This window comes from Nicotiana tabacum, chromosome 3 (genome assembly GCF_000715075.1).
Source record: "Nicotiana tabacum cultivar K326 chromosome 3, ASM71507v2, whole genome shotgun sequence".
NCBI classification, from domain to species: Eukaryota; Viridiplantae; Streptophyta; class Magnoliopsida; order Solanales; family Solanaceae; genus Nicotiana; species Nicotiana tabacum.
In genome coordinates, this window is record NC_134082.1 from 134727532 (window position 1) to 134799620 (window position 72089).

At 36.9% G+C, this 72089-nt stretch overlaps 1 protein-coding gene across 1 annotated transcript; it reads right to left on the reverse strand.

The window, feature by feature from the left end:
* Window positions 1–30045: 30045 nt before the first annotated feature.
* LOC107763062 (protein EXPRESSION OF TERPENOIDS 1-like) lies at window positions 30046–32352 on the reverse strand. The gene is made up of 2 exons (XM_016581484.2): window positions 31112–32352; window positions 30046–30694 (listed from the first exon to the last, which is right to left on the reverse strand). The coding sequence occupies exons 1-2, from the start codon at window positions 31761–31763 to the stop codon at window positions 30300–30302; spliced, it is 1047 nt and encodes a 348-aa protein (XP_016436970.2). The 5' UTR covers window positions 31764–32352; the 3' UTR covers window positions 30046–30299.
* Between the last annotated feature and the right edge of the window lie 39737 nt (window positions 32353–72089).

The following is a 72089-nucleotide window of genomic DNA, read 5'->3' on the forward strand; positions in this document are numbered from 1 at the left end:
TCGTAGTTTAAGTTAGGCACATAATTAATTATTACAATTACGGGTACGATTCTCGTGACGTCTTTGTGATACCCAATTTCAAATTAGATTAAAGTAAGAGCATCTTTAGTTTGCCACCTAAAAAGAATATTACAAATCTTTCCCTTTAAAAATAATTTGAGGCGCGCTATACGCAAACAAAACCCACAACCTATGGCCCTCATATGTTATAATTTAGTTATTAAAAATAAACTTCGTAGTTTGCTTTAGGCGCATTAATTATATAATTATCATGGCTACTACTAAATCGGAGGGTATATTTTATGTGAAACGGTTCTAATTTCCAATAAGGTTAAATAGAACGTGTCGTGACTCACAGGTGCATTTAATGTAGCGTGGCTTACGATGTGTTTTAAATAACCTTGAAATAATTCCTTAAATAAATAAAAGCAGTATTAAAGTTGAAAAATGCACTGAGGTTTAAAAGTGCTTTAAAATCAGATAATTAGGCCAACAATAATAGTTGAGTGACCGTGCTAGAACCACAGAACCCGGGAATGCCTAACACCTTATCCCGAGTTAATAGAATTCCTTACTCGGATTTTTGTGTTCGCGGACTATAAAACAGAGTCAATCTTTCCTCGATTTGGTATTTTATACCGGTGACTTGGGACACCATAAATTTTCCCAAGTGGTGACTCTGAATCATAAATAAATAATCCCGTTTCGATTGTCACTTAAATTGGAAAAAACTCCTTTATACCCTTTCGGGGGTAGAAAAAGGAGGTGTGACAGGAGGGTCCTCCTCCTTTTACCCTTTTCGCACGCTCTCAAAAGAAAGAACCTACTGTTCATCTCCTCTAATTTGATCCAACTTTATAGCGCTAGACAGCATTTAGTTTCCAACTTAAAATCAAACAACTGGTATGTTCAAATCATAGCATTGTTTCTATTTTTTTCTCTTAGTTTTAACTTCTTTTTTTTAATTAGGGTTTGATTAATACCCATAAACTTGGAATTGATATTAAAAATTCATGTAGGTAATTGTTATGTATGCCTAATAGGGGGTAGGGTTGTTCATTTTAGCACTTAAATGGCCTAAGTTGTATGCTAGTGAAAACTCTAGGTTACCCGTTTCTTTTTTTGAATTCTGCAGTCGAGACCGTAATTCTGCGGTCAGCATTCTTCTCAAATGTGGAGTTAAAATTGGTTTGAAATACGTGGTCAGTGGTGGAAATTCCACTGACAATGGCCTGCATTATGCGGTCGCGCTTCCTTTTTTGCTGACAACGGATTCTATGGTCAAAAAATTGCAAAATTGGGTCCGCAACCGCGTTTATTTTTTTGCAGACAGCGGTGTAGCTTTTGTGGCCGCGCCCAAAATTCCGCTCTCAGCGGTATATCAGATTCAAAGATTGGGTAGTCTGATTCCCAGTATTTTGCGAACGCGGTGCTTTTTCCGCAGTCTACGGTTGCCTTTACGCGGTCACGCTTCTTTTTTCACTGGCAGTGGATCCTGATTTTGAGAGGCAGTTTATGCAAGTCCTTTGTTATGCCTTATTTCTAGGTGCAATGTTTTAGTTTCACAAGTAATGCATAACCATATGATTGATACATTATTCTGACTTTGTTTCATGGCTTACTATCTGCAGACAATGGTCCGATCTAGAGGTGTCGGTGATACACAAAAAGGGAGGGTTGAATACTCCTAAGGCAGGGGAAAAGGAGGACAAGGAAGGACCAAATTACCACTAACAGTCCAGAAATCGATAGGGAAGTAGAAGAAAACAATCAAAGTTGCGGACAGAGCAGCATCGCATTCAGAGGGTAGTGAATATGTCCTTTCCCGAGAAGTTTCGGAAGGAGACTCAGTGCTAACACATATGCCCGCGGACTTCCAAGAGAGATTCCAGATACGGGATGAGCCTACACCCTTTGCCTCCCCTACTTCTTCTGCGTCGTCTGATGGCTCAGAGGAAAGTAGTGTGTCTTCAGCATCAGCTTCTCCTCCGGCTACACCTTTAGCCTCACTAGCAAACCTTATTGATGTAGATGTTGAGATCCCTGATGACGGGAGGGGTGGTGACACCCAAACAGGAGGGTTAGAGAGAACAAGGAACCCGGTGGTATGGCAAGAAAGATTTGTGAGTGAAAAAGCCTACCACAAGTTTCGGGAGTGGTGGCCTCAGAGGTCACTTACACATCAAAGGGTTTTCATTGAGCGGGATATGCTACCTCATAACCCAAATATCAAGAGGCAATTCAATGAGAGAGTGGGTTATCAGTTCTTCACAAGCAACTTACTGGATGCCAATAAACACTTGGTCAAGGAGTTTTATACTAATGTCGCCCACATCAAAAAGGGCACATTTTTTACCAAAGTCCGGAACAAGAATATTAAGTTTAATGGCAAGACTCTGAATAATTATGCTGGGTTCAATGATGAGGATGAGTCCTTGTATCTAGAGAAGGTGGCTATGGATGAGTTAGCCCGCCCGTGGTTGGCATCAGTGATTGCTCTCCCGGGGACTACTCTAGTTTGACTAACACCTGGGGTCCCAATCTACAGGAACACTTTGAGCTTCGAGGCGAAGGGTTGGGAAATGTTTGTGTGCAGCTAGTTATACCCCCACTACACATGACAGTGATATGTCAGTCTCACAGACTATTATTGTGGGGGCCATCATGGCGGGGTACCCGATCAACATCAGGAATATTATGTCCAGGGTGACACGAGAGTGGTTAACAAGTATGAGAGCTCATACCCTTTCCCGAACTTCCTCACCATGTACTTAGAGGATCAGGAAGTCGAAGGAAGGGACTTTGACACTAAGGTGAAACCAAAGAGGCCATTATCCTGGTACAGCCTTCAGGGTTTAGACAACCCCAAGTCCAAGGGCAAATCCACCACTTCCACTGGCCAGTCTGAAGATCCAGGGGTGGTGGCCACTTTCCGAGCCTCCCACTGCCATACTGTATCCTCCTTCTGGACCATCTACTTATATGCCTTCTTCGGTGCCTTCTTTATCAGCATACCCTCTGACTGCACTGAGGGTTAACCAGACTCTGTCCAATATCAACAACTAGATGCAGGCAGCTACATTAAAGTTATTTGTCTTATCCAGCACAGTGACAGCTCAGTCAGTTCCAGCACAGCCTCAGGTGCCTGCTTCTGTGGAGGAATCACTAAAATGCTTCTGGATAACCAGAAGCTGATCATGGCCACTTTGGAAGCACAAGGAAAATCTATCATGGACCTGACCAAACAATCAAAGAAAATGAAGAAGACTCGAGCTTCAAAGGAGTCGGTAAAGCTGCTGAGGAAGGAGGTGATAAAGATTAGATCAGCTGGAGACATCCCATTGGACCTACTATTGGAAGAGCTAGCTCTAGCAGCACAGGCACCAGAGCAGGAGGCTGACAGAGAGCCCATGAGGAGAGGGGTGATTCCCCATACTGAGGACTTAGAGATTGAGCTGGAGGACCCCGAGGGAGGTGACTCGGGCCAGCCACAGGACCCAGCCAGTGACCCCATGCAGACAGAGAAAACATAGGGAGTTTTCTTTACTCTCTAACCCCTCTTTGATCTTATTTTTGCTTTTAGCATTGAGGACAATGCTAGTTTTTATTTGGGGGGTCCTATTTTGATTTGATGACTGGAATGTAATTATGATACTTATTTTTCTTTATAGTTATTTTTCACTTTTGGTATGTATATAACTTTACCGTTTATTTTTTACTTTTCGCTATTTTTCAATTTCGGTATGTATATAAAGTTACCTTTCCATGTATATATTCATTCCCCATTTATGTATATTCGTCTCAATCCCCTATTGTACATATTCAGTTTACTTTACATATTTTACTTTATAACTTCTTTTGCAATTTTCCTTAATAGCATAGCTTCTTATTTCATTTAGTAGTTTCTTTTTTTCAATTTGTAGCTTCTTATTTTTACAAGTTTTCGTGATCAATAATCCCTTGATTTTCTTAATGCCACAGTTCTTTCCAAAGATAAAATTTGTATGAATCGGGTGGCTCTTCCCGATGATGGACGGCATGACAACTTTCTTAAGAGTTTGAGTCCGTTTTCTTTATGTTTTTGTGTAAATAATAATAAAGAATAAAAGTGTCTCAGGCAAAGCTTCACTTGGGACTAGCACATTTACCTTTGACCTTATGGTTAGAAACAAGTTCATTTGAAAAGAATGGTGCTAGTTTTGACCTTTAGACTCTTGTGTTGACTAAACAATCATCGAGTGGTTTTTCGGGATCATTTATGTTGCTCAATCTTATCTAAGGTTGTTGTGTCCCTCAACTCTATTCTCTTTAGCAATCCGACAGCTTGTGAGGTGAGGTATTGATTTGCAAGTCCAAGTCTCGTGCCAATAAGTCTAGAACTTGCCCTGAATGTTTGCCTAGGCGAAATAGTGTAACTCTACTTGAGAAATGATTATAGGAACTCCTTTATCCAAATTGAAACTTCAAAGCATCCATATCCCACCAAATATGATATCTCTAGTCAACCTCGTTGAGCCATAGCCCTTGTTCTTTCAATAACCATGATACAAGCCTTTATCCATTCTAAGATGACCCTCTCTTGGCATCCGATCTTTCCTTAGCACAATTGGAAAAAGCATAAGTTAGAGGGGAAAGACGAGGAATGCAAATGTGATCAAAGGTAAAAAATAAAGATAAAAGGGTAGGCAAAAAAAATAAGAAAGAAAAGCCAAAAAGTCAAAAAAAAAGTGAATAATATAGAAAAATAAAGGGATTCAATAAAAACAATGATGAAAGCTTGGAATGATTAGAAAGGAGAAAAATGGTTGTCATGAACAAGAAAGAGTGATAGTATATCTCTCTAGTCCCCTAAGGAAGAAGAAAATGACTCAAAGAGTCAAGAAAGTGTGAGCCGAAATGGGTAAATGAAGTGCTTAAGGAAAGGTGAAACCTTCATAGACCGATATATCCTATCGTGAACCAAAAGCCTTCATTACATTCCCGCAAAATTCCTATATGATTTTGAGTTGAGTGAGCTTACATTAGTGGTGATTCACATGAGGGGCAAGCTTGTGGTACTTAGAGCCAGACTTGTGACCTTTCTTCGAGAAAGAAGAGTGTATTTTCCACAATCCTTGTTCTGAGTGCTATAATCTAAAGTGAGATTTGCTTATGGAGAGTAGAGGAGAAAGAGTTTAGGTTCCACAGCGACCTACGTAGTAGAGCGAGCTTCCTTGATGAATTAAGTCAACTCTTGATGCTCTTGTGTCTCACTAGAGCCATGGTCCTAAAAAGGTTGTGTGTTGTTGATAATACATTTGTGTTGAGGGTAATCGTTAGTCCCAATTGATGCTTGTTGAAGTCACCTTAGAACAGCTGAAATTCTTCTTTCTTTTACCTTGTAGAGGTGGGAATTACTTTGTTTGCTTGAGGACAAGCAAAAGCTTAAGTTTGGGGAGTTGATAACTACAGATTCTAGCCTATCTTATGCCCTCTTTTGCTTAGGTTTTGGATAAAAAAATGTGTAAAAGTATTCCCGAAAATTGACTTACTGTGCTTGTTTGCAGGATTTGGTCAAAGTGAGGCAAGAAAGCCATAACCAACTCATGAAAGATTTAAAATTGCACAAGTTCAAAGCTGAGATAAAAGTGCTGACTGCGAAAGAAAAGAGCGACCGCGGAAGGTCCACCGCTGGGGCGGCCATAATTATGCTGTCAGCGGAATTAAGATTCAGAGAAGGTATTTTTGGGTACAACAGATACCGCTGACCGCGGTGAAATAGCACGGCAGCGGAAGACCTAAAATGGTCACGGTGCAAATTCTGCTGAGAGCGTCAATCAAAGTTCAGAGACCTTGAAAACCAAGCCTAAATGAGAAACGTGGTCCGCATATAAATTGTGGGGCCGTAGTTGATGCTAACGCTTATGCTCCTAGAGAAATCAAGTCCAGACCAAGCACAAAAGATAAGAAACTCGGTCCACGCCTGCTTTTGCATGGCCGCGGAAGTCCAAGCGCTGAGGCGCTCAGTATTACGCTGACAGCGAAACCTCCGTAGGGGTATTTTTTTCCAGTAATTTTAGTTGTGTATAAATAGATCTTTTTTACATTTTTAGGGTATCTTTTGTAGCAGGGAGCTCGTGAACAGCCTTACTTTACCACTTTGAGTAATTTTAGAGTAGCTTTAGCTTATATTCTTATAGTTTATTCTTGTAATCAACTTTTATGGCTTATATTTCATCTTCATCTTTGATTTCTACCTTGATTATGAGTAGCTAAACCAATTAGCTAGGGTTGTGACCCAACCCTAGTGTGTGTATTTAATGGGTCTTCTATTTTAGAGCTTAATTATTTATGGATTAGTGATATTTAGCTTGATTCATGCTTTAATTATAAAATTGGTGGTTGCAAATACTGATTCATGCCTTTATAACTTAGACTCTTCTTGAGAAAGAGGGACTAAGTCTAGGAAAATTAGGCTAACAAGCAATTGGGGTGCACTCAAGAGATTGATAGCCCCAATTAAAGGGTTAAACCTAAAGATAGTAATACCCGACTTGAGCCAATTTTACTTGTATTGTTTGAACACCCAATTGGGCTTGAGAAAACCAATTAAGGCAAAGTCACCCAAACTACTGAGAGGTATAGAGTGAGTAATTTTGTGTAAAGATTATATCACAACCCCAAATATAACAAGTTTGTCCTAAATTTTAGATCACACTAGATACTTGCCTAGGTGTAAGTCACTTTCCTAGTGCTTTTTATCACTTGAGAAAACTTTACAAAACATTGTACTTAGTTTATTTTCAGCAATCAATAGAATTAAAAGTAGAATAATAACAGATCCAAACATGGTTATAAGTGCAATTAAAAGCAAAACGCATAGCTAAATTAGATAGAAACTCAACTCCCAACCAATATTAACTCCCTGTGGAAATCGATCCCGACCCTTCGGGTAAAAGCTGCATCGACCACTCTTTGTCATTATATAGTGGTGTAGGGTTGGAGCCGATCACATGTATATCAGGTGACTCCTCTTTTTTTTGAAGTGAGCTCAAGAACCTGGTTCTTAAGGTCTTTGACTTGTCCTTCTAGATCAGCTTGGTCAGATTCAAGTTCTTTGAGATCAAGTTTGACACATGAAAGGTTATTTATTAACTGATTATTTCCAGCACTCATTTTGTCCATTTTACTCATCATGGTCACAATTATGGCCATCAGTTATTTTTTTAGATATAGCATGAATGTTTTATTTCAAGTTCGAGATATTTACCTGATTTATTTCATCTTCAGTCTCTGATCACTCATGGCCATTATTTTCTATCACTTATTCTTCTGTTTGGATTTCTTCAATTGTCATCAATGCCGCTTCAATGTTTACATCTCTAAAATTAGCTTCCAAGGTCCTCCATATATCATGGGCAGATATGCAAGGGAATATTTCTAGGCAAACTTCTATAGAGCAGGTCATTTGCTTTAGCAATATTTTGGATTAGTTGACAGTCTTCATCATCATATTCCTCTTCTCTCTTGTTACACTTGTTACAGTCACATCCATTTGGTAGGGATGATTGGTCCATGACTGACAATAACCCATAGGTCAAAGACAGTGGCATGAAAGAACGTTTTCATATACATCTTTCATTCATCATAGTGATGTCCATCAAATAGAGAAGGTCATCCAATGTGCATTCCAAGCTGTAAAGGAGATTATGTCTCCACTATATGATGTTCATTAATTACAGCATAGAGACTTATGGCTTCATCCTCATTTTCTTCCTCTTTATCACTTCCAATGTCCTCATAAGCAGTTAGAAAGGCCTGCATCATTGCTTCAGTGAATCCTTTACTAAGGATTTTTCCTTTGTTGGAACCTTTTTCTCTCATCTTCTCCCTTTTCTCCTTTTTGGCTCATTCTTTCCTCCACTCAATTTCCCACATTGGACAGCCTTGACTATGTGGTCTAGCTTTCTGCACTTATAGCACCCATCATAATTAGCTTTGTCTATTTGCTTAGGCTTACCACTGGTCTCTCTCTTAGATGTATTTTTGGAGTTCTTCATGAACTTCTTGAACTTAGCAAACATTGCAAAGTCAGGATCATCACTATCAGATTCATCTTCCTCGAACGCTTTAACGACTAAGGCCTTATCCCTATTTGGTTCTTCCTTACACAGTTCTATCTTTCTTATTTTATGAGTCTTTAAGTTTCCAACCAACTCATCAAGTGAGATTTGGTCCAACTCCTTAGCTTCTTGAATAAATGTGACTTTTGATTCCCATGAAGCTAGAAGGATCCTTAGAACTTTGCTAACCAACTCTTTTGAGGTGAACACCTTCCAAGTGACTTTAGTTCATTAGCTATTATGGTAAACCTAGTCATTATCTCCTGGATGGGCTCAGACTTCTTCATGGAGAAGAGCTCATAGTTTCTCATAAGAAATTCTATCATTAATCTCTTCACTTGGTTTGTTCCTTCGTGAGCAGTTTGGAGTGCATTCTAGATCTCATTTGCAATAGAGCAAGCAGATATTCTATTGTACTCATTAGGACCAAGTCCAAAGATAAGGATTTTCTTAGCCTTTGCATTCTTCTCCAACATTCTGAAATCTGCTACCACAAATTTAGAGGGGTCCTTAGGAATTGTTTCATATTGCGTATTTTGTTTAGTAGGAGTTAATGGACCTTGGTTTACTATGGTCCATATTTCATAGTCTTCAGCTGTTAGGAAATCTTCCATTTTTGCTTTCCACCAACTGTAATATTTTTCATTGAACTGAGATAGTCAGGTAGTTGGTTGTCCTTCATTAATTCCGGGTGGAGCACTCATTTTGCTTCATATATCTCTCTAGGTGTTAGCCATGTGTGTGAGAGAACCTACTTTGATACTAATTGTTAGTTTGAGTGCCCTTATGAATTACTAAAGAGCTTGGTTCTTTACCGTACTCCTTAAACGTGAAGTAAAATAAGCAGTAAAGTAAAAATAATAATTTTACATGAAAATTCACCCGGATCAAAAGGTGCAAAAATCACGACCTACTGTGTAGGATTTTCAACTTCAACTCCACTAGAACAATGAGCCAAAATGTATCGATTATGAGGCTGTAACTCAATACTCTTCAGTATTCCTACTACGACTATTTGCTTTACAAGTTACTCTAACTTGTAAAGCAAACACTCACTCCAACTCACTAATTGTTTGTGACACTTTGATTACAACTTAATTTCCTAAAACACATTCACCAGACTGACTCAAGAAGAACACAATACTAGTATTCGACTAGAGTGTGTAAAATGCAGTTCTTCAGTCGATGTGTGAAAGGATAGGCTCAGCAGTCCACATGGATAGTATTTAAACTCCTGGACTCCAAGATCTTTTAGGAGTCATATGTGTAGTTTGCTTGTCGTTTGATAGGACTCCTACTGTTCCACGGGCTCCACCAGTCTTGGGACTCTTGTCTCTCACTTATTTATGTGTATCTTCTTGGTCAACAACCCTTATCATGTGAAGAAGCTTTCTTCCACTAAACTCGGACCTGGGTAACTTTGAGATAAAGTTAGTGTCTTGCAAAGACGTACAATCATCAATCATGGTGAGTTGGTCCTTCACTCTGAGGACTGGTTCTTAGAGCAATTAAGCAACACAGTGGATGACCTGGTTCTTCGAACATTTTATCAGAACAAACTTTGTTAATCATCAAAATCTCAATACTCAATATATCTACTAGATAGGTAGCACGAGGACAAAGCAAACTTTGTGTGTCAGACAAAATTTACGAATAATTGAATAATACTGCGAGAAAAAATTGAGTTAAGTTTAACATATCCAACAAAACTTGTGAGCAATTCGACTAGATATTTACGCTTGAAATGTAACTGTGGTAGTAACTTTTTGTAATATTGTACAAAAATGTTGTATCACTTAGGCAAGGCCACATCCTCCTCAGGTGAAGTGTCTGGTTATGCAATAACAACCCATATCCTAATGGGAACTTTATATAAAATTTAAAATTAAAGGGTTTAGACTTTAAGATCCTAAATTCAATTGTTTTTACATCAACTATGGTACTTTTGGTTCCATCTCATTAATTTGCGGTAGTTAAATTAAGTGATTTGGTGGGCTGCTATTTAAATTTTCTTTATCGTTTAAACCTCTTTGGAAACCTTATACAATATAACTGATGTAGAATACGTGTAACTCTATCTACCAAACACATTGCTACAAGAGAAGAGTTTCATCCTTTTTTTCCTTTATTCCCTTGGTACGGCGCACTAATCAGTATAAGCTTTATGCCAATTGCCGGAGTAAAAAGAATTGACTCTTTTAGTGAGCATTCAGCTAACCTGGCCTTTGAAAAAGGTGTTCGACTAAAACGGTTCAAATATACTCTTAATAAGAAAAATTAGGTAATTTGGTCACTTTTTCTGCAGGTTATTAAAGTTTAACTATATTTTAAATTATAATGCCAAAGTATCCACTTGTTCAATTAAATTTACATTTTCGCCCCTAATTAAAATACGAAATACAACTCCAGCAATCTCTTCTGGAGTTTGAAGTCTCAAGAACGTTTCCTGAATTTTGAGTATTTACTAGTGTAAAATTCAGGAACGATTCCTAGAGTTTAAAATAATTGGGTCCAAACCTTTATAGATGAAACAATGTGAAAAGAATTCAAATCTCAGTAATCATTGCCAGAGCTTGAACCTATAAAGATTTGAAATTAAACCTAGTAATTATGTTGGGGTTTGAACCTAAAATAATTATTTTACCTTGGTACCTCTTTTAAACTCAAGGATAATATCTTGTAGTTTCAACTTGTGAAAGTTAGAACTCCATGATTATATCATAGGATTCAAAACAAGGTACCTTTGAGTGAAATAATGTGACAAAGGACTCAGACTCCTCTAAAGATTGCTAGTGTTTGAACATAAAAAAGTTTGAACCTAGTAATCGTTGCTGAGTTTAAACTTATAAAGGGAACGCTAAAAAAATGTTGTTGGATTTTGAACCTATGAAGGTTTGAACTCCAGTACAGTGTACTGGAGTTTTACCTTGAAAGGTTCTAAAGTCTAGTACCGTTTATTTGGAATTACACTTGTAGATTGGAACTCAAATATATTATGTTGGGGTTTTACTTGTAGAATGTATGAAATCCGACACCAATTGTTGGAGTTCTTTCGTATTTTAGAGGTAAAAATTTAAAAATAACCTAATTTACAACTGACAATTGAGAAAGGCCACAATTTTAAAAATAACCGAAAATTGGCCATTTTTCCAAGTAAAGATAAAATCTTAGAAAAAACACTTTAAAATCTGGAAAAAAAAAGTTTGAATTTTTTGCATATGAGATTCCACCATAATGTGTTTGAATTTCAAAATGTGCTGGAGTTCCAACATAATATGCTGAAAGTTCATACGCAGGAACTTCATAATCCAGTATATTATGCTGGAACTTTCCGTATTTCAGCTAAAATAGTGACTATTTTTCGATTATCAATCCGAAAACTAGCTAGCTCATGTTATTTTCACTATTTAAGATAAGGGTTACTTTTGAGCGGCTACTTTGCCAATACAATTATGAAAAGGCGGTCAAACTCTAATGGTCTATCCAAAAAGTAGCTATTATCGGTTTTACTCCTCTTAACATGGTGTGATATTGTCTGTTTTAAGCCAAGCCCGTATGAATTTTCTCAAATGCCTCACACCATTAACAATATCCAACTCCTTATAAGTAGCTTGTTTTTTATTTTCTATTTTTCACGTAGGACTTTGTTCATACATACCCATTAGTCTCCCCCTTGAATTAAGTTTCACATGTTCTATCACCTTTCATGGACTAATTTTGAGATTTTTTAATTTCTGTGTCGACTTCGTTCACATAGATCCAACAACAGGAGTGAGCCAATTTCATCCCATCATTAATTTGTCAAAACAACAATAAATGTGATGAACCTATTTTGCAATTAAGAAAAAGAAGAAGAAGAAGAAACTCTAAGCAATAGTAAAAAATAAAGCGTCATAACAGCTCACTACTGTAAAATATTATAAAGTACATTAAAATATATTCACAAACACCATATAAAACCATTGTCACCCGAAGAAGAAGAAAAAGAAAACGAAGGAAGAGGAGGAGGAGAAAGGGCCCTAAAATTATTTAAAAAGTAGGTACAAGTTAAAATTTTTTCATAAAGTGGGTATAGATTAAACGGGGGCGACCAAATAGGACGCCCGTACAATTTTTCCTTTCTATGTCCCCCCTCCCCCACACACGACCCCCAACGACGTTCCGAAAAAGACTTCGTAAATAAATTTAGGTATTTAAAGGCCGAATTAAAAGAGTAAGCCTAGAATATATAGGGTCATGTGACTCGGTGTCCACTGTTTCCTGTACACTACTGCAGCTACCCTTTTTATTTCATGACAAGGTAATCGAACTAACAATAGCGTTGTATATATTGCAACCATTGGATCTAAAATAGTCACTCTGACCGTGTCTTTTGGAACATTGTTCAGATTTAGCAACGTTATTATTGCAACCCTTCATATTCTCGTACATATAAATCCAACATACAATAGCTCCATTATCATATGCAGCTTAAGAATTTTGACCCCACTACATCAAGAAAACGAGTAGTCTAACTCTTCTGAAAATGGGTCCGCCATAAAATCATCCTCTGCTTTCAAGATTTGGAAAGTCCCAAAAAAACACAATAGAATTTGCAGTTCTGGCCACTGCATGTTCTTTTATTTCCTTATGAAGACAGATTTTATTTGCAAATATATACTGTTCTGCCGAGGGGATTAAGTGAACAGCATCTTCTTCAACCAAAATAATCCTTCTTGTACTCAAGTTTTGAGAAACTTTAGGTTGACCCTATGGAGCAATGGGACCACTTTATCATTCCACCTTGGGGTTGGAGATGATTTCAGTATTTTGTGAAAATTTTTATTTTTTGTCTCACACAACTAACACTAGTTGTGTGGGGGCTCTTTTTTGTCTCACAACTGTGTGGGTCCTAGAATTTTGTGGACCCAGATGTATAAGATATGAGTCCACAAATATGTGAAATAAAAAAAGGCAACGGAATAAAATCACTCGTATTTGTATTTTGTGTTTTAAGATTTAAACCTAGTTAACCTAGCTAGTAATTCAGCTTTGAAAAAAGCAACAACCCTAAAAGGAAAAACTGCTACTCTACAATCCTTAAAAAGAAATGTGTTATAATCCTCCTCTTATGTTATAAAATACTACAAACCCTAATACCCCTTCTCATTCAGAAGTGAACCATTACAATTTTATCTCGGGCACAGAGCAAATAGTCCATTATTCTAAGACTAAATGAAAGTCAAGTAGATCTGCTCGCCTCCCAGCAAATAATTGGGCGCTCGACTAATTTATGATTAAAGCATATCTTGCAGGTTCAAACTTTCTTGCAAATCGGTACACAAAATTAGGTAGAAACCTAGGTATTCCTCCAAAATGTAGTATTTGTGTAAAGCTTATGGTTTATGTACTTTCTCAGTCTCATATTAACGGTCGTGATTACTAAAATAATTTTCTTAAATTATTTTTCATTTAGAAGTTCAAGACAAAATTGATAGTTTTTTTTCTTAATAATATTTGTTCTTGAATATAGAAATAACACATAAATATAATAAATATTTAATGAAGAAAGATTATATCTTAAGACATAAATAAGAGTAGAATAATTCAATCTCTTTTCTAATTAATATTTGTTAAAGGACGCGCAAAAAAAATATGACACATAATGTGAGACTGAAGGAAAATCCACCCTTTAATAGTTCAATTGTCTGGCATGTTAACGAGAAAGAACGGTCTACATAATTCCAACATTGTCCCAAGAGGGTGAAAGTATTTATTTTTATTTTTTCAATTTATCAAAGCGAATATATGCTGGCAATAGTAATATTAGCTCGAAAAGGGGGCATATTATTTTAAAAAAATTTGCAGAATCAACTATAGACAGGGCATAGCAAGACAAAAGGAGAAATCTGCTTTTTTTTGTTGCTCGAGGATTTCTTGAACCTGAGGAAAGCGGAAATCTTTCATCTTCTTTTCTTGGAATCTTGTAAGTATTCTTTTTAATTTTTTCCAAGAAACTCAATTGTGGTTCTTTTGGACTCAAAATATATAAATAGGTGATAAAAAAAAGGTGATATTTTTATATAGTGTCACAATACTTGGCGCTATACATTAACGTTAACTGTATCGTCAATGTATAGCGCCAAGTATTGTGGCACTATATTGAAAAAGCAGACACGCCCAGGTATATCGCCTGGTATTTTGGCATTATACCCCTTTTTCCTGGCCCCACCAATAATTCTTGCCTTCAATGATTCAAAAGCGTATAGTGCCAACTTTTTGGGCTATATATATATATATATATATATAAATTCCGGCTAGTCATTCCCTATATAAAGAGGTTAGGATTGTATAGAAATTCATTCAAAAAAAATTTAACTCTTGTTGAAACGTTTATTGTTGTTAAATTTACCAGCATTTTTTTATTATGTCTGAAGAGCGTAGAATAAGAGTTTCATTATATTGGGGGTGAGGTTATGATGGAGAATAACTCCATGGGCTACAATTTACCTGCTCAGTGTCATGTTAAATTACCACTTACAATGGAGTACGATAAATTGATATCGTTGTTATGCAAAAAAATGAGTGTGAGGAAACGTTCAGTGATACTTAAAGTAACCGGAAAATATCCGTATTCCGTCACTCCGCAGGGGGTTACTTTTTACTCGGAGTTTAACATCGACGATGATGAAACTTTGAGTGATTTTCTGAGGACTCCGGACGAATGCCGGAAATTTCTTGTAATCACAATGTTGGAGATGTATGTGAAGGTCGAAGACGTTCCAAAAAACGAGGTTGTGCGTAGTACAGATAACCCCCAGTCATCGGGTGGTTATTTTGGAGCAGTTTTTGCCGGACAGGTTTGGATGAAAGAGTTTTCCTTGATTTAAACTTATCACCGCCGGCGAATGAGCAGCGAGAAAATAATTTATACCCTGCTTTTCATAATTCACAAGACGAGTGGTAAACTTCAATTTTCATTTGTGTTAACTATGTATATTTTTGGCGTATTGAATTTGTATTAACGCTTATATATTTAATAGGGGGTACCGGCCGGATATGAATTTTACAAATGGCCCATCCGGTAGTCATCACCTAATTAAAAACGTCCATTATGGAATTTCATCACATTACAACATGTAAGTGAAGTGATATAGCCATATGGAAAGCATTTGTTAATTCAGTAGCTTATATTTTTGTTGGTTGTGTAGTGAAAACGAGCAAGTTGAACCACCTGTACTCACTCAATTGACCGAAAAGGACGTATTACATCGGGATCTGGCAGATGCAGAGAGTGAGGAACAAAACAGTGATTACGATAACAATGCCGATGAATCCGGAGACGAGACACCCTTTCCTCATGAGGATGGTGATGAGCAGGATGAGGAAGATGGACCTGATTTGAAGAGAGACCCCCATAGACGAAGAGTGTACGAGTTTGAAGTGTCGTTTCATTCAAGGGAGATTCCTTACATTGATAACTTGCCAACCGTGCCGGATGTGGAAGCTCGCACAAGGGATTTTGATAAAATTCGGACAGTAATGTGGGATGAGTCTACACCAACGGTGCTTGCAAAGGGGATGCTTTTTCATGATAAAGCGCGCTTAAGTAGGGCTTGTAAAATGCACAACGTCAAAAAGTGTCATGAGATACAGGTACGTGAGTCAAGTCCGATGGTATACAAAGCTGTTTGCCGCAGGTGGTTTTGGCCATGTAATTGGATGTTGCGTGCGACTAAGAAGAAGACAGGTATGTGGAAAGTGGGTAAATTCATTCCCACCCACACATACGAAATGGACACATTCAACGGGAATTACTTCAACTTGGATATTGACTTGATTTCTCTTGTACTTATTCCGCACCTCGAAGCGTCCATAAGGTATACAATCAAAGAGTGCATTACATCAGTCCACCAGGAATATGGCCATACCATTAAGAAAAGAAAGGCATTTCTCGGGCGCAAACGAGCGTTTGAAATTGTCTACGGTAATTGGGATAAGTCATTTGCATCTCTACCAAAGTACATGACCGCACTGCAGCACTTTAACCCCGGGACAGTTGTTGAATGGAAGCTTGAGCAGAGTCCGGGAACACCAGAATACATATTCAATTACGTGTTCTGGGCGTTTAAGCCAGCAATTGATGGTTTTTCGCATTGTCGGCCCGTAATATCCATAGACGAAACTCATGTCTATGGAAAGTACGATATCAAGCTATTGATAGTCGTGGCAGTGGATGCTAATGGACAGATATTTCCTCTAGCTTTTGTTGTTTGTGCCAATTAAAACACAAAGACGTGGGCGCTATTTTTGAACCACCTGAAAGAGCACGTTGTCAAACAGCGTTCAGGTATTTGTCTAATATCTTATCGGCATGGTGGTATATTAAGTTCTGTGGAGAACTTGCCTGCATAGAAAGAACCTTATGCATACCACAGTTACTATGTGAGGCACTTGAAGACCAGTTTCCAGAAGGCACATCCCAACAAGGATCTACATGATTTGATGTGGATGGCAGTTACAGACCACCAACAGTATAAATTCTAGAGGCATATGGATTCTATCAGGCAAGAAGATGAGGCAGCCTATTGTTGGTTAATGCGACATGACCCTTAAAAGTGGACGTTGCATGCGGATGGTGGCAGACGATGGGGAATTCTTACTACAAACGTGTCAGAGTCCTTCAACGGGTTATTGAAGTCGGCAAGAGGATAGCCCGTCACAGCCATGGTGCAGATGTCGTTCAAGTAGATGGCGGAGAGGTTTGTTGAATGGACTGCAGCTGCAACGGAATTGATGGAGAGGGGTGTTGAATTGATGGAGAGGGGTGTTGAATTTATGCCAGTGGGTGCTGAGCATTATTGGCCTCCAGAACCATTTAAAATGGTGTGTAACAAGTCTTATTTGCGTAAAAGACAGGTGCAGAAGAGAACGTGTATACGGAACCAAATGGATATTAGTGACACCGTTTATGCATGCAAATGTGGTATATGCTCGCAAACAGGACACGACCGTAGAAAATGTCCTTTGGGTGGCAACAGTAATCAAGCTCGGGGTGGGTGTTCTTCTAGTGTACCTAACTACCCATGAGTTGATGTTGTAATAATTAGTTGTTATGTCTATGTTGCAAGATTTATGAAATAAAATTATGCTTGTTAATTATGATTTGTACTTTCCCATTTTACCTATTTAAATAATAATTTAATAAAATTATCTGTATATTTATTATGTGTGTGTTGTCTTGTCGAACTGAAAAAGCTGACCAGCTGACATAAAGTTGTCTTGTCAACATCATGATATTTAACACGCAAAATATAGCGCCATTAGATAGTACGTTATGTGTGTGTTGTCTTGTCGAACTGAAAAAGCTGACCAACTGACATAAATTTGTCTTGTCAACATCATGATATTTAACACGCAAAATATAGCGCCATTAGATAGTACGTTATGCGTGTGTTGTCTCGCCTATAAATAACGGGCTCATTGTAGTTATTTTGTGTGCTTAAAAGCAAATATTTCATTAAAAGTAAGGTTTTTTTTTACTAAAAGCAAATATTTCACAAATGGCTCAACCTCTTCGTCCACCAAAGTACAACTGTGGAAAATCATGCTTGATGCAAAATTGTTGGGACGGTGGTGAAGTTGGACGCCGCTACTGGCACTATATGAACCAGTTTTACAAGGTTGTCGGCGAACCTATTTGTGATTTTGAGGAATGGGTTGATGAATCATGTTATTAGGAATGTTACAGAGAACAACTGCAGTTTCTTCATAATATGTGTTTAAGACAACGGAAACATGAAAAAGAAAGCAATAGAATTATTGCAGACTTGAGGGCAAAACTGAAGGAGGTGGGAGAAGAAAAATGGAAAACACAATGGAATTGTGAAGCACAAAAGGAACGTAAAAAAATATAAACTGGAACTTGCGGAGGTGAAGGCTAAACTGAAAGAGGTAGAAGAAGAAAAAGAACAACTGGAAGAATGATATAAGTGGTTGGAGTGGAGAATAAATGGCAACCGGGGCTAAACATTGGCATGTATGTGCTTAGTATATTTTTCATATTTCATGTATTTTTATTATGTTGGCCTGCTATGTTTGTGTTTGTGCTGTAGTAATATTTTTCTTGTTTGTTGTACTAAATTTTATTTTAATTGAAGTGGGAGTTAAGTTTAAGTGCTTGTGTTGTACTAAATTTTATTTAATTGAAGTGGAAGTTAAGTTTAAGTGCTTGTGTTGTTCTAAATTTTATTTTATGAAACTATCAAACGAATGGAGAACTAAAAAAATAATGGGCATATTCGATTAAATATTATTGTTAATGTATACAAAAATATTTTTTACACCATGTCAATGTGTCCCGCATCCGGTGTGTCTCAATGCAGCCGCTGGCCTGAGGCGCATCCCCTCCCGCCCGGGTACGCTATCAGGATCATCATCATCAAGTCGTCTCCTTATAGCCGGATGCGGCGCAGGATGACATGTATCGGTGGTGCTGTCAGCTCCAGTAGAAGGCTACATAATAATATGAAACTTAGTATAGAAAACTACATAACAATTCACAACAATTTATATTGTCTTACCATCATCGTGTCTAGATCCTGAATGTAGTCATCTGTCGCTGCATCGCATGAAGCCTTAAAAAGGAAATTAATAAAGTTAAAGAAAATAAATAAGTTACAGTTAAAACAAATTCAAATTCAATACTAATAAACTCATACCTACGCATGTGATGTGGAGCCATAACTCAGTCGGCGCCCACTATAAAAATCTCGGGTCGATCGATCCTCAACAGTGGTAGACGGGCCTGGGAAGTATCTACCCCAATCCACTCCTTGAATATCCGAGCCCGTGATCAATAATTGACCCGATGGGGTCACCTGCGATGGCACTGGAGTGCGATAAATTCCAAGGTTGTAAGACGGCATGTCCGTCTCATGCATGACACCTGCCATATCAGCAGCAACATCATCAGTAGGAGCCTCAACTCCCCTTTACTGGGGACTACCTCCTCTCCGCCCACGACCACGTTGTCCGGCACCACCAGCTCGTCGGGCACCACCAACTCGTGGGATACTACGACCTCGATGGTACTACGCTGGGTCCATATAATCAGCCTCGTGTGCCAAACGCTGATCCGATCAGGCTCGCTACAGTGTCTGGCCAGCCACATCCATGAATCGACGACTATACTCTTGCATGACCACAGGATCATGGACATGACTCTGCATCTGCTGCCCCATATGATAGATGGTATGCAATCCAATCGCCTGCACAAAGTAAAAAATATAAACTATATATTTGGCACTAAATTACAGGTATATAATTAATAATAACAGAAAATATACCAGGGCCTCGTGTCTCCCGGCGTATGGGACGTACCGACCGTGTGCCTGATGAACTGGGTTCCTGATAAAAAATCGGGAAACAGTGCGATACCATGCCATATAACGTTAGATAGGAAAGTGTTGTGGAGGTGGGGTTAAGTCCCCTCGCATGTCCCAAGTACCCAACTGCTCGTTAAGCCATGCCATAAATGTGTCGTCCGCCCTGGATGATCATCCCTCTTATAATGTAAAGCATGCCATGCAGGTGGAGTCGGTATATGTTGCGGCAGGCCAAACTGACGAAATACCCGCTCGGAGGCATGATGCTCAATAATATCGAGGCATATGAGCAGGATAGAAGCCCTCCAAATATGTCGGCCGAACGTGCAATACGCTGGCAGGGCAGCTATCACCTCATCGTTGTACGGCGTCCAGATGAACTATCAAATAAGAACACAAACCATTAGTATGCGCAATACTAAGTTAATCTATAACAGGTAAGTTTAGTTAGATATTCACCTGTGTGTCCTCCAGCAGATCCAACACATCCCTGCAGAGGAGGAGATTATGATGGGCATCATACTCTCGTGCAAGAGTACGACGCATAACCCACCTACAGGCTAGAGGGAGTTGCGAAATTTCTACATTAGCCGGTAGTTGTGGTAGAGGTGGCCGAAACTGCAGAAGTCGCTCCCAAACCCAAACCTAACATACAAAGTTGATGTAAAGTATAAGATTAACTATAACTAGATAGAGTTGTAACTAATGGACATATTATTTGAATATGTTGTCACCTGTAGAAGCGGCAGAAAGCCACCAACGTCTCTCTGTGTGCTGATGCAAGCCCGGCACATCTGCCTGTATAGATATGAGATAACAGCACCACCCCAACTGTAGATAGTTGTATCCTCGAACCGGGCAATATGATGCAGAAAACGGAGGCTCAGTAGGTTCCCCGAAGTGTTCGGGAACAAAACCCCCCAAATAGAAGGAGCAACATCAGCCTCGTGTATCGATGTACATCCACCACCACTGACTCGTCGGTGATAATATGGTAGATCTGCACCAGGTGGCCTGTAATGGGGACCAACTGTATATGACTGGACCCAGACGCTACCTCCTTGTCCTCCGGCATGAACCCCATGAGCATGTGCAGCATATCCCAATATGTCTGCCGCGAATAATATCTCATGGTCACAGGCAGTAAAACTGGCAAGCCATCAGCGGACAGGCCATATAAAATCTCAGCGTCTTGGAGTGTGATGGTGGTCTCGCCGATGGGCAAATGGAAAGTATGTGTCTCCGGTCACCACTGCTCAATCAAGGCCGTGATCAAAGCATAGTCGAGCTGTATCCGGCCAATCCTAATAATATATATAATCCCATCTCCTCCAGGTAATGGACCACGCGGGGATGTAAAACGCGGGGAGGACTCAAAAACTCCCACAATAGATCCACTCTCCTGGCCCGAAAAGTCTGCGTAAGCAACTGTCCGTCCCATATATACTCGGATCTATGCTGGGGCTAATAGATCCAACGTCCGAGGGCCGGGATGTATAGTTGCGTCCATGTCGTCAACTGTAAATTCATATTTTTTTAATAACTTAATTATACAAATTATATATATACTTATGGGTTTCGGGCTCGATATTTTGAGGCGCAGTGGCACCATATATATATATATATATATATATATATATATATATATATATATATATATATATATATATATATATATATATATATATATATATATATATATATATATATATATATATATATATATATATATATATATATATATATATATATATATATATATATATATATATATATATATATATATATATATATATATATATATATATATATATATATATATATATATATATATATATATATATTTTGAGGCCCAGTGGCACCAAACAATCAGTAATAATTATGTATTTTTTTTATAATTTAAATTCATATTTTTTAATAACTTATTGTACTATATATATATATACATACATACATACATACATACACACACACATATGGGTTCCGGGCTTGATATTTTGAGGCCTAGTGGCACCAAACTATCATTAATAATTATATTTTTTTTTATAATTTAAATTCATATTTTTTAATAACTTAATTGTACAAATTACTAATTATGTGTGTTGATACAATTATTAACTTAATTGTACAAAGTTTGCATTTTCAACTACCAGTATATGATAATTAAACAAAAGGAATTCTAAGCTAAACTATTACACATTACTACGCTACAAGGCTCTAAATTTTACTACGCTAAAAGGGTCTACGTTTTACTACGCTAAAAAGGTCTAAATTTTACTACGCTAAAAAATAATCTAAACTAAACATAAACAACAAATAAATTTAATTGCAAATAAAACACAAAACGGCATGAAAACACATATATATATAAATAAGGATATTTTTTTAATAAAACACTAATATTAAATTCGGATAAATTTAACATGCTAGTTTCGGAAAAAAACACAAACCGAAATAGAACACATACAAATCAAATAATATGCATTATTATAAAAGCTTCAACTTAAAATAAACCGAAATACATCGATTTAGAATTTTAGAAAAGCAAATAGATTGAAATTTTGACTTCGAAAGTGTGAATCAACAATAATACGAAGCTCTACTCGAATGTGGGACCTACTTTTTACAACTTTTATGTGACGGGGGGACCTAGAATTTTTTTTTTAAAATCGTGGGCAGCGGGTATGGGGGGATCAAGAGGAGTAAAATATTGAGGAAGAGAACAGAACGACGATGAAGAAGACGGTTCTATTTTAAAAATTTATGTATAGCGCCAGGTATTTTGGCGCTATACTTGGACGTGTCAGCTTTTTCAGTATAGTGCCACAATACTTGGCGCTATACATTAACGGCACAGTTAATGTTAATGTATAACGCCAAATATTGTGGCACTATATATAAAAAATGTCACCTTTTTTATCAACTATTTATGTATTTTGAATCCAAAAGAACCATGATTGGGTTCCGGACTCGAATCTCATCGTTCAAAATTTCCTGGGAAAGTAAACTTGCAATAATAGTTGTCAGCATTGGGAATGGGAAAATACTTGCTCATATGATCGTCTTCTTTCTGCTACTTGTTAGCCAGAATTGAAAACCTGACCTTTCAGACTATATGTTCCCCATGTATTTATGTTCAAACTAGGTAAAATGCCTTTCTTCACTTTCATTGCGATGCATGTTCCTCATTTCTGTCTATATATGCGGGAGTATTCGTCCATATATAAATATTTATCATTTTTTCCGTAATAGTTGTGCATACACTAGCATTTACATGTATCGTGTAATTCTGCCTGCGAGACTTTGGTAAAGGTTATTCTCCGGTTTACAATAAGTGACTAATTTGTCTTTTTATTTTGGTCCAAAATAAGTGTTCATTTATATAATCAAGAAAAAATTTAATTTGTTTTTCCAAAATTATCCTTATGTACATATCTATAAAAAGTCTTTTACCCCTTACATTAAATTATACTGCAACATTTAATTAAGGGTATTTCAGTTACACTAACTATTTTTATCTAGAATCTAATATTTCCTTAATTGGTATGCCTAAATCAAATTGATTGTGGACCGGAGGGAGTAGTTATTTTTGTCTCCGCATAATTTTGAACCGGGATTTAAAGATCTGAAACCTCATTGACAACTAGTCTATATAGTTGTGATATTTATTATTTTTAGAGAATATTAATCTTATCTCTTATCAACTCTGTTAAAAAACATAATTAAAGAGGTTTAAATGGTCTAACGCAACTTCGCGCAATACCTTAAGATTTTATGCTCAAATTCTTTCATATACGATCTCACAATGAAACGATGGTAGACTTAATTTTCCACAACTACTTTCTATCTTGTTTTAATATTGCTGTGAATCTCTCCCTCTCTCTCTCAATTAAATCCATCAGGTTAATATTATTACACCAGTCCCACTTAACAGCCAGTAGAACCCATTCTCTCCTCCTCTACTACATACCTACACTTGTTCAACTTTCACTTTCCATCAGCTTCAGAAAGATTCTCAAAAAACAAACATAGATACACCCCCTAGAATTTTGCACCTACGATGGCAAACGAGCGGGTCGGGTCAGATATGAGTTCGTCGAAAACGAGGGTAAATGATCCGACCCGATCCATATTTAATACGAATAAAAAATGAGTAATCTAACAAATAATATGGATATTCATATTATCCATGGCTTTCTGAATATGATTACTTTTGGGAAAATACCTAATCTCTCAAACTTGAGAAACCCCCTGTTTGAGTCTTTACAAATGTAAAAGTTAACCCATTAGTTATCCATTTTCTAAGTGGATAATATGGTTCTTATCCATATTCGACCCGTTGATAAAAAGTTTATTATTCAACTCATTTTTAATGGATAACATGCAAGTGGATAACTTTTTCTTTTAACCAATTGGCCAGCTCTATTAGCACCCATTTGATTGTATAAGTTAAACTTTTAGCCTGGAGACATGTATTCTTTCGCAATTACTTCAAATTATTTTGCAATGGGGTTACAAGTGGAAATGCGCAGAAAAACAAACATGCAAAATAGAATAGTTTTAAGCTAGCAGATTAATGGAGTGATGGGAATTGCAGTTCAATCAGTGGGCATCTCCTATGTAATTTAGTACCATGCACCTGGTTCGTTGAGTTAATGTAACTCTAAAAACCCTGAAAATGAATCCATGTGGATGCATAAAAAAAAAAAAAAAAAAAAAACGGGGGGAAAAGGTGCAAACTATACTAACGAGGATACCTATAAAGCTCCATCTGCATTAGAGATTTGGTGTACAAGCACATGCAATCACATTCCGGAGTTGAAATATAGAAGACTAACATGAGATAGTTCATGTAGACTATGGTCCATAAAATGTACTTGAATAAAAAGGATAGTTCTAAGCTGAATAAAGGCTTCATACATCTAGACAAGATAAGTGCAATGCCGGACCAAAGATATTCTTCACATTTTAATCTTAGTAGTCTGCATGAAACAAAAATTTCTACCATTATATACACATATAAACAATAACTTGTAATATATATGTATATCATCAACCTTTTCGTTAGAGTAGGTCAAAAATATACAGGGAGTTGCAAATGCATTCACTCCATTGTGATATTGTTTATCACTAGTAAGATAGAAAAATGAGAGAACAGCCTCCTCAATCACACCCTAGCTAGATTTCTGTAATTAGCTTTATTTAGCAAATACTTCTAGTAAATTTTGTTAGGATATCTCAACGTATATATGATAAAATATGGGATTCAAACCCTTCGTAGACATCATCTCCAACAACATTTTGTAGATAGCATTAATTCAAATTTCCCTATAACCATAGGACTCTATTCTACCTTGAAGTTGTAACTTGTAATCTGTTTAAACTACTTGTAACTTAGCTTTTGTATTATCAGTGAAATACTGTTGAATTCTTCAATCTTATATGGTATCCGAGGAGGCAGAAGTCTTGGGTTCTCGTTTTACTGCTACAGATTATAAAAAAGAAATTTCATGCACTTGGCTCATGAAAAAAGTTAACCCCACACGCAGGGGCGAATTTAGGGGGACGGAAGGGTGTTCACCCGAACCCCTTCATCGGAAAATTACATTGTATATATAAGGCAAAATTCGATTTATACCTCTATATATTATATTTTGAATCTCCTTAGCACAATCCAAAAGCATAGATCAATGGTTAAGGGAGTTCAAAATTTTGTTAGGTTGCTAGTTCAATACTCATTGGCTATAGTTTCTTCTACTTTTTTTCTTCTTTGAACCCCTTAGCAGAAATCGTGTCGAAGACTTAATTAAGAAACTAAATATGCTCTCTAACAAATCAAATTTTCAAATGACATAATGACCCTCAAATTCAAACATTAGCAGTAAATGAGCAATTAATATATGTTATCATCACGAAAAAAAGCAGTTCATTCAAATAATGCACAGCAGTTGTAATAGAAGTAATTAACTTCTACGTATATACCCAGAATCATTCCATCTCACACAAATTAGGAAAGAAACTCTACCGTGACTTTACAAAATTAATGTCGGAGAAAAAATGCAACTTGTTGCATGTCAAAACACTATTTTTTGCATAGTATAAGGGTTAACTTTTATTTACAGTATCATATCAAGTTAATTAAAGAAGATTATTACAAATAATCAGTAGAAAACCTTTAAAAATACGACAAGTACATATATATATATATAACTTCTACAGTAAATTGCAGTAATTTTCTAAAATTACTTTACACTTCACATTCATAGTAAATATAATTAGCTAAGCTGAAATGCAAGTAGTTGTCGCTTCTACGGGGTGTCTTCAAAGAAAAAATGGAGGTAATAGCAACATTTTCTTTCATTATCTAAAGCAATAGAGTGTGAGAGTGAAAAGAAGAGAAGAAAAAAAGTGACAATATTTCCTGTTGATGTACGTCCCCTCCATCTTGTCATGTAATAATGGTCTGCTACAGGTGTTCTACATTGCTACATCCATTGCAGTCTTGGACATATACATATATTTCACACTTTACGTCTTTTCTTATCTGAAAATATGGATAGAACTGCTCCTCATTTTCATTTTCAATAGTGTTAGAACCCACGCGGATAATTTGACGAAATATTAATTTTATAAAATTATGATTTAATATATTATATTATTTTAAAAAATATTAGTTACTATTTTATTATTTAATGTAGTGTACATAAATATAATAAAATCTATACAAAACCAAAGGATGCAGAGCATTATAGTAATTAAATAAATGGTTTATTCCTTGTTTATTCTTTATTAAATTAGCAAGTACCTAATACTACACATTTACTAATGTGATTTTTTATTAATTTGTCAATTGGCTTAATATTTTGATACTACTTCTCTTCTAGTAGAACATACGTACATATTTTCTTACTCTGGAAATATATATTTTTATACTTATGTTATATTGTTTAAAATTCTTCAATTGTCTAAAGTTATCAATAATTTTCTTGAGTGTTATTTATTTATATTTTGTTTATTAATTAATTCAAAATATAAACATTATAAAATTATTATTATCCACGTCTTTTTGTACATTCATTTCTACTATAATATTTGATTAGTTTTCTCATTTTATAATTACTGAAAATTTAAATAATATCATTTTTACTAAATTATAATTTTGAATTCATCAAAAGTATAAAGAGATAAGCCTTTTATTATTTTTATAAAAAACGTACTAATATTTTTAATAATTAATAAAATGTGTTTTATATATAATATATTATTTTATGTATAATATCCTAATAGTTTCTTTATATTTTTGTATTATTTATTATGAAATTATGAGTTCTATTTATTAACTAATTAGTATATGTACTTTTACGATATCATTTGATTTTTTTTAGTATTCTTCAGTTATGACTATTTGCTTATTATGATTTTAGTTATGTGTATAAGTACAACTTTTTTCATAATAATTCTAATTATTTTTATAAATCTATATATATATATATATATATATATATATATATATATATATATATATATATATATATATATATATATATATATATATGAACCATTCGAAAAACCCATCCTCTCAAACTATCCAAAAACTCTCAACCATCTTTGTAAAATACCTTTATGTATTATATAGTAATTTTTCCTTCTCCTCTAAGCTTGTAAGAAAAATATAGTGGGAGTAGATTGACTGGTGATATCTGAATATTTCCGATATTAGGTATAGTTGTTATCTATATTTATCTAAACAACTGCTGTTATTTTGTTCTAGGTAGATAAAATGTACTGCTAGATCTATTATAGAATAGAATCCACTATCTATGTCTATTATAAATTCTTCTAAATTTTGAGTAAGGCTTCTAGCAAAACTTTCTGGATGGGTGTAGTTGTTGCGGTTATTGGACATTAATAGTAAAAATTCTTTGCAGTTAAATCTTATATTTGTGAAAATCCTACTAGGTACTTTCTCTCTTTTATTCTATAGACTTGTAAAGTTAACATATTAGCTAAATTATGAACTGATATTACCCCGTCCCATACACACACACACTACTACTACTATATTAGGATGAAATTACTCTCTAATTTGAATTGGTAGTTTTATATTTTTTGTTATTTTGTTATTTTTATTTTAAAATAATTTTAAAACTTCAATTTGAATGAGTAGAATATTTTTTTTGTATTTTCGTTTTTTTATTAATACATAATAAGATATCTGTATTTATTAATTCAAGTAATGTAACCAAATAATTCAAAAAAAAATTAGTTTGAAAAGTAGTTTATTTTGTCTTAACAATACCACTTAGCTTTTTGTGGTTAAGACACTTGTCTTAATGTAATACTTTTGCTTCTACTATTCTATATAAGATAGAAGATAGATTTTTCTTTTAACTTCTCTCTAACTGCTTCTAATTAATGATTCGACCATTAAGTAAACATATCAACGTCTTTAAATACGGAGTATTAACTTTTCCAGCTAAGAATACGGTCATTTCCGTTCATAAGATATAAGGTCATTAAAATAGGAGTGGCTACTAATCAATGTGTGCACACATAATTGTTTTTATTTTAAATACCATTAATTACACATTTTCATGGTTTGTACACTATTGTTTTCTTGCCAACAAGTAATATGACTATGCTTCCTCTGAGCCAAGAGCAAACAGTTAGAGGTAGATATAGGATTTTTATAAAATGCGTACACCACTAAAAAAAAGGAATAAAAATAAAAGTATTAAGTGAGAATTAATCTCTGCTATTCTAGGTAAATAATTAAACATTATTCAACCAAGTGCACTATTTAGGCTTTTTAGAGCATGAAGTCACTAGGTAATATTAAATCAATTCTAAAAAAATGTATATAAAATACCTAGTTTGGCATGCCACATACTTTGGGCTATAGATCCGCCTCCATAAACAACCTTTCTAACTTTACAAGGTAGAAATAAAACTGTGCCACATACTTTGGGCTATAGATCCGCCCTCATAAACAACCTTTCTAACTTTACAAGGTAGAGATAAAACTGTGTACACATTACCTAGATCCACTTGTGAAATTACAATGGGTTTGTTGATGTTGCACACATTTCGAGCTGTGCTTTCCACCATTTTCTAACTAAGAATTATAAGAAATCAAACGGACACTATATGTACTAATCCATATAGATAATAAAATTTAGTTAATCCCTAAGCCAGGATAAAGATTTTAACTACATACTTATTACTCCACTATCAAGAAGATAATTGTTAATGAGGAAGGATGATGATAAGATATAATCAAAATCCTGAGGTTGTGGAGGATGTTTACACCTATATCTAGACTTTCATGAATCAGGAAAAGTATAGATGCGACAGTATAAATAAGAAATATAACAGTCTGAGAAGAACAAAAGAGCCCTTCAATTCAGATCAGAGAGTAACAGGCAACAGGTCAGAAATTATGCAAAATGAAGGAAAACTATTCAATTTATCTGTTGCACACAGTTACCACAGAAGTAGATATTGACAATGAAAAGTTGAAAACAGAAAAACACCTTGATGCATCTTGTTTTAAATGCTCTTAACAAAAACTTTCCTATTTACTTTATGGCACATTAATTTGAACTTAATGTGCCTGCCAATATGCATTTAATCAGACCTGAACCAATCAAAAGCAGCATTTCATTTTTTACATGCAAGTTACATCTCTTATAAACACAAAGCTCCATTCAAGATACAACGGACATAACATAGTAGCTACAGATAACATTGCTTTTTCCACATAGTTTAACTAGAGTAGTATACACCGGCAGTAAAAAAAATTTCACTGATCACGTAAAAGTAACTTCTATGGGTGGTGTAGATTAATAAACTACTATGTACACAACATGATAAATAATGTAACGAGTAAGACCACACTGATGTTTGACAATGTCGATTGACCAAAGGAATAAATTACCTCCTTGAGTGTCACTACATTCTCACTACACGTTTACGGAGAAGATAAAGGAGCTAAATTCGAAATTCAGCTAGGAATTTGAGCTTTCAAATGCATTAAATTATTTTCACCTGTTCAGATAAGTATTTCACAATTGGAAAATAAGTAGCCGTTAAGACATTAATTTTTCTTCTTTTTCTCCAAAAAATATTTTCAAATCATTGTTTGGTTATCAAATTGGACTGAATTTTGGGGGAAAAATTTGAAGATCAGTTTCAAGGTTGACAAAATAGCTTGTACCACTTGAAAATCAATTTTCCAAGTAAAAATTCAGTTCTCCTTACCCAAATTGCAACATTTTTCGAAGTGAAATGCACTAAACATAATTTCAAACACCATTTTTCAACTTAACTCTAAACACTACTTACAAAAATTACGATTTTTGTGACCAAATGCCTACTAAAACTCAAACACTGTTTGTTCTCGGAAATCGAACCCCGTTTTGAGACGCTTATAACAAGTCATTTGAAATTGCTATAGACTACTTCCTCCTAAATTCATGTATCTCCACCAAAAATAGACTTTTAGTCAATTCAAACGAGAAAATAGGGGGAAAAGAATAACTTGCAATTTGAAAAGAAAATAAAACAAGAAGCCAATATTTCAGCTTAAAAAGAGCGCCTTTATTGGACATTTCTAAGACAACTAATGGAATCAATTCAACTATGCATTGAAATTAGAACTCAAAACTAAACATCATCCCCTCAATTCCCTCCTTTTCTTTCATGTGCTCCTTTTTTTTCCTAGAAATTTTCAAACCTTAACGGCTAATACTAACATAACAGTATCCCATTACAGAGTAAAAGTCAAAATGTCAAATTTTCGGTGTGTGGGAAAATATTGAAGCGCATGTCATCAAGATCTTGGAGGTGGAAAGAATTGCGTACCAGCCATGAAAGTGTTGATGGGAGCTGGATATAAAGAAGGGTCGAGATAAGGTGAGGCTTCGGGTGCTGCAGCTGCACCGCCACCACTAGCAGAAGTCGTGGCTGCTGAGGTGGCGGTGCCTGCAGCACCAATAAGATTATGGTGGTGACTAGCACTTCCACCGGCGGACGAGCTTTCACCAGCAGCCATGTACTGATTCTCAGGACCTTGATCGTATAAAATCCCTTTAAATACGTGTCCGCCAATGTTCACAGCTGTTTGATAAGCGAATTGATCCTCAGCATCATCAGCGGAACTCATCCGAACGCAGTGAAATACGGCAGTTGAACTTACTTTGGCTGGAAAATTCCCCACTTCTAACCCTAATAACACAAAACACACAAAGTTAAGCATGGCTCAACGAGTAAGAAGTAAGTTGAAGAATAAATAGAGAAGAATTTGCGCAGATAGAGGAAAAAAGACAGGCATGTGTAGTGCTTACACAGATATCAAAAACACATTGAAGAAAGAGAAGAGAGCGAGAGAATAGCGCCTTTCCTTGTCAGGATTACCGAAAAACAGTGATGAGAAGAAAGAAAGAAAGAAAGAAAGAGAGAAAAAGTAAAAGCTGTGGACTTGACTATTTTACCACAATGGAAACTCGTTTCTTTTAATTTTCATATTGTTCTCGTGAATTACTTGGTAAAAGATTCTTTAGGCAATAGGAGTATGATTTATCGAGACTATATATACTGTATATTTCTGCGTATACAGTAAGAAGGGAAAGACAAAAACTTTACCAGAAGTACTAGAAGGTAATATACGAGTGCAAACAAGAGAGGAAGAACTTGGATCCTCTCTTTGCCTTTTGGGGTTATTATCTATGTGCAGCTGCTGCGTTTGCTGCTGCTGTTGTTCTTCTTGCTGCTGCTGTAAAGTAGTAAGTTGTTGCCTTTCTCTCCTTTTAGCCGCTGGAACCCAAGTGCTTTTCACATGGGTTTGGCATTGAAAGCCTCGGCTCTTGCAACAAGTCCTACATCTCATGTGTTCACAATCTTTCTTCGCTTGGTTACCACAATCTTGGCAGCTAATTCCACCTCCCCCACTTCTCATCATGACCAATCCACCCGATCCTCCTGAAGAAGGGTCATGATCGGGCCGAGTCGCAGTCACAGTAAAGCCACTGCGGCTCGGCCCGACGCCTAATCCAACAGCCGCGGTAGGATAAAGATCTTGAAGCGGATTAATTGGATGCCGAATCTGAGGCTGGGAATTACTAGTTTGCCATAGCTCAAAGCCTCTGTATGTAGGTAACTCTTGATCATTTCTGTACAAGAACCAACTTTCTGGACTAATTTCGGTGGGAGGATTATTGGTGCTTTGTTGGTGCTGCTGGTCTTGGGCTTGGCTGCTACTAGCAGCTCCTCCACCTAGTGAAAAGAACCCAGCCATTTTGTTGCCTCCTTTAAGACTTTTCCAAAATTCAATTGTGACTGACAATCCATAGCAGATCACGAACACTGGCTTTGATTATGACCCAAGAATGATATGGGTACCTCCCCTTCACTTTTTCTTGATTTGTGAGTATAATAAAAGAAAAGAATAAAACAAAGTTATTTTTCTTAGTCTCTCTTAAAACAAAATAAAAAAGGAAAATACAGTTCTTGTCTGTACTATATAAGCGCGTGACAGCGAAGTGGGAGAGGAAGAGAGCATTTGGTAGCTAGATAAAAGTTGCAGCTTTTGTTAAATTTTCTTGGGACAGACAAAGGTAAGGAAGACTTTTGGAGATAGAGATTAATCGAAGAGAGGGAAGTCCAAGTCCTTTGATTTGCTTTTAGGCTTCTATTTTGTGGAGCATTTAAGAGGCAGTAGACTTACAACTCTGCAACGCCGCCATGGCCAAAAAAGCAGCAAACGTCTCTCTCTCCTCTCTTCTCTTTCTGTTCTGCAAAAACACACACACACACTAATTTAAGCCTTTACATACAGGCCCTCCCATTCCATTCCTAGTCTCTCTCTCTCTCTAAAACTAAACTATAGTAACTCAGACTTGATCGATCGGTAGTTGTAAAGTGATGCGCTTTTACTAGTGTTCTCTCTCGCTGTTCTCTCTATCCTCTCTCTCACAACATTACATTCCGATTTATCGAACGGTTCTAATGAAATAACATGCCGATCTGTCGGCTACAATGTGGACACGTGTCAAGCACTCAGCAGTTGCTTCCCTCGTCCTTCGTACCGGAAACCTGCTGCTTTATGTCTCTATCCATTTTAATTGTGTGTAATGAATGGACGGGAATACGATTGTTTTATCTTCTCGCTCCCTTATTTTTTGTTTCCTAATAACCATGCATCAAATTGTGCATAAGCTCTCTCCACCAAAACTTCTCCCTTCACCCAAATAAATAAAATAGGGTTTGGATATAAAAAAATAAAAGATATTTTTAAAAAAGGTATTTAAAAATTAAAATAGTCTTTGAACATGCATTCAGTTGAAAATATCTTGCCTCAATTTTGTGAGGAGAAAATATTATTTACTTTAAAAAGTGATGAAAACAACATTTTCAAACTTTAAAAGTCATCTTTAAAAAAATTAAAATTTATTTTAATGTATAACTAAGTAATATTTTGAAGATGTTTTTCAAAATAAGTAAAAGATTTCTATAGAGAAATAGGTTTTGCAATATTAATTTTTAGATTCAATCGATACTTATTTTCTTATTTTTTAAGCTCAAGTTTTAATTTATATCGAATACTTTGATTGATCGTAAAGTTCAAAAAAACTAAAAGAGTTCTGAAACTAATATTGATTGTTAAATACATCATAAAAATGTTGTGGCTATAAGAAAAATCATAAGAATAAAAATAAGAAGTTAAATTCTACTATTCGCCAAAAAGTACTCCCATGACATAACAAAGTAAAGAAATTTCCTTTACAATAGTTTAGATTCATCCCTTTCTTATTTCCTTATCTCCCTCCATTTTAATGCATGTTTGTCATTTTACTTTTTAGTCTGTAAATCAAAAGATTTGCTTATTTTTATATTAAATAATATTTTAATTCTAATAGTCTTGTTTCACCCATTATAATAATCTCTTATACAAATATAAGATATATTTAACACCACAAGATGTAAGAGATATTTTGGTATATTATACTTGATTTAAAATCACAAAACTTGAAAAGTTTCATTTTATTCTTGAACTCCTCGCCCTATTAAACTAAAGCACATAAAATGAAATGGACAAGGTATTTTATATTTATGAAAATTTATCAAAAACCTACAGAGTTTTAACTCTTTTTAACCTCTGAAACATACTTTTCTTCAAATTTAAATACTTCACAAAGATTCTTTATTTTCTATATAGAGCCTATTTGGAAACCCATATTGTCGGTTGATTTGAGTGTAGCTGAGTATAATTACACAATTTTAATACTATTTTTCTGGCCAAATAATTACTCGAAAACAGGTGTAATTGAGGGGAGATGTGTTATATTTCGCATTTATTTAGGGAAATTTACCTAGTTAAACTATAATATAGAAATTTACTTATCACTTTTCTATAGGTTCCTTAAAGATTATATTTTTTTATCTATATTTACTACTTATACACAACCTTAATTAAGAGAGTACTCCTTAAAATTAAGATGTAACTAAAATAACCCCTTACCCTCCCCTCCCTCCCTCCCCCCCCCCAACTCTCATATATATCAGTCATACGAAGCCCCTAAATCAGTTTTCATCCCATTTTAAAAAAAGATTTCAAAATATTTCTTAATCATTGATACAAATCAACCCAAATCTATCCCTCTTCACATAATTTCATGAACATTATTATCTATAAAATTGTAGCAACAAAGTATTTCCATTAACGACCATTAAAAAGTTTTGAATTTGATAATTGAATTTTACGTATTTGTGGTTTGTTTGAATTGGTTGTTATTGCAAACGATTGAGAATATACCTTGGAGTTTATACCTCAATTTTGAAGGAGATTGATTAAGTTTAGAGTTATTTTTAGGTTAAATTTTAGATTGAAACTCGAACAAAAAAGAACTTTCGGAATTGTATCATGATTGTATATAGTTGTATCACAATTGTATCAAAATCGGGTTTAATGAATTTTTGATTTGTTTAGATTGGGTCTTCTTATAAATAATTGAGAATATACTTAAGAACTTATATATCAATTTTGAGGGAGATTGGTTAACTTCAGTGTTGAAGTTTTCGAATTGTATTACGATTGTATGATAATTGTATGAGAAGAAGTAGCAGTAGTAGTAGTTTTCGAATTGTATTACGATTATATGATAATTGTATGAATTTGTAAGTCGGTAGTAGTCGGTAGTAGTAGTAGTAGTAGTAGTAGTAGTAGTAGTAGTAGTAGTAGTAGTAGTAGTAGTAGTAGTAGTAGTAGTAGTAGTAGTAGTAGTAGTAGTAGTAGTAGTAGTAGTAGTAGTAGTAGTAATAGTAGTAGTAATAATATCATAATTGTACCATATTTGTTTTATAATTATATCACAATTATATCAAAATAGTATTTGATTTGTATCTGACACATCAATACCTAAAACTAGGGGTGTCAATGGAATTTGAAAACCGACTAAATCGACCGAACCGTACCGCACCGAACCGATTTTTAGGTTTCTTTTAAAAACCCGTAGGTTTTTATATAAATATATAACCGTACCGATAATTAGGATAGGTTTTTTATTTTATAAAAATAAACCGAAAAAATATCGAACCGTACCGAATAAATTTTACATGTAGAAAATATATTTATACAGTAAGTTTAAAACTAATAAAACATTAAATTTTTAATTGGGCCTTGAAATTATGAAAATTGTTACAAGCCTACAAGAAATTAAACTCAAAATACTTATTCCTAAAACCTATTATGCTACTTATACTTAAACTAAATTATTTCAAGTATCTTTATTAGCAAGATGTAAAATATTCTAGCGATTATGAGTAGCAAACTACAATATATTGAATATGTTTCCTTTCATATAATTTAGATTTATCTTTTTGAATATTTAATACACAACTTGGTTAATATCATCTCGCTCGTGTAATTTATATTTTTTTTTGCTTTTACTTGGTTTCTTATACGTTGTTGTCGAATAGTTGAAGGATCTATGCTCTAGCCATCTTTCATATTTTTTTTAATTCATCACCCTTTAAACAGTAAAAATCTCTAAAGAGTTTTGTTAAGTCCTATAAAAGAACGTATGTTATTGCATTCTACTGGTGAATTTTATATGACATTCAAAAAAATATCAAATATTAACCGACCCGTACCGGTAACAAAGTAAAACCGATATGATTGGGATGGTTTTGAAAAGTCTAATTTTGGTTATACATAATAGAATAACCGAAAAATTGATATGGTATAAATTTTATAAAATAACCGGTCGAACCGAACCATTGACACCCCTACCTAAAACAATACCTGAGACGATACTAATACAATTATAAAATAATATTGTATCATAATTTAAGTTTAGAGTTGTGATAAGTGGGGATCTTAACTACTTATTAGCGTCATTTAGCTTTTGTTTTAGTGAAAAATATTTAATTATATTCCCGAAAACTGATAAAATATGCTTAATTGCAGGAATACTGGAAAACGAGCCTCCAATATAAAATCTAACTCAAGAAGGAATGATCTGAACTCAAGGGCAAAAACAGACACAAGAACTTAAAGTACGGACCGCAGAATATCATCTGCGGCCTCAGATTTTGCAGAAGAACTTATCAAAGATCTATGAGAAGTGTGGTCCGCACTTGAAATGTATGGCCGTAGAAGCTAGGCAAGAGCAAAAGTTCAAAGAACAAGCATATCAAGTTCAACGGAAGTGCGGACCGCACAATTATTGTGCAGCCGTAGAAGATCAGCTATGTGGTCGTAGTTACATTTGTGCGGTCCGAAAAAGAGCTATGTGCGGCCGCACTTAGAAATGTGTAGGCTGCAGAAAGAGAGAGATGCGACCGCTGTTCAGCATTATGAAGCTGTAAGATTCTAATCCTGTCAGGCTGAAGTAAAATGCGGACCACACATGGAATTGTGTTGCCGCATAACCTACGAAAGGGTATTTTTGCCTGAAAATTTTAGCTCTGTATAAATAGAAGAGTTTCACTTTTGTAGGTAAAGTTTTGACATCAGCAGCCATAGTAAACGTTTTTCTTTACCCTCTTTAGTAGTTTTTGTCATTTTAAGTTTTTTGAACATAGATTTAATTATTTTAATTATCAATATGAGTTTGATTATCATTTATACTTCTTTTCTTCTCTTTTAAACATGAGTAGTGAGAAACAGAAGGAGTAACATAATAAAGAGTGAGGGAAGCAGTTAGTTAGTTAGTTAGTTAGTTAGTGTACCGATATTGTATTCAGTTATTAGGAATATTGTAGGGACCACTAGTCTGTTAGAGAGTTGTTAATTAAGTGTACATATATAAATACCTTGTACTATTACATTAAAGAATACACAGAAGATATTTCTCTCATTCTTTTCTTCTCCAACTCATTCTCTCTCTGTTCATGCTTCTTCCATTACTAGGGTTCTTCATCTCAAGTATTCTCTGAAATCTAACATGGCAAATCGATCCGGATCTGTAATCATCTCCTCAATTCTCTTCCTTACTCAATTCTCTTCTTCGCATCTCAAATCTGAGCTTTAAGTCGTCAACAATGGCGAATGACAATTCTGAGCAGGAAACACCCGGTACTGTAATTGAAACCTCTCAAACCTCATTACAGATCCGGATGTGGCATGCGGCCGCTGTTAAAAATTATGAAGCCACAAGATTCCAATCCTGCCAGGTTGAAGCAAAGTGCGGACCGCACATGGAATTGTGCGACCGCAGAACCTCCGAAAGGGTATTTTTGTCTGAAAATTTTAGCTCTATATAAATAAAAGAGTTTCACTTTTTTAGGTAAAGTTTTGACATCAGCAGCCACAATATACGTTTTTCTTTACCCTCTTAGTAGTTTTTGCTATTTTAAGCTTTCTGAACAAAGATTTAATTATTAATTATCAATATGAGTTTAATTATCATTTCTTCCTCTTTTTCTTCTGTTTTAAACATGAGTAGTGTAGAAACAGAAGGAGTAACATAATAAAGAGTGAGGAAAGTAGTTAGTTAGTTAGTGTACAGATATTGTATTCAGTTATTAGGAATATTGTAGCGATCACTAGTCTGTTAGAGAGTTGTTAATTAAGTGTACATGTATAAATACCTTGTACTATTACATTGAAGAATACACAAAAGATATTTCTCTCATTCTCTTCTTCTCCAACTAATTCTCTCTCTGTTCATGCTCCTTCCATTACTAAGGTTCTTCATCTCAAGTATTCTCTGAAATCTAACATGGTATCAGAGCTTTGAGCTATGAATTGAAGCTCACAAATCAATCCGGATCTGTAATCATCTCCTCAATTCTCTTCCTTACTCAATTCTCTTCTTCGCATCTCAAATCTGAAGCTTTAAGTCGTCAATAATGGCGAATGACAATTCTGAGCAGGAAACACCTGGTACTATAAATGAAACCTCTCAAACCTCATTACAGATCCATATGTGGCATGCAACCGCTGTTCAGAATTATGAAGCCGCAAGATTTCAATCCTGTCAAGCTGAAGCAAAGTGCGGACCACACATGAAATTGTGCGGCCGCAGAACCTAGGAAAGGATATTTTTGTCTGAAAATTTTAGCTCTGTATAAATAGAAGAGTTTCACTTTTTTAGGTAAAGTTTTGACATCAGCAGCCACAATATACGTTTTTCTTTACCCTATTTAGTAGATTTTGCCATTTTAAGCTTTTTGAACATAGATTTAATTATTTTAATTATCAATATGAGTTTAATTATCATTTCTTCTTCTTTTTCTTCTGTTTTAAACATGAGTAGTGTAGAAACAGAAAGAGTAACATAATAAAGAGTGAGGGAAACAGTTAGTTAGTTAGTTAGTGTACAGATATTGTATTCAGTTATTAGGAATATTGTAGCGACCACTAGTCTGTTAGAGAGTTGTTAATTAAGTGTACATGTATAAATACCTTGTACTATTACATTGAAGAATACACAGAAGATATTTTTCTCACTCTCTTCTTCTCCAACTCATTCTCTCTCTGTTCATGCTTCTTCCATTACTAGGGTTCTTCATCTCAAGTATTCTCTGAAATCTAACATGGTATCAGAGCTTCGAGCTATGAATTGAAGCTCGCAAATCGATCCGGATCTGTAATCATCTCCTCAATTCTCTTCCTTACTCAATTCTCTTCTTCGCATATCAAATTTGAAGCTTTAAGTCGTCAACAATGCCGAATAACAATTCTGAGTAGGAAACACCTGGTACTGTAATTGAAACCTCTCAAACCTCATTACAGATCCGGATGTGGCATGCGATCGTTGTTCAGAATTATGAACCCGCAAGATTCCAATCCTGTCAGGCTGAAGCAAAGTGCGCACCACACATGGAATTGTGCGGCCGCAAAACCTCCGAAAGGGTATTTTTGTCTGAAAATTTTAGCGCTGTATAAATAGAAGAGTTTCACTTTTTAAGGTAAAGTTTTGACATTAGCAGCCACAATATACGTTTTTATTTACCCTCTTTAGTATTTTTTGCCATTTTAAGCTTTTTGAACATAGATTTAATTATTTTAATTATCAATATGAGTTTAATTATCATTTCTTCTTCTTTTTCTTCTGTTTTAAAGATGAGTAGTGTAGAAACAGAAGGAGTAACATAATAAAGAGTGAGGGAAGCAGTTAATTAGTGTACAGATATTGTATTCATTTATTAAGAATATTGTAGGGACCACTAGTCTGTTAGAGAGTTGTTAATTAAGTGTACATGTATAAATACCTTTTACTATTACATTGAAGAATACACAGAAGATATTTCTCTCATTCTCTTCTTCTCCAACTCATTCTCTCTCTGTTGATGCTTCTTCCATTACTAAGGTTCTTCATCTCAAGTATTCTATGAAATTTAACATGGTATCAAAGCTTTGAACTATGAATTGAAGCTCACAAATCGATCCGGATCTATAATCATCTCCTTAATTCTCTTCTTCGTATCTCAAATCTGAAGCTTTAAGTCGTCAACAATGGCGAATGATAATTCTGAGCAAGAAACACCTGGTACTGTAATTGAAACCTCTCAAACCTCATCGGAGGATGAATTTGAAGTAGGAATTTCAATTCCAATCACTCATCCTCTGTATTTGGCACCTACTGATACGAGTGGAATATCTCTGATTTCCTTTCAACTAACAGGTATAGACAACTGCTCATTGTGGTATCGATCTATGAAAATTGCTCTTCTAGGTCGAAATAAGCTCGGAATGGTTGACAAAAAGTGGAAGAAGGAAAAATTTGGAGAAAAATACTAGTACCAGTGGGAAAGATGCAATGTCATTGTCTTGTCATGGCTGATGAATGTTGTAGCACCGAATTTGATCAGTGGAATTGCATATGCAACCAACGCACACACTGTGTGGATGGATCTGGAAGAGCATTTTTGCAAAGTGAATGACACTAGATGCTACAACCTACACAAGCAAATTTCAACCCTAACTCAAGGTATCTCCTCTATATCTGTGTATTATTCCAAACTCAAGGATCTATGTGATGAAACTAAAGATCTAGTTCCACTGCCTAGGTGCGACTGATATAGGGGAAACTAACCACATGGTGTCCAATGTCAATATGTTAAGTAAAGCTTCTATAGTTGAACCCCCTATCTCTAGAAATTTTTCTTGCCAAATGGAGATGTCACTCAAGTAACTCATGTTGGAGATAGTCAGATATCAAACAACAACACCCTAAAAGAAGTATTCTATGTACCACAATTCAAGTATAATCTGATATCAATATCAAAAATGACAAGGGACCTAAGGTGCTTTGCCTCTTTCTATCCTGATTTTTGTGTGTTTCATGATCTCTTCAATGGCAAGGTGAAGGAGATTGGTAGCGAAAGAGATGGTTTGTACTTCCTACAACAACATGGAAATAAGAGATTGATTGTTGTGTCCTTGGTAGCTGTTAGCTCAAAGGCTGACCTCTCAATCAGTCCCAATAATATAGTCTTATAGCATAAGAGACTTAGTCATGTGTCTATTATTGTTCTGAAGAAGCTATTTCCTGTTAAACTAGCTAGTATTACTAATTCCATCAATAATTGATGTGTATTTCCTTGTGCTAAACTAACCAGGACACAATTTCCTCACAGTAGCATCAAGAATACTAGTGCATTTGATCTCATTCATGTAGATGTTTGGGGACCTTATAAAACTGCAACTTTTGATGGTTATAGATACTTTCTCACAGTAGTTGATGACTTCACTAGAATGACTTTGGTTTTCCTACTGAAACTAAATTTTATGTGTGTGTTGTATTACCACAGTTCATTACCTTTATTCATGCTTTGTTCGATAAAACGGTAAAAATGGTTAGATCTGACAATGGCTCTGAGTTTCTAAATTTAGTATGTAAAACTGTGTTCAATAACCTTGGAATCCTTCATCAAACCACCCGTGCATACACTCCTCAGTAGAATGGGGTAGCTGAGAGGAAACACATGCATCTCCTAGAAATCACCAGAGCTCTAAGGTTTCAGGCTAACATTGCAATCAAGTTTTGGGTTCATTGTTTTATCACTGCAACATACTTGATTAACAGACTGCCATCATCAATGTTGAAGGGGTGTTCACCTTATGAGATGTTGTACAATAGGAGGCCTCAGCTAGGGCACCTTAGGACTTTGGGCTGTTTGTGTTTTGCTAAGCAAGTGCAGGAGACAAATAAACTTATGCCTAGGGCTAAGCCTACTGTGCTCATGGGATTCTCAGACACTCAAAAGGTTATATTCTCTTAGATATTTCTACACAACACTTCTTTGTTAATAGAGATGTTATCTTCCAAGAGGATGTATTTCCATTCAAGGACTCTCGGCATGTCTCATCTCCTATATTCAAGCCATTTCCTTCACCTCCTAGTTGTGAAGAGGTGTACGCAGATATTTGTCCCTCTCCATACATCAATTCTTCTACTTCATCATCTAGTGATCACTTGTCACATACCTTATCAGAAGGTAGACATAGCTCTTTGTCTATTGCTCCTGAGCCCTGTCCCACACTGAGAAGATCTCTCAGAACCAAACATCCTCCACTTTGGCTTAAGGACTTTGTCACTCAGCCTTCTAACACTACTACTCCATATTCCATGGCCAACGTCTCCTATGACAGTTTTTCTCCTTCTTATCAGTCTTATATTGCAGCCTTCTCCACAATTGTGGAGCCCTCCTCTTATGAAGAGGCTGTTAAAGACCCAAGGTGGGTGGAGGCTATGAAATTAGAAATAGCAGCCTTGGAAGATAATCACACTTGGAAAGTTGTTTCACTTCCTCCAGGCAAGATGCCTATTGGTTGCAAATGGATATTTAAAGTGAAATACAAAGTTACAGGGGAGGTTGAAAGGGTTAAAGCCAGGTTGGTAGCCAAAGGGTTCAGCCAGCATGAAGGTATTGATTACCAAGAAACCTTCAGTCCAATTGTTAAGATGGTTACAATTAGAACCATACTTTCTATTACAACTTCAGAACATTAGTGTATCCATCAAATGGATGTATATAATGCTTTCCTACAGGGAGATTTACCTGATGAAATCTATATGACTCTTCCTCAGGGATTTCAGAGTCTGGGGGAGAGTAGGCTAGCTTGCAGACTCTTGAAATCCTTGTATGGTCTCAAACAAGCACCCAAGTAGTGGAATGCAAAGTTATTAGAGGCATTGATCAGTTTTATCTTCATACAAAGTCAACATGATCACTCTTTGTTTGTACAGGGGGTTGGGAGCTGCATTGTGGTTATATTAGTCTATGTGGATGATATTCTCATCACATGACCTAATTTGAGGCTAGTAGAAAAAGACAAAGCAACACTTCAGAAGACTTTTAAGATGAAGGACCTAGGGGAGTTGAAATACTTCCTTGGGATAGAGTTTACAAGATCATCACAGGGTATTCTAATTCATCAAAGAAAGTATGCATTAGAACTTGTTTCTGAACTTGGCTTAGGTGCTGCAAAACCTGCTACTACACCTCTTGAAGTAAATGTGAAACTCACTACTCAAGAGTATGATGAACACACATGCACAATCAACACCTTGGATGATGCATTATTACCAGATGTTACTAGCTATCAAAGTCTACTAGGCAAACTCCTATATCTGACAATAACAAGACTAGACATTGCATTTAGTGTTCAAACTCCCAACCAGTTTATGCAAAAGCCTAAGAAATCTCATATGGAGGCAACACTCAGGGTGGTCAAGTATGTTAAGTATCATCCTGGCAAGGTGTGCTTCTGTCTAGTCAAAAGAGAAGTGTAATCTCAGCTTTCTGTGATGCTGATTGGGTAGCGTGCCCCTTGACTAGGAAGTTTGTGTCTGATTTCTTCATAAAGCATGGGAATTCACTGATATCATGGAAGTCAAAGAAGCAAAGCACTATTTCTAGAAGCTCTGCAGAATTAGAGTACAAAAGTATCGCAACAACAATGGCTGAACTAGTGTGGATATTTGGATTACTCAAGGACATTGGATTGGTGTTTGAATTGCCAACTACTATCTTCACTGACAGTAAAACAATCATACAAATAGCTTCCAACCATGTCTTTCATGAAAGGACCAAACACATAGAGATTGATTTCCATTTCATAACACAAAAAATTCAGTAGGGGCTAATCAAGACAGAGTATGTGGGAACCAAAGAACAATTGGCAGATGTGCTAATTAAAGGACTGCCTAGAGCTCAACATGAGTACTTAGTGTCCAAGCTAAGTTTACTTGATATTTTCATACCACCTAGCTTGAGGGAGAGTGTAGAAACAGAAGGAGTAACATAATAAAGAGTAAGAGAAGCAGTTAGTGTACATATATTGTATTCAGTTATTAGGAATATTATAGGGACCACTAGTCTATTAGAGAGTTGTTAATTAAGTGTACCTATATAAATACCTTGTACAGTTACATTGAAGAATACACAAAAGATATTTCTATCATTCTCTTCTTGTCCAACTCATTCTCTCTTTGTTCATGCTTCTTCCATTACTAGGGTTCTTCATCTCAAGTATTCTCTGAAATCTAACAAGTAACTAGATTCTCACTAGGATGTTGACCCAAACCTAGAGTATAAACTTAATAGGTGTTTGATTTATTACTTGGTTATGGTTGGTTGTTTATTATTTAGCCTTGTTCTAGCTATTTATTGTAGAATTAATGGTTGCAAGCATTAGTTCATGCCTATTTGACTTGGTCTCTACTTGAGAAAGAGAGACTTAGTTTAGGAAAACTTGTCTAACAAGAAATTAGGATAAATTAAGATATTGATAGTCCCAATTAAAGGGCTGAATCTAGAGATAGTAAAATCCGACTTGAACTTTATATCAACCGTTTTGTTCAATACCCATTTGGACTTGAGAAAACCAAATTGGGCAAAATCACTCTCTGACCGAGAGATATTGAGTGGGTACTCTAGTGTTGATAGCTATAATACATCCCGACAAATAAGCTTTAAAGTTTACAACTTGTTAGGCAAATACCTAGGTGAAGGTCATAACCCTAAGACTTTTATATCATTTGAAAAACAACAACAAAAATTCTAGTTTCAATTCTTAGTTGGTAATCTTAGTTTAAATTAGACTTAGAAATAACCAATTTTGTGGAAGTGCAATTTGAGATAATTCAAGCTCATTTACTATAATATATACTCCTAAGTCCCATTCATAGCTCTCTATGGAAAATCGACCCCGACTCCTTATTGGGTATTACTATTGCATCGACCGTTTCATAACCTCAAATAGAGGTGTGACTTGGACAAAATCAAGTTGTGACTAAAACTTGAAGAAGACGAAGATCAGAATTATATCACAATTTTTTAGAATTGTATCATAATTGTATTTGTATCATAATAATTGCATATACCGAATGTATGATAACTGTATATTAATTGTATACGACCATGAGCAATTGTAAGTTTGTGTCCAATTTAGTTAGGTTTCGTGAATGGGTATGAATGAAAAATGGAAGAGACACCTTTTGAATTGTACCTCTTCATCTCACACTTTCATTATCTATAAATTTAGAGGCTTAGCCTCATTTTTCAGATATGAAAAATCTGAAAACTTCTTCCCTCTTTTGTACATTATTGTATTATTTTTCAAATAAATATAAGTGTCAAGCGTGATTTGCTCCGTTTGTTGAGTTCGCTGAAATTCTGTGATTTGTAGTACCGCTATCACAGAATAGTTATGTTGTTCTATCCTAGGAGGAATTAATCCAAAACCTTGGGCAACAGTGAGAGGATTAAATTCCTTAAGGACACACTAAGCAACTTGTGGGCTCGGAATTATTTTATGTTTTGTTTATTGAACAAATGTTTGTTTGTTTTTCTGATTTTCTGGTTTCGAACGCTGATTACGAACAAATTTCACATTTGGATTTTGTACGAGCCATTATCTTATTAATAATAGTTTTGCTAGAGTTTAGGAATTTTTGAATTATTGAAGAAACTTGGTTAGCAACTGAATATTTTTGATGTCGCATGACATTTTATGCTCTGTATATAGATTTGTAAATGCAAAAAAAAGTTTTTTCTTGTTATTATAGAAAGCAGTCCCATGTTATTGGATTTGTTATATTAGGGATCACTTTCCTAATATTTAAGGATAATAGGAACATAAAATTTTCCTTTATGATGTTATATCTAGTATTGGATAGGTCCAACCAAAATCATTCAATAACTGAAGCAAAATTACCAACTTCTTGTTGAAGACGTACAACTATCAAAGAGAGAGAAAAGGAGATCTACCGAAGAAATTAGGATGCAAAAAAATGAGGAGAAGAGAAAAAAAGAGAGAGGATATAGTTAAATCCCTTAATTGAAAGCATTAATAATGGGATGAGTGGCTTGTAAGAAGGAATATATATAATTTGTATGAAACCTACATACTTTTCGATAACTACAAAACCTAGAGAAATTGAGTAAATAAGTTCCTATTATATATATGGAAAAGGGTCAAAATACCCCTAAACTATTGGAAAAGGTTTAAAAATAACCTTCATCCACTTATTGGGCTAAAAATACTCGTCCATCCACCTTTTTGGTTCACTTATGCCCTTTGGCCGTTAGGTCAATACAATTACAACCCAGTATAATCCCACAAGTGGGGTATGAGGAGGGTAATATGTACGCAGACCTTACCCTTACCCCGAGGGGCGGAGAGGGTGTTTCCAGGAGACCCTCGGCTCAAGAAAGTAACAAGAGATGATATCTTAGTACCATCAATAGAATCATAATAAAATATCAGCAATATACGAAATACGAAATAGATGGAAGGTATAATAATAACCAGCAGCTAAAGCCCTGCATCAGTAGATGACCATTAGAAACCTAAAACTAACTTCTAACTGACTAATCTCACTCTAGTGCGCTGTAGAAATATTCACAACTTCCCCCTAGCCTACAACCTTAATGTTCGATCTCCACAATTCCCTGTCAAGGGCCATTTCCTCAGCAATCCTAAGTCGCGCCATGTCCTGCCTGATCACCTCTCCCCAATTCTTCTTAGGTCACCCTCTACCTCTCCTCGTATCCACCACAGCCAGTTGCTCACACCTCATCACCGGTGCATCAGTGCTCCTCCTGTGAATGTGCCCGAACCATCGGAGTCTTGCTTCCCGCATCTTGTCCTCCATGCTTTTTGTAAAACTTAAAAAAAATATTTTACAAAATATTTTTATTTTTTTAAAACTAATGCACCAGTAGTCCATTAATTTAGTAAAGTCTTCTTCTTTTTTTTTTTTTAGTTTTTACAAAAAACAATTCAGTTTTTACAAAGAAATATTTTTTTCCATTTTATTCAGTTTTTAAAGCATTTTGTTTTTGTAAAAACTGAAAAAATGTTTTTAATAAAATGTTTTCGTTTTTTAAAAACTGAAAAAAATATTTTCAACAAAATATTTTTTTAAAAAACAAAAATATTTTTCTTTAAAAAAATTGAAAAACGGAAATAAAACGAAATGCTTTTAAAAAAATTTAAAAAAAAATATATTTAAAAAACGAAAATATTTTGTTGAAAATATTTTTTTTAGTTTTAAAAAATGAAAATATTTTATTAAAAACATTTTTTTCCTGTTTTTACAAAAAAAAATCAGTTTTTACAAAAAAAAAGGTTCTTTTAAAAAAATTTGAAAAAAATGATTTTTTTTTTTTGTAAAAACTGAATTGTTTTGCAAAAACTGAAAAAAAAAAATAGGAATACTTTACTAAATTAGTGGACTATTAGTGCATTAGTTTAAAAAACGAAAATATTTTGCAAAATATTTTTTTTTTAAGTTTTACAAAAAGAATAATAATTATTTTTAATTTAGCATTGAACTAACAGTCAAAGGGCATAGGTGAACTAAAAAAGTGGATGAAGGGGTATTTTTAACCCAATAGATGGATGAAGGGTATTTTTATTTAACTCTTAAAATTTGGCTAATTCAAGTACAAACGCACACAAAGCCCACAATAATATTGTTAGACAAAAAAAGTGGATATCGAGTAATTAAACTCACAAGTAAAATAGATACATTCACCTTGTGCAATTAAAAAATGGTCCCCTCAAAGTCACTCATGAAAAACAACAATAATGAATATTTGAAAGTGTCTCCGGAAATAGGGGAAAAAGAAAAATGTTGATGGAACAATCTACACTACCCTATTTTTATATCTCATTATTACAACATATTTAACGTTTAGTATTTTTAATATTTAGTTGTCATATGATAAAAAAAATTACTATAAGTTGTGAGTGTTTGCTAGTTCAAATAGCACTAATTAATTTGATCGAATTGATGGACTGACCCTCCTTATTTTCATTGAAAAAACTGGGGTAAACGATGAGCCTGCGAGCTGAATTAGTGACTGAGTGATTCGTTGATGAGCCCAACAGTACCGAAAAATCGGGCATGCTTGTCCCTTATGTGTTAATTATCTATAATTTATTTCTATTTTGTGTGACAAAACTAACTTATTTATTTTAATTTCTTATACACTGAGCCTGAGAGGGATATTACAATTATATTCTCAAAATACATACTTTAAAATATTAAAATTTATAAGTTGATATCAATATGATAAAGAATAATTAGTAGTATCTTTTATACTTTTAAAGAGCAAAAGGATAAATATATGAGTTTATAAATATATTTGTATTAGTGAATAAAAACAAAAGCTAGTAAACCCACAAACTAAATTTTAACAAGTATTCCGCGTATAATTGAAATGAAAGAGAAAGAACGTCAAAAAATTAATATATTAGAAAAAGGAAAAAAGAAATCAATGTGCTTCATTCCTTTTAATTAATACTCTCTTAGTTTCTTTTGTACAGTAGTATTTAATTATTAATTCATATATAAAAAGAAATGACAATTTTTAAATTAGAAAATAGTTTAATAAATTTTCTATTTTATCCTTATCGACAAAAATTTGAGATACACGTATATGAGTTATGAGAACATATTTCTACACAAATCATATGATATATTTAAAAAATTTGCTTCAGATAAATTTAGATGGACATTTGTTGAAAGGGATGGGGGTTGACTAGTACAGTGGTGATGAGGGTATCGAGGTACTTTCAGAATAACTGTTGTAACATATACTTGCGACAAGTGTGATTAATAAAATACGGAACCACGCCGGACCCTATGAATAGTAGTATCTCTACACGAACGTACAATTGACAAATACTCAATAGGCCCCCCAAGTCCAACCCCCTCTTCTTTTCCCCAATCATTTCTAATTTTGTTAGATTGGAATAGTATCTATTGATATTTGTATACCACCAGTTGCACCTAGGATTCGTGACAACTACTTGGAATCCTTGTAAGCATGTTAACTGAATGTGCCTTATTATATACTCCATTAAACAAAATTGCATATTTTTTCTTGTCCCAAAGTTTTACGAAGTGATCAAACCATTTACTCTTAATTTTTAGCAAAGTACTTTTTATAGTATTTTAAAATATATATGAAATTAACATAAATCAAAGTTCTTACAATAAGTTATTTCCTTCTCTTGCCTCTTTTATGATTTCTTTGGATTTGTCTTTTGCGTCTTGTATTATGTATTCTGTGAATTTTTGTTTTTCTGCTTTCCAATTACATGCTCTTACTTTACTAATTAGCTCTTCATCCGAGTTGTTTATAGTGGTTACTGGTTAGCACCAATCTTTTTCGGGAAAGTGAAAAAAAAAATTAATTGCCTTTTCAAATAATAATAGTACTCCCTCCTGTCCACAATAAGTGATCAATTTACTTTGGACACACCTATTAAAAAAAAATACTAAATTCTATACAAAAATACATAGTATGACTAAACTACCCTTAATTAAATATTTAATGTGAGGAGTAAGAAAACTTTTTAGGAATATGTACATAAGTGTAATTTTGTAAAAATAAATTAATTTTTTTCTTGATTATATAAATGGACACTTATTTTGGACCAAAATAAAAAAACAAATTGGTCACTTATTGTGGACCGGAGAGAGTATAATTTAAAGAAGAATAAATGCACACTAGTATTTATTTATAAGGGGAAAATAGATGGGATTAACTGGGAGGGAGATTGCCTCTAAAAAATATTGATATGACAACATGCAAGTTAAAATAATAATTTTAGAAATATTATTACTTAATGGAATAATTAACTTCCCCAGCACTAAGATTCTGCTTATTAATTGTAGTAATAATTTGCAGACTGAGTAAGATTAAAGATTTTAGTTAGACCCATCAATAGTTACTATAAATAACGGTTAAGAAGCATCTCATTTTACAACTTTTTGCTTAAAATTTTCAAAAACAAATAAAAGATTTTGTAGAGTTTTCAAACAATAAATATTGTAGTACTACAATGTAGCCATGTGTAAGGTAGTCGTATTGGAGAGAATCTAAGAGAAGTTGGGTCAGCTTTTGCCATGTGATTCTCAACCCAAGGATTCTAATACTCGATCTTAGGTTTAGGCAAAATTGTTAGTGCAGCTAATTATATTGTATTAAATTAATTATACCGAATAAGGATAAGGTTCCTTTACATTTACAAGGAAATCAGTTGGGACAAGTTGCGATACCTTCTTTAATCTCCTATATATTATATATATTATTAAAAGGAAGGAAGTCTAGCCTAGAATTATGACAAGTGGCAGAATGCCATATGTTAGTTTTTAGGACAAAACTTAGTTAATTAGTTATTAGTTTTTAATTTTAAATTAAAATATTTAAATGTCTATTATTTGAAGTAGGGGTAGTTATTTACTCAATTCAAATAAGTAATTAATAATTAGGAAGTTACCATCAGGAATAAAACTTCCATGGTTGCATAAGAACCTAAAATTAAGGAGCACATCCCACGAACTCCTACCCCCAAAATGTGATCCGCTTCCCCTCTTTTTTTTTTATCCGTAAAATTTCTTAATACATTAACTAATTATCATTCTAAAATATATTACAGATTTTTTACATTAACTTTTTAAATTTAAAAATAAATTTTAGTTATACTTTTTAAATTAAAGACAGTTACAACTTATATTCATGTTTTAGGATTATCCACAATCTTCTGTACTTGAAGAAAATTGTAGGCTTCTTTCTTATGTTGCTAGATAAGAGCATTTATCAAGAATTTTAGCAACATAAGGTTAGATATTCTTCTCTAAAAGAATCTCTTAATTAATCTTTGTTATTCCTCTACCATCAGATTTGATTTTATAATTTAATTTGAAATTATTGTCCAGTGTTTAGTACCATGATATTTAATTTTTGTCTACAGAAAAAATAAATTTACAGCCAAAAGATATCCTTAATAAGTTGGTAACCTATATAGATTGTTCCTTTTAGATTATTAGGTGAGGTGCATATGTTATTTACATACAAATAATTTCAAATATAGAAGTCTTTCTATTAAAAGATTATTTTTCTTCTTGATACTATTTAAAATATACATATATGAAGGAATCTCTTTATAGTAGCAAAATGGATTGTGTTCTGTTGAAGGAAACATATAAGGAAACATGCATAAATTCAATATATTTTTCCGGGTTATTTAGGTGTATTAGTATTGTACAAAATAATCCATCAGAAATAGTCTCTCTATCATACAAAGGTAAGGGTAAAATTTACGTACATCTTACTCTCTCAAGACTTCATTTGTGGGATTACACTGACCATGTTATTGTTGTAATTGTTTTAGTATTAGGGTGTTTAAGTTATTGGTTAATAGTTATACATTGTTACCTTCCTAAAATATTATTATATTTGAGTGTTGTTATAGTTAGCTTTTGAATTAGCATGGTCAGGTTTTAATTTGTATGATTGGAGTTATTTTTATTTATAAAAAGATGATGGATAGCTGTGGTAGATTTGTAATGCATTAACTTGCAACATAAGTTTTTGAAATGCAGAAAATGGAAAAATTCATCAAGAATGCTTCATTCTTCTTTTATATTTTTCTGCTATTAGTTGAACAAATTTAGTGGCGGCATAATCATAATAGAATAGAAGTTCATATAATATGTATTTGCTTAATCCCGTTGAACACTTGCTTAGCGATATGCTTAAGACCAAGTAAGTTATCTCGGTTGCCCTTCTCACATGAAGAATGTACACAATCTTTTTAATTGAGTTTTACCTTAAATACTTTGAAATGTGTAGAACTATATTGTATGGCTACTTTAACGTCTATTTGTGTCTTTTATGCAAAGGTACGTTCTCTTTCTTTTTTCTTTAATTTGTTTAAAAGCTCAACGTCAATAATAGTTTATCCTTTTTCAAAGTATTTGTCGGGATACATTAATTAAGGAGAGAGGTAAAGAGATGGACGAGAAGATTTTGTGGCGCAAATAAATAAATAAACGGATTTTGATTACAATTGTATTCGTTCAACATGAAAAAATAAATTGATTCTTCTGTATTAGAATTTTGAAATTCGTCTTGGTAATAGAAGTTCTAAATCTGAAATAAGAGTTCTCGCAGCTGACTGCTTTCACGAGCCAACAAATTTCAGAACAAAAATGAAAATATTTTTTTTCATTTCATTTGAACTGTAAACATTATATTTCATTTAGCCTAAATTGTTATGCATGTACTTATTTACTAAAATTTGGGTGCTAAAATGAATGACCGTAATATTAAACGATATGCTATACAAGAGATAGCGTATTTTTAATTTTATACAATAATTGTGGTTGCCATGCGAAATTCTCAAGTCAACAAATTTTTATACTTCTTTCTCTTATTGATTGTGTTGTCTTACGATCGACACGTATTCGGATTTTAAAAAGGAATCTTGATCAAGAAAATTATTTTTTTTTCAAATGCTATTTAGTAGTAGATGTTAGTTATTTTTTAGCATTGTCTTTTGTAGGTTTTGTCCTTATGGGTTAGTGGTTTTAGCAATTCATGATGAAGTGAAGTGTTATGAAATTTACAAAGATGACAAAATTAGAGAGACTTCGATATGATTTCTTATATTTTCTTCTTTCTTTGTGTATCGTCTTGGCTTATACTTTGTTAAAGATACTATCCATTCATAATTTTTTGGTTCAGGAAACTCTAACGGACACTATAAAAACAAAGCTTTTATAGGTATGAATGGAGATCAGTTCTTCAATAAGACTCTCATCTTTTCCTAGATGTCTTTCATTTAGTTTCTTTTAGGATATGTTCATCCTAAATTCTATTATTTAATGTATGGAAGTGTTACTTTTGCGGAGATTTGTGAAAGATGGACCATTTCAAGGATCTAGAGTTTAAAATTATGCAATATATGCTAGGAAGAGATGTTCAAGTTCTTCACATTAGAGGTACATTGTGTAATTTTCAAGTTGTCATGTATAGAAAAGTAAAGTGTAATGACTATACTTTTTAGAAGTAATTTATGTGTCACTTCATATGGCTCATCAACTACATCAAATTTAAAAAAGTTTATATATGTAACAAACCAATTCACAACACAAACACATACTTGTATATTCTAATCGCGTAACGAAATTACACTTAAGCAAGAAATACTATTAGAATGAACAACAACAATTAATTGGGAATTGAAGGAACTAGAAAAGGACAAACAGAAAGAGATGAGAAGCTTCGGACAGTAGAAGGATATAGATGAGGAGCATAGACTTTGCCTAAGCATAATCACAATTCGCATACCCTCTTCCTTGCACAATCTGATAATTATAATAACAACACTTTCCTCTAGCGCATAACTCTTTGACACATGTACTTCAATTTGAGTCCCAATAGTAGTCCAATAACCTTGTTCAAATAATTGTTCATGTGAAAGTTTCATGCTCAGTGCCAACATTCAATCCTTTTAAATGATTTTTGGCCCTTTTCTTTATTTCTAGTAGGTCATTGTTATTTCTCCAATTTTAGACTATCATTGGTGATCCCATAATATAAAACAAAAAAAATAGCCTTTGCTACGTACCATTATTATGTTAACAATAATTTCTATAGCTTCTGCTGCGTTGTCAGGAGCTATGTTCATAATGCATGTCTCTACAATTCGTTGTTAATAATAAGGGGCTGATCCTAAACACGATCGAAAAGGAAAAAGAATTGGAAAAAATATTGCAAAAGGAGATGACAACGACTATTTATTTTTACATACAATTTTCTTTTGTGTAAACGTGTTGCGTGTGTGCATAACTAGTCTATTATTGAGGGATGATAAAAGAAACTTTTCACTAAATTAGGCATTAGTTTGAGGTAGGTTAAAATGAGAAGAGACTTGTATACGGTGGAAATTGGGGCTATCCGATTTCGTCCTTCGAAGGAAAAGTGACACCACTTCAGAAGGCCAGGACGTTGAATTCGGGGTCGAAGTTCCTTTCTAAGATCGAGGTCGATATCACTTACCAAAGTCAGAAGAGGGCACACTTCGAGATGATGCTGATATAATTCAGTAATGGAAAGAGCGAGATATCCGCAACGGACCGAAGATTATAGCGTGAATTTCGGAATGGATTGGTCCTTGGCAGTTAATCAATTGTCAAATATGATTTCGTACTATAATTAGAAGTGTACCTTATTTAGGACCCCCCTATTGTATAAAGGGGGATCCCATCCATTTATAACCATCATATTCACCGAGAATAATATATACACTCATTACTTTCTTGCTTGCTATTCATCAGAGTTGCTTTATCATTAGCTATTCCTATTACCACACCTCGAGACTACTATAGGTCGAGGTCGAGATTTGGCTTGCATACCGGTTTGATCTATTTTATTCTCTAATTTATCTATATAATTCCGTGTTTATCAATTGGTATTGGATTAAATCACATATCCTTAAAACTACAATATAAGTTTAATTGTTACTCGAATTTTAGGGTAAACAGTTTGGTGCCCGCCGTAGGGCTAAGGATAATAGTGATTATTTCAGTGTTGATTATGATAACACACGTTATTTCACACTTGTTCTTGTCAAGTACTTTTGCTCTCAGGTTAAAACATGTCAAACTCACAAAACGCACCCCATACATGGTGATGATGGTCTCGGATTTCACGGGAAAAATGACAATGTAATTTCTCCAGGAGCCTGGGTGCCACCGGCTAATCTCGGGGGAGCACCGGTTGCTGATCTAGTCGATATCAATTCACACTTTGCTCTAAATGCGGACCTAGGCACGTACCCCGAAGGGAGTGCACGCAGGGAAGGCCGATTTGGTGGTCAAGGTACACATGGCAGATGAGACAGAGGAGTTAGTCTCGAGGTGATATTCGAGATGATACAGGCTCAGTAGTCCACTGTTGCTCAGTTGCAAAATCAACATAGGACTCCAAGTTGAGTCGAGCCGGGAATCACTCGCTGTACCGAGCCAGTGCCAGAAAGGTTGAATAGTAACAATTAGGGACTGATCCTGCAATAATGAAAATGCTCGAGGAGCTTACCAAAAGAATTGAGTCAGGAGAGAAGAAAATTGAAGATAATGATAAAAAAAGTGGAAACATACAACTGTCGAGTTAATCAGATACCGGGGGCACCCCCGATCCTAAAAGGTTTGGATTCGAAAAAGTTCATGCAGAAGCCTTTTCCTTAGAGTGTGGCTCCGAAACCCATTCCTAAGAAATTCTATATGCCGGATATAACTAAATACAACGGGACCACCGATCCTAATGAACACATTACTTTGTACACATGCGGAATAAAGGGAAATGACTTAGAAGATGATGAGATTGAGTTCGTGTTGTTGAAAAAATTTAGGGAAACTTTATCAAATGGAGAAATGATTTGGTGTCACAACCTGACACCAAATTCCATCGACTCATTTGCCATGTTAGCAGATTTTTTGTGAAGGCACAAACATGGGCCATAATGGTCGCAACAAGAAAATCAGACCTTTTCAAGATAAAACAAAGGGATAACGAAATGTTGAGGGAGTTCTTGTCCCGATTTCAAATGGAACGCATGGAGTTGCTACCGATCATAGATAATTGGAGCGTTCAAGCTTTCACCCAAGGGTTGAACGAGCGAAGTTCGATAGCATCATGACAGTTAAAGCAAAACTTGGTCGAGTATCCAGCTATAACTTGGGCAGATGTGCACAATCGATATCAATCGAAAATCAGGGTCGAGGATGACCAATTAGGAGCACCTTGCGGTTCAGTACATCCAAACAGGCCGGTAGTTAAAACCCCAAGGGACGTCGACAGGGAGCCAAGGTCGAACAAAGAATGATATCAACCTTATACTGCAGATCAAAGGAACAATGGTTTAGGATGCAATTCCGCCCGGAATGATTGAAGAAGTGATCGAGGACAGAATTCTCAAGGACTTATGAGCAAAAGTGGTTTTGATAAGCATATCGGTTATCGGAATATAACTTTAGCATCGACGCATCGGGCATTGTATCAGCAATTGGAGGGATCAAAGATACTATGTAGCCCAAACCCATACAGATCGATCCTTCCCAAAGAAACCCAAATTTGATGTGCAAGTATCATTGCACGCATGGCCACAAGACCGAGGATTGCAGGCAATTAAGAAATGAGGTATCTCGTCTATTCAATGAGGGCCACCTTCGAGAGTTCCTCAGCAATCAAGCCAAGAATCATTTCAGAGAAAGGGACGCTAGCAGGAAAAATGAACAGGAGGAACCCCAACATGTCATTTGTATGATCGTCGATGGGGTCGACATTCCACATGGACCCATATTCAAATGCACAAAGGTATCAATCACCAGGGAGAAACGAACCCAAGATTATGCGCCCGAAGGCTCCTTATCATTCAACGACAAAGAAGAAGAAGACATTTCTTATCTACACAATGGTGCTCTGGTAATTTCTATATTGTTAAATAAAGTTCAAGTTAAACGTGTTTTAGTGGATCCAGGTAGCTCGACGAATATCATCCGATCAAGGGTCGTGGAACAGCTCGGTCTACGAGATCAAATCGTGCCTGCAGCTCGGGTCTTAAACGACTTTAAGTGGCTAGTGAAACAATTAAAGGGGAGATTATTTTGCTGGTGAACGTGGCTGGAACCATTTAAGATACCAAATTCCACGTGATCGAGGGAGACATGAGGTACAATGCACTACTCAGAAGGCCTTGGATGCACAATATGAGGGTAGTCCCCTCGACTCTCCACCAAATGATGAAATTCCTGACGACGGATGGCATAAAAATAGTATACGAGGAACATCATGCTGCAAAGGAAATGTTTGCGGATGATAAGGTAACGCCGATATCGACGTTATCAACCCCGAAAAGGTCGAGCATCAAAGGTAAATAAGAAGACAAATAGCAATCACAACTGCCAGCCTCGACCAAATCGAGGAAATAGGGGATAGAAGAAGAAGAAAAGGATTTTCTAACTCCTCGAACTTTTATCGTTCCCAAAGATTCGGACGCCACCAAATCAACGGTCGAAGAGCTGGAATAGGTTATATTAATCGAGTGCCTGCCCAAGCGAAAGGTATACCTGGGAACGAGACTAACCCCCGAACTCATGAAAAAGTTTATTCAATTTCTTATCGATAACATATATTGTTTTGCTTGGTTCCATTTAGACATGACAGTGATCCCACTGGAGATAACGACGCATCGGCTAAGCCTTGACCCCAGGTTCAAACCGGTGAAACAAAAGAGAAGGCCCCAGTCCGAGGTAAAGCACGCATTCATAAAGGATGAGGTAACTAAACTTCTCAAAATATGGTCCATTTGGGAGGTAAAATATCCCGAATGGTTAGCCAATGTAGTCGTAGTCCCTAAAAAAGGGAACAAACTTAGAATATGTGTAGATTATACAGATTTAAACAAGGCATGCCCCAAAGATTCTTTTCCACTGCCTAAAATCGATCGCATGATTGATGCCATGGCTGGCTACGAGATCCTTACCTTTCTCGATTCCTACTTCGGGTACAATCAAATTCAAATGAACTTGGAAGGCTAGGAAATGATTTCATTTATCACCAAGTATGGAATATATTGTTATAATATAATGTCATTCGGGCTAAAAATGCTGGAGCTACTTACCAACACCTAGGAAATAAAATTTTCGAAGAACAAATAGGTAAGTCAATGGAAGTTTATATCGATGACATGCTAGTTAAGTCCCTGCACGCAAAGGACCATTTGGCTAAAAGAATTTTTGATAAAATCGGGCACATCATCGGGGGTATGGACCCTTTTCACAGATGGTGCTTCAAATGTGAAGGGGTCCGAGCAAGGCATCATTCTGAAGCTGCCCAGGGGTAGCACCATTAGACAGTCTGTCAAAACTTCTAGGTTGACTAACAATGAGTCTGAGTACGAGCAATGATTGCAGGTTTTGAGCTAGCTAAAAGCTTGGGGGTAGAAGTCATCGAAGCCAAGTGTGACTCTTTACTGGTGGTGAACCAAGTAAATAACCGTTTTAAGGAATGGACTTTACAGCATGTACCTCGAGAACAAAATAGTGAGGCCGATGCACTTACAAATCTGGGGTCATCATTCGAGGAAGATGAGATAAGCTCGGGAATTGTCATTCAACTCTCGAGGTCTGTGATCGAGGAAGGTCATGCCGAGATAAACTCTACAAGATTAACTTGGGATTGGAGGAATAAATATATTGAGTACTTGAAGAACGGAAAGATCCCATCAGACCCTAAAGAGTCGAGGGCCCTACGAACTAAAGCTACTTGATTCACATTGGATGAAGAGGGAACATTATACAGAAGGACATTCGATGGACCATTGGCAGTATGCTTAGGACTAGAAGACACCAATTATGTTTTACGAGAGGTCCATGAAGGCACTTGTGGGAACCACTCCGGCACCGAATCGTTGATTCAAAAAATCATTAGGGCAGGATACTACTGGGATAACATGGAAAAATACACTAAGGAGTTTGTTCGAAAATGTGATAAATGTCAAAGGTTTGCACCGATGATCCATCAGTTCAGAGACCAACTTCATTCGGTCCTATCCCAGTGGCCATTCATGAAATGGGGGATGGATATCGTCGGCCTCTACCAATGGTCACAAGTAAAGCTAAGTTCATTTTATTTATGACTGACTATTTCTCTAAATTGAAACAGCCTCTCTACTCCTTCGGGGTAGGGGTAAGGTCTACGTACATATTACCCTCCCCAGGCCCCACTTGAGGGATTTTACTGGGTTGTTGTTGTTGTTGTAGTTGTATTTCTCTAAATGGTTGAAGCGCATGCATTCGAGAAAGTGAGAGAGAAAGAGGTTATAGACTTCATCTAGGATCACATTGTATGTTGATTTGAGATACCCACCAAAATAGTGTGTGACAATGGGAAACAATTTATCGGCGACAAGGTAACGAAATTCCTCGAGGACCACAAAATAAAAAGGATATTATCAACACCGTACCACTCTAGTGGGAACGGACAGGCCGAATCGACGAACAAGACTATCATTCAAAACTTAAATAAAAGGTTAAATGACGCTATGGGGAAGTGGATAGAAATGTTACCCAAAGTCCTTTGGGCATATAGAACAACATCAAAGTCCAGTAAAATGGTAACCCCGTTCTCCTTAATATATGGCTTTGAGACCTTGATTCCGGTCGAAGTCGGGGAACCTAGCGTCAAATTTCGACATGCAACGGAAGAATCAAATCATGAGGCTATGAATACCAGCTTTGAACTATTAGATGAAAAATGAAAAGCTATACTTGTTCGGATTATTGCACAAAAGCAAAGAATCGAGAGATATTATAATAGAAGAACCAACCTTCGCCACTTCAGAATCGGGGACTTAGTTCTGAGGAAAGTCACCCTCAATACTCGAGACCCAAATGAAGGGAAACTAGGCCCAAACTCTAAGAAACACGGGGACTATCTGTATACGGCTAAAATCGGAGAGTCTGATTTTATGATCAATATGGCATTTCGCAGCCTATCTTTAGAAGCCTCGAAGCATAGCTCGAGGTTTGACCCCGAGGGTTCCCCTATGCTCAATCTCGGGGCAGCACAAATCGATTATTGCTGTCATGGACAAGTGGGAAATTCCCAAGGTACGTGATCAAAGCTAACAACACCTGCAAGAATAGTACAAGTCCGTACTGGACCTTTAAGTAGCTGTATCAGCTACTTCCTTTGTAATAGTTATACATGTACCATGTTGAGATTCCTCCTCTTATATAAAGGGGATCCTTGTAATTTCTTGCACACAATCAAATCTATTTGTACCTGGTCATATCCGAAGTAGCGGTAAGTGATATGCTGGTTAGAGAAGAACAAGGTACGCAATTCCCTGTTTATTATGTAAGTCGGACCCTGGGAGATGCCGAAACCAGGTATCCGCACCTAGAAAAATTAGATCTTGCATTAATAAGCACATCTTGAAAATTAAAGCCTTATTTTTAATACCATCATATTTGTGTTTTAACGACATATCCTCTTCGAAGCATATTGAATAAACCCGAGTTATCGGGTCAACTGGCCAAATGGGACATCGAACTCGGAGGGTACGATATCGAATATCAACCCCAGACAACTATCATTTCCCAAATTCTGGCTGATTTGTTGCCGACTTTATGACCGCCCTCATGCCCGAGTTAGAGAAAGAACTTCTGCTAAAAACGATCACATCTTCGGGGGTATGGACCTTGTTCACTGACGGCGCCTCAAATATGAAAGGGTCTGGGCTCGGCATAGTTCTGAAGCCACCTACAGGTGGCATAATTAAGTAATCTATAAAAACTGCAAGGTTGACTAATAATGAAGCCGAGTATGAGGTTGTAGGTGTGGAATTGGCCAAAGGCCTAAGAGCGGAAGTCATCGAAGCAAAATGCGATTCCCTTCTGGTGGTAAATCAGGTAAATGCGATCTTCAAGGTTTGAGAAGACAGGATGCAAATATACTTAGACAAAATTCAAGTCACACTGCACCGCTTCAAAGAATGGACTCTGGTCCATATACCTCAGGAGCAGAATAGCGAGGTCGATGCCCTCGCAAACCTAGGATCATTATTCAAGGAAGATGACATACTCCCCGGGGCTATAGTTCAACTATCCAAATCAGTGATCGAAGAAGGCCATGCCGAGATCAACTTATCGAAGAAGGCCATGCCGAGATCAACTCCACTAGCCTGCATGGGATTGGAGAAATAAATATACCGACTATTTGGAAAGTGGAAAGCTACCCGCAAACCCAAAATAGTCGAGGGCCCTGCGAATCAAAGTAGCTCGGTTCTCGCTCGACGAAAATGGAACTCTATACAGAAGAACCTTTGATGGGCCCCTAGCGGTATGCTTGGGACTTGGGGATACAGATTATGTACTCCAAAAATCCACGAGGACACCTGCAAAAATCATTCTGGTGCCGATTCCTTAGTCCGAAAGGTGATTAGAGCAGGCTACTATTGGGACAACATGGAGAAGGACACCAAAGAATTCGTTCGAAAATGCGGCAAATGCTAGAGATTTGCACCAATGATCCACCAACCCGGTGAACAGCTACATTCGGTCTTGTCACCATGGCCGTTCATAAAGGTGGAGATGGACATCGTCGGACCCTTACCAGAGGCACCAGGTAAAGCTAGATTTATTTTATTTATGACAGACTACTTCTCAAAATGGGTGGAAGCGCATGCCTTTGACAAGATAAGAGAAAAAAAGCCTTTAACTTCATTTGGGACCATACCATGTGCCGGTTCACGATTCCATTCGAGATAACATGTGATAACGGGAAGCAGTTCATCGGAAGCAAAGTAACTGAGTTCCTCGAGGACAATAAAATCAAAAGGATCCTGTCAACACCCTACCACCCATGTGCAAACGGTCAGGACAAGTCCACAAACAAGACCATCATTCGAAACTTGAAAAAGAAGTTAGAAAATGCGAAGGTTAAATGGAGAGAAATGTTGCCTGAAGTGCTATGGGCATATCGAACAACTCCAAAATCAAGCACCGGAGAGATGCCTTTCTCTCTACTATATGGCTCCAAGGCTTTAATACTGGTCGAGGTTGGGGAGCCAAGTGCCAGATTTTGACATGCCAACGAGAGCTCAAACAACGAGGCCATGACTACAGCCCTTGAACTACTAAATGAAAAGTGAGAAGCTTCACTGGTCCGAATGGCCGCCCAAAAACAAAGAATCAAAAGATACTATAACAAGAGAGCAAACCTCTGACATTTCAGAGTCGGGGACTTAGTTCTAAGGAAAGTCACCCTAAACACTCGAAACCCTAATGAAGGAAAGCTAGGCCCAAACTGGGAAGGACTGTACTGTGTCCTCAGAATTATCGGGAAAGGGTCGTACAAGCTCGGTACCATGGAAGGTGAACAACTTCCAAGAAATTGGAACATATCAATGCTCAAACACTATTACTAATAAAGTGTCCAATGGAAGATGCCACAATGTCCTCCGACTCAAAGACCTTGGGTTTTTAAACATGCATTGCACTCTTTTCCTTCAATCGGATTTTATCCCAAAAAAGGGTTTTACCGGCAAGGTTTTTAACGAGGCAACATCTATATGCTACCTGAGGAGAACTTAACAAGTATTCAAGGCTTATCTTCAATTAACCTCAAATACTGGGGGGCATCCCCCCAGGAGATCATCTCCCTGAAGAAATCAAGACAAGCCAAAGAAGGTCTCGATAGAAAAATGATGTATCAAGCCAAATGGTCGAAGGAACCGTGTCCGCATAGAACAATCAGACCTTCAAACGACGAAAATTATGTATACTTGTACCAAGTAATAAAGGAATATTTTTTGATTTTTTACCATAAAAACACTTTGCGCTTCAAAGAAGTTTGCTATTTTCACAAGAAACGGTTAGGGCCAGAAATTTCCCAAACTCTCAGGAACTGACGTCAAAAACTCGAAGCCATAAGGCCTCGGGGCCGAAAACATCGAGCTCATAAGCCCTCAATGAGGCAACATCAAAGAACGGCTACAGAGCCAAAAATTCTCGATGTCTCGGGGGCTGTCGCCTCATTGATCTGTGAAAACCTCGAGGCCGTAAGACCCCAAGTAGGCAACCTCGAGCCCGAAAGACCTCCATAAGGCAATACCAAACCTATAAGACCTCAAGTAGGGCATGAATTATACTTGTATCAAGTAACCTACCTATAAGACCTCAAGCAAGGCATGAATTATACTTGTACCAAGTAACCTATCTATAAGACCTCAAGCAAGGCATGTTCAATTTTATAAGACCTTACAAAAGGCATAATCCTGATCTTAAAGTCAAGGCTATATATTCGAACTTGTAAGACCCCTAAAAAGGCGTACCCTCGATATAAACTCTGAGGCTACCTCACTCGGGGACCAAAAGGCTACGGCCAAACACAATGACTACGGTCATAAAGCTCCTACCAAACTAACGCAACTCAGGGACACCCGACCATCGTATGAAATTATAGGCCTTCAATTACTTCGAAAATACTTCGAAAAGAACCGGTTAATCAAGCTACCCTCGGCATAAGCAAAAGAGCTTCGATCATATCAGCTCCAAATAATAAAAAGTCTTCGAGACAATTCAGCAATCGAGTAAAACCTCCCGAGGTGCTCATTTATCGTTACATAACAACTTACAATCGAGGTTCTTATTGAACCGTCAAAGAGCCGGACGAACACAAAAATTTCAAAAGTCTTTAACAAGGGAAAAATAAAGCCTATATTAAAGGTCGTACCGACCTAACACGTAAGAGCCTAAGCGCCAGCCTATAGTAGAGGCCGTACCAACCTAACGCGTAAGAGCCTAAGCGCCTGCCTATAGTAGAGGTCGTACCGACCCAACATGTAAGAGCCTAAGCGCCAGCCTATAGTAGAGGTCGTACCAATCCAATGCGTAAGAGCCTAAGCACTAGCCTATAGTAGAGGTTGTACCGACCCAACGTGTAAGAGCCTAAGTGCCAGCCTATATTAGAGGTAATACCAACCCAACGCATAAGATCCTAAGTGCCAACCTATAGTAGAGGTTGTACCAACCCAACACGTAAGAGCCAGCCTATATTAGAGGTTGTATTGACCCAACGCGTAAGAGCCTAAGCACCAACCTATATTAGAGGTCGTACCGACCCAACGCGTAAGAGCTTAAGCGCCAACCTATATTAGAGGTCGTACCAACCCAACGCGTAAGAGCCTAAGGGCCAGCTCAAATAGCCTCATGGCCTATTTTTAGACCTAAAGGTCGATAAACTCAAGCCAAAACTCAACTAAGGGACTAAGCCCCAAACAGTCAACTTTCGACCATTGCAAATCGCTCATCAATAGTGAAAACTTAAGGGTTTAACCCGAGGTCCAAAATCTCGAACCAATTTTCACCAAACATAGTAGTTTATTCCTAAAAAGCAAATGAAAAACGAAAGGCTATTTACATATATGTTGAAAGTTCACAAGGGTGCATCTACAAGGCCTATGCCTAAAGCCCTTATAGGGGAGAAAGCAAGCAAAACCCTAATCTACCACCGGGGCTATGACTTCAATGGCTCCCTCCGAGGTTGTGCCTTTAATAGCTTCGGCCACAGTCCCCAGGTCGTCAATGGCCCCTTCCCCTTCGAGGATTTTGCTTTCATCATCTTCCGAGCCACTGCTCGACTCACCTTTAGAGGAAAGCAGGGCCACAACCCCCTCTTCTAGGGTCTTCACCCTCTCGATCTCGGCAGATAAATCGATGGCCCCTGCATGTATATCTTCGAGAGCCTGCATCCGAGATTCTAACTGGGCATGTTCCACTGCTCGAGTCAATTACAGCTCGGCCCCCTCGGACATCTTCATGGCCCGAGCATTTGCAACAACATCATCCTCTTTATGCGAGGATACGAGCACCTCAGCTTCAGCCTTAATCCCAGATAACGCAACAACAAACTCAGTATGAAGTTCTTTATACTTATTTCTCTCCGCCCTCGCGTCATGAAGTTGATGTCCGACTGAGACCACTTTCCCTTGAAAGGTATCTCTCTCAGAGGCTATCTCACTCATGTGCCGTTTGAGTTCGAGAATTTCAGATTCTCTGGCTCGGAGCTCCTCACTCATTAGAACATCCTTCTTCTCAAGCTGCATAGATCAGCCCAAAGGTGTTAAAACACTAAAGTCGGGTAAACATGTAGACAAAACCAAACATAAACTATATAACCTTCTCTGTGAGATGAGTCCTCTCTTGGGACTCTGCCCCCAACAATCTTGAAGGCCACAAAGTTCCTCCCCCTTGTTGGTAAAAAGAGCTCTAAGCTCATCAGCTTCCCAGGTAAGCTTCCTGCACTCACCCTCGTAGCGAGTCAACTCGGCTTGAAACCTGGCAAAGGTCTGATTATAAAGACCTTGGCCTAGAACCGTGAAAGAAACAAAGGTAGAAAGACGAAGATTGGGAGCCGAGTAGAATTTGCAAAAAGTTACCTACTCACAGAGCCTATCCATCTCAATGAAAATAAGTGAGGTGAGCTCAGGGTTTTTCTCACGTGTAGCTAAAGGCCTTTCAAACGTATCTTTATCTCTGATGGGCGCCCCCATATCAGAAGGTTCTTTATTCTGGCATCGTGTATTTCCCTAGGAGGTAAAGTTGGTCCCGGAGGGGAATCACTCACTTCAATAACCCCGACTGGATCATCGGGCTCATCTCTTGTCTCTGAAGAGCTTCAGAGCTGGGTTCCTCCGGACCTCCTACCAAATGCACCTCAGCTCGAGGAATATTTTGGCCGTTAACCAACCCATGGACATTACCCGATACGTCTTAAAAGGTCTCTTCAGCTTGAGGTAGGACAACAATAGCATCAAGTTCCAATTTAGAAGCCACCGTCTCAGTAATATGAGGGACGGTCAGTTTTTCTCCTCCCTCGGGTGCTGCCGAGGAACCATTTTTCTCCTCGCCTTCAGCTTAAGGACTCCCCGATACTTCTGGAGTTAAGACTGCTAAATCATCCTTAGTTTTTTCCACTTTAGCCTTCTTGGATTTAGAAGGCTCAGTCGACGATTCCCTTCATTTTCTCTTCTCTTTGTCGGGTTTCGGGGTATCCACTTCCCCAGGAACTTCTAAACCTGAACAAATAGAAAATATAAACGTAGGGAATAAGGGTGCAATCAGTGTTGTTTCTTCTGAGAGATTCGATTGAAGCAGAAGTAAGGGCTCACCATGGTTTTTGGCCTCCCATCGAGCCCTAAACAGGTCGAGCCACACGTGCTCAACATATGGGCAAGCCGAATCTAGCCGACCAACCCAACTCGAGAGATCTCTAACCGTGCTAGGGTACACCGCGTCAGCTGCATCCGCAGAGGAAGTCAGTTTATGGGGAAATTGATCCCAAAGGAAAAGAAAATACTTAATCAGCGTATCTACTTACGTTTCATGTTCTATCTTTTAGGTAACGACATCTTCTCCACTGGGATAGGGTACGAGGTCCTAACTTGGACAAAATGGCTCATCCACCCCTCTGTCCATAACCTCGTCAGTACAAGCAAAAAAGGCTTTCGAGGCACGATATCAGAGATTAATGAGCCCCCATCGAAGGAGTCGGGGACTATACATTCTGATCAAGTAGTCAAGAGTCAAGGTCATCCCCTTAATCATGTTCGCAAAATACCTGACCATGTAAACAATATGCCAAAACGACGGATGAATTTGGCTGAGAATCACTCGGTATCGTTTGCAGAAGTCGAGGATCATGGGATCTATTGAAGGCCAGGATGGCTCAACCGGGCCAAGAGTAAATGGATAGGTATACACACTAAGGAAACCGGCCTTGTATGTCTTTATGTCTTCTCCCCGAGAAGGGATCTCCACCAGCACCGCGTCCCCCCACCGGCAGTCAGTCTTCACCTTCTCGGCGTCTACTACTAAACTAATATATTGTGATATGGGTTTGCATCGACCTGACTTCGAAGAAGGCTTGTCGACCATGAAATGGGAGGTCATTTTGCAAGGTCCTAGGATGCATTCCTCAAGAAGAGGGGGTACTATTGCCTTACCCTTAGAAGAGCGTGAAGAAGAGGGAGGCACATCTTTCTGGGACAGAGATGGGAGTGTTCGCCATTCCTATTAAAAACGTTTCATAGGGGAGAAGAGATTGTAATCAGAGAAAGAACACAAGAGAGAAGTAAGAAGAACTCTTTCAAAGGCTTAATGATGCAGTAGAAAATAAGGGGCGAAGGAAGAAGTATTTATAGAAGCCAATCATGTACGTTGGAGCCGGCCAAATGGTAGCCAACCATTGTAATCAATTCAAAGGCTCTTCAAAGGCTATATGGTTGCGACCTTTAGACACCATTTTGTCACATCAATCACTTGATATGGCACAACTGACGTCATGATGGATGTATCGAAGAGGCAAGAATTCATGACCGTTTCTTATCATTTTCACTCTAAGAAACACGGGGACTATCTGTACACGGCAAAAATCGGAGAGTTTGATTTTATGATCGATATGACGTTCAACATCCCAGAAGGCTCGAGGTACAACTCGAGGTTTGACCCCAATGGTTCCCTTATGCTCGATCTCGGGGCAACACAAATCGGTTATTGCTGTCATGGACAAGTGGGAAATTCCCAAGGCGCGTGGTCAAAGATGACAACACCTGCAAGAATGGTACAAGTCCGTACCAGACCTTTAAGTAGATGTACCAGCTACTTTTCTTTGTAATAGTTGTACATGTACCATGTTGAGATTCCTCCTCTTATATAAAGCGGATCCTTGCTATTTCTTGCACACAATCAAATCTAATTGTAATTACCATTTTCAAGGTAAACAGTATCATCAGAAAGGATTTTACAAACTTGGAACAATGGAGGGCAAACAATTACCAAACAATGGGAATGTATCACTCCTCAAATAGTATTATTGCTAAGGTATAACTTTCACCCTTTCCATTTTTATTTGATACTAACTTATTGCAGGTGTTCGATCGAAGACGTTGAGAAACTCTTCAACACGAGGACCTTAGATTTTAAAACATGCATTGCACTCTTTTTCCCTTAGATCGGCTTTTATCCCAAATGACTTTTTCCGGCGAGGTTTTTAACGAGGAAACAATTATGTGCTACATGAGGAAAATTCAATAGTATCCAAGGCTTGTTTGCAATCAACCTCGAATACTGGGGGACATCACCTCGGATATTATGTTTTCGGGCTAAGTACTTCATGTCAAAGGGTTTCGATAGGAAATCTTTGTAATGGGCCAAATAATCGAATAAACCGTGTCCATATAGATTAGTCAAGCCCCGATGGAAAAACATGTATGCATGTATAAATTACTTCAAGAAATATTCTTTCTATATCAAACATCTTGTGTCTCAAAGAAAACTTTCTACTATATAAGCTCCATACTTATGATTTTGGGAGAAATGGTTTAAGGGACAAGCACAAATATACCTCGAATACTCGGGGACTGTCATTGATGATCGACATATTTGAGTTATCTAAACTCGAACTCATAAGACCTCAAAGAGGCACCTCCTATGGAATAAGCCCAAGAGGCATACCCAAAGGCTACGACCAAATTCATGCAGCTCGAAGTCGTTCGAATCCCACAATAAAAATAGGCCTTCGAATTCTTTAAAAACTAGTTAAAGAAGGCTACCCTCAGTAAATAATCAAAAGGGCTTCGATAAAATCAACCCTCAAAAACCCTTTAGAGGTATCAAATTATCTTAACAAAAATGTGCTAAGGCACAAAAAGCAGAGGGGTTTCAATCAACATCGAACCCTCAAAAAACCCAATTGGTAAAAAAATACATGCTAAGGAATAACGAAATTTTTACCAAGTATTTTAAGCTGAAAGAAGGGAATAATAGACATCTTTTAGAGGCCATATCGGCCCGATCTAAAGAGCCTAAGGGCCAATACACTTAGAGTTCGAGATCTTGTTCTCACTCTATCCGAACCCAAGGGTTCGACTATCCCGAGCCCAAATAAAAAATGACTTGACTACGGCTGGGGGACTCGCCATTATCTGACACAAACCCTAAAGGGCCTATGCCTCAAGTTCAAACCTTATTCGAACTCGACTGTGGTGACTTCGAGGAACCACCCAAAACCAAAATCTTAAATGCACCGTTCAAAGCATAAGATCGTGCTAAAATTTTATAAGGCAAGAAACATGATCAAAGACAAAATTTGAGATAAAATTCAAAAGGGAAATTTCTTTATATATGGGCAAAAATATGTACAAAGGACTGATGGGTGTTTTACAAAAAAAAGGAAAAATAAAATCCTAACTATGCCCGGGGCTAGTTTCTCCCTTGGGGGCAGCTTCTCCTTCGGGTCCCTCATCGTTATCTGAACCGCCTTGACTACCTTCATCGTTATCATCATCATCGAAGGAGATAAGCAACCTAGCATCAGCTTCAAGCACCTTAGCTTGAGCTATCTCTTTAGAGAGGTCATAACCTCTAGTGTGGATTTCCTCGAGGGTGTCCCTCCGAGATTGGCTCTTTGCTAAGTCATTTCTCCATCGCTCTAGATCAGAAGCCTCCTTTATCTACATTTGAGAAGCCTCGGTGTCAGCCAGATACAAGGCTATGGACTTGTTAGCCGTGATCTTCGTCTTCTCGACCTCTGCCTTAGCTTCATCAAGCTCGGCTTCAAGCTCCTCGATCATTTTGGCCTGGGCTGAGCTTTTCTCTTTGACGACCCAAAGTTGGGCCTCGGCTGATGATAATTTGGCCAAGGCAGCATCTTTCTCCATAGCAAGGTGGTCCATGTTTTTCTTCCATCGATCACAGTCGGCCTTGATCTGATCGACTTCCCCACGGAGCAGATCAATCCTTTCCAACTTTTGCTGCAACTGAGATATTGAAGTATTAGCCTTCACAGTTGAGTCGAGACCGTACTTTTTCAAAAGGATAGTTACTTGCTCATCTAGCTTGGTCTCTTCCTTGCGACCTTGGGCCAAGTCTGCTCAGAGGTCCCTAATCTCCTCTTTTTTCTTCACATAGAGGCGTTTGAGGGCCTCTCTCTCCTCGGTAAGCTTCTTGAGATCAGCCTCACACTGGTTCAGCTCGGCTTGGGACTTGGTGAATGCTTCCCGATGAAGCACCACAGCCTATGGAGAAAGGAAAGAAATCAACAATAAGGAAATAAAACAAACGTAATGACAGGGAATGAAGTTTACCTGGTTTAGGACACGATGGGCCTCGTCAAAAACCATCATGGCATCTAGGCCGGAAACATCATCGGCCCACGCAAGGCAGCCATGAAATATGTCTTCCCTATCGTGGGCCGTTCCCACATCGGGGGTCTACATAGATCGAGCCTCCTAAAATTTCCCTTGAGAAAATTCAGGGCCGGGCGGTGAATCATCAATAGTTATTTCCCCAAGCAAGTCACTTGGGGCACTCTCTCCCTTTTGAGGAGCCTTACTAGCGGACCCTTCGAGCATACTCGCCATTCTTTTATCACGGCAGAAAATATCTTTTACTCCCGATGACTCGGGGTTTTTGCTCGGAGTACCTTCTGAGATCTCCTCGGTCTGGGGGTAAGTCTCCTCGACCATCACCGGCCCTGTCGCTGTTGAAGCTTCGATGCTCCCCCTCTTTCGAGGCACTAGCTCATAACCGTCATCTTCCCCCTCATCTTCTTCATCTCGTAGCTTTTGGGCTACGCCGGCAGATAGAGTGGCGGAGTCGTCCTTCAACTTACGAGCCTTGCTCTTCTTAGGCTTCGGGGTGTCAGAAGACGAGACCCTTTTTCATTTCTTGTCCTTAGCTGGTGTTGGATCTACCTCTTCCCTAGGCGAGGCCGGCCTCATCTCAGCAACGTCCCCGAGGCCTACATAAAAAGAGACAAGTGTGAACAAAGAGAAACGTTGCAGAAAAGGTCATCAGAGGCTTGCAAGATAAACTTAACATGATTCTTGGCCTCTCATCTGCCCCTTGCCAAGTCACGCCAGCAGCGCTCGACATAGGAGGAAGTCGCAACCAGCTTCCGAACCCAGTCTTCGATGGCGGTGATCGTATGAGGCATCCAGGCAACCGCTGCATAATAGATAAAAGTATTACATAAAGCAAAAAATAGAGTATGAAGATTAATGGGTAATACATTACTTACGATCGGGGTTCCACTTCTCGGGGAACGACAGTTTCTCCTCGGGGATGAGGTCACAGGTTCTTACCTGCACGAACCGGCTCATTCTACCCCGGTCCTTCTCCTCATCGATGCTTGTAAAAAAGGACTTCGTTGATTGGAATTGGAGCTTGATTAATCCTCAAAAAAGTCGAGGTCGATACAATTGTATGAGGTGGCTGAGAGTGAACTCCAACCCCTTGGCCTTGCTAGAGAAGAAGCGGATCATGATCACTATGAGCCAGAATGAGGGATGCACTTGACGAGGGTAACCTGGTACATCTTGTAAAAATCGACGATAACAGGGTCAAGAGGACCCAATGTGAAGGGGTAAGTGTAAACACTTAGAAACCCCTCCACGTGAGTGGTGATAATTTCTTCGGGAGTAGGGATTTGTACCACGACCTCAGCCCCCAAATTGCAGTCTTTTTTCAGAACTTCGAGCTGTTTCGCCGTTATCGAGCAAATATACCTCGATACGTGTTCACATCGTCCAGGGACCGGCGGAGGGTTCTCGACTTTGAAGTTGTTTTTTAAAATACAAAGGCCGTGAACCTACTCGTGAGGGAGCGGTTCCACCGGCATTTTGTCACTAGCTGGCCAGGAAGAAGAAAAACAACCTTTCTCCTTTTGTGGGACGATTTGGAGGTTTTCGCCACGGATTCAGATAAGATGAAGCAGAAAGAGATGAAATTTGATTTTGGTACTGATGAAATTCACTCAACAGATTGTCACGATCCCAAACCGGACCCGGTCGTGATGTCACCTCTCGTGAAGACAAGTCCAGCCGACACAATTCCCAAATTCTTTTTTTAACAATTTAATAAGTCAATTTAAGCCATTTGTTAGAATAAATCCCCAACATGTATAAATTTAGCGAAATAGAATAAGTTCAGAAATAGATACAGCCCGACATCGGGGTATCACAAGTCACGAGCATCTACTAAGGTCTAAATACAACGAAAAGTCTGAAAATGTACTAAATACAGTCTAATGAAATCAAAAAGGAGAAAAGTAGCACTGTGAACGTCGGGCAGCTACCTTACTAAACTCCAATGACTCTGCGTCTGATCAACCAATACCCGCTACCGGGTTCAGAAATACCTGAATCTACATATAAGGTGCAGGGAGTAATGTGAGTACTCCGACTCAGTGAGTAATAATAATAAATGAAGACTGAGCGATAAGAAATCACATAAAGGCACGTCAACAGGCTATAAAGAAGTAGTAAAAGCCAGTAAAAATAATGAAATAGTGGAAATATGTAAAGTCACTTTAGTTCAGTTTAAGCTTCTTTAGAAATGCCTTTTTAAAAGTTAATCAATTAAATACAAAACAACTAGAATAGATAAAAACATAAGAATCCGCCTCTCGGGCAAACTGTCAACAGAATCTACCCCTCGGGTAATATCATAGAACAATCATCAGCCCCTCGGGCTATATCTCATATCATAATAGGTACCCACACTCACTGGGGGTGTGCAAACTCCTGGAGGGGTCCCTTACGGCCCAAGTGCAATATCAAACCATCTCGTGGCATAATCACATATGCTCTCGGCCTCATATCAACAAGCCACCTCGTGGCATACAAATCTCAGGCCCTCGGCCTCATAATCATAATCAGTGTTTCCTCACAATATAGGCCCTCGGTCTTACTGAGTCAGAATCTCGTAAGCCACTCGGGCAACAGTAAAACATGATGCTCATCCCAATTTATTATTTAAAATGTCATTTAATGTTTAAAACAGAGTAAACTTGGGTGAGTTATAAAAACAATAGAATATAACATGACTGAGTACAAGTATAAAGTCAAAATAGCAAGGAAATATCAGTAAAAATCCTCCAAGGGTCCAAATAATTGGCACGAGACCCAAACATGGCATTCAACCCAAAACATGATGGTAGTAAGTAGTTTTCAGTCAAATACGCGGTAAAACAATCATTAGGGATGGACTAAGTCACAATCCCCAACAGTGCACGACCCCAAGCTCGTCATCTAGCGTGTGTGTCACCTCAATATAGCACAACGATGTGCAATCCGGGGTTTCATACCCACAGGACAACATTTACAATCATTACTCACCTCCATCCGGTCCAAACTCTAGCCCGCGATGCCGTTTCCCTCACGAATCGACCTCTAGATACTCCAAATCTAGCCATAATCAGTACATAACCGTTAAAATATTCTAAGGGAACAAAGCCC

Excerpts from the sequence above, each read along its gene's own strand:
- LOC107763062 (XM_016581484.2), bottom strand. The coding sequence starts at position 31,763 with ATGGCTGGGTTCTTTTCACTAGGTGGAGGAGCTGCTAGTAGCAGCCAA. Across the intron at positions 30,695-31,111 it reads ATTACCTTCTAGTACTTCTG|GGTTAGAAGTGGGGAATTTT; the intron begins GTAAAGTTTTTG and ends TTGTGTTATTAG.